The sequence below is a fragment of the Hyperoodon ampullatus genome (genome assembly GCF_949752795.1).
Source record: "Hyperoodon ampullatus genome assembly, chromosome: 4".
In the NCBI taxonomy this organism is placed as follows: Eukaryota; Metazoa; Chordata; class Mammalia; order Artiodactyla; family Ziphiidae; genus Hyperoodon; species Hyperoodon ampullatus.
In genome coordinates this window covers 17,047,876-17,108,823 of record NC_136917.1, presented here as the reverse complement: position 1 = coordinate 17,108,823, position 60,948 = coordinate 17,047,876, and the positions used below count along the sequence as shown (strand labels likewise).

At 39.7% G+C, this 60,948-nt stretch overlaps 1 protein-coding gene across 1 annotated transcript; it reads right to left on the bottom strand.

The window, feature by feature from the left end:
* Positions 1–1,062: 1,062 nt before the first annotated feature.
* CREBRF (CREB3 regulatory factor) lies at positions 1,063–29,344 on the bottom strand (the record flags this gene model as incomplete). The annotated part of the gene is made up of 8 exons (XM_079701420.1): positions 1,063–1,178; positions 7,980–8,102; positions 15,698–15,771; positions 16,980–17,169; positions 18,824–19,018; positions 26,044–27,130; positions 28,821–28,946; positions 29,309–29,344. The coding sequence occupies 8 exons, from the start codon at positions 29,342–29,344 to the stop codon at positions 1,063–1,065; spliced, it is 1,947 nt and encodes a 648-aa protein (XP_079557546.1).
* Positions 29,345–60,948: the final 31,604 nt, after the last annotated feature.

Sequence of the window (60,948 nt, the reverse complement as noted above, 5' to 3'; positions counted from 1 at the left end):
ACAGAAATAAAATTCACAGTTCAGTAAGATCCCTAACCCTGACCTTTTCGTTTTTCTTTTTTTTCTCCTTTTTTTTCATACATTCATACAGTATCATGTAAGCTGTGCAAAACTTTACTTAGACTGGCAGTATGCCATATCAGTTGCATTTGTCTTTGGTACAAAAAATAAAACAATCGCAATAATGTGCAAGTATTTGTCTTCTTCCGGTCAAGTACCGAAATATGAGTTTTCTAGAGCCATCTTTTTTTTGTTTGTTTTTTTGTTTTGTTTTTTATACAATACACAGACTCTGTGGCATATATCTACATTTCAACATAGTCCTATATACATTCAAAAAATTTGAAAAAGAGTTGGAACAAAAAAACATTTAAACCCCATAATTTTTCCATCTATATATCTTGTTTTTTCCTCATTAGGGTTTTCATGATACAAAATATTACCAGTTTTATAGTTTCCCCAAAATACAAGGCACAAAGAATATGCTTTTTTTTCTTACTTGCACAGACATTATATATATATATTTATATATATATTTATATATACCATATTGAGCTCGGAAAATGAACATCTAATATGGCACATGGGCATGAGTGCTGGGTTGTGCCATGTACAAGTGAGATTAATGGTTGTGGAAAATTAGAACAAAAAGCAATAATTCTAAAAACAATCTGAACTGACTGTTTAAAAAAATGCTTCCTCAATTTTTTTTGTGTGGTTCAGAGCATAAACCTGCCACAATATTTGGCATTTACTATTATCTTCACTCTTCCAAAATGTTTTGCTTTAACAGATTTTGTAATCTGTATCTAAACATACACTTAAATGTGTGAGTTTCAATTCTGATGCCAGTAGCAGTTTTAACCAACGGTTTATGCTCTGAAAATGTAATAATCAAGTATTTTGGATCATGCTTCACTTATGCTACTTAGTTCTTAAAACAATGTAACCTAATTGTAAATGTTTACATAATGCTAAACTGACATGCAAAACAGAATGAAAATTTACAATGAACAACGTGACAAACACAGACATTTCTGACCAGTGGTCCAATGAGGCTGATTACACTTTTGATGTTGGTATCCTTAGTCCTACAAGGCCTCCAGTGGGATTGCCTTCCGCAGTCTTCTCTAACACTTGGTTAACAAATTCTGAAGTTTGCCCAGCAACTGGGAGACCTGAAGAAAAGAATAATAGGCACACTTAGACACATATGAAAGTGAGGAGTAGGAAAATCTGAGGGTCAGGGGTGACTCTCAGCTAGACACTGGTCCCAGATGAGTGTTCTGCTGTTTGCTACTGCAGCCCAGAAAATAATTCTACCCACCATAAGTAGAGCCTACAAGATCAGAAGGATCAAACCACCAGTCTCTTCCAACTGCTCCAACCTCACTACATCTCATGGATGGGCTTCACCCACGTGTCTGAAAATATATACCTGAAGGATGTTTTCATTCATTTTTATAATGACTGGATCAATTTTGCTTTCCTTTTTCTTCATTTTAAAGAAAGGTGGATAAATAAGCAAACTTGGAAGAGAAGAGGGAAAGGTGGGAGACACTGCAGGTGTGTTGATTTTTTCATCTTCCTCATCCTCTATAGCTGAGGTCAAAGATATTTGATATATTGATTTTACATAACAGAGGTGTACGTGTTTTAAATGTAATACAAAACTGAGCAATTAAAGGAGATGGAAGCAGAAAAATACTATGCAGTAATTGCTCATAAGAAGTCAAAAGATACTGTAAAAAACAGAAAATTGACACCACCTTAACCATGTGATCAAAAACAGCCTGACCAATAACGGGACAAACTGATACTGTTTCTTGATTGACATAATGAGAAGGATATATAACCTACAATGTATTCTTGCCAAGAAAATTTAACTGTAACTAATCATGGGCAAACAGATGAATTCAAATGTTGGGACATTTTACAAGATCAACTACCTGGATTTTTTATGGAAGAAAAAAAGCCTGGGAGGGCTTCCCTGGTGGCGCAGTGGTTGAGAGTCCGCCTGCCGATGCACGGGACACGGGTTCGTGCCCCGGTCTGGGAAGATCCCACGTGCCGTGGAGCGGCTGGGCCCGTGAGCCATGGCCACTGAGCCTGCGCATCCGGAGCCTGTGCTCCGCAACAGGAGAGGCCACAACAGTGAGAGGCCCGTGTACCGCAAAAAAAAAAAAAAAAAAAAAAAAAAAAAAAAGCCTGGGAGACTGATCTAGATTAAAGGAGACAAAAAAAAAAAAAGACACAACTAAATGCAACTCATGATCCTTAATTGGATCAAAAACAAACAAAAAGGTTATAAAGGACATTACTGAGACAACTGGAGAAATTTAAATATGGACTCCATATAGATGTCACATCAATGGAAGTTATACCAGTATTGTGTCTAAGTAAGAAAGTGTCCTTGTTCTTGAGAAATACATGCTGAAGTAGTAGTTATGGATGAAGATTCATATGTTTATAAGCTACCTTCAAATATATAGGGAAAAAAATGTACACAGAGGCAGAAATAAAGCAAATGCAGCAAAAATATTAACAGCTGGTGAATCTAGCGGAATGACACGCAGGTGTTCACTGGACTATTTCTTTCTACTTTTCTTGTAGGATTGATATCTTAAATGAAAAGTTGAGAAAAAAATTAAGTATACATGTTATTAGCTAAAAAGTGAACCTGCAAGACAAAAATGTAGAGCTTGAAAATAATCAGAGGACACATACAAAATGAAACTATAATAATAATGGATCATACAGTGAATGACATAAAAAGACAAGAAAGCCATATGAACAAATCCTAACAGCTCTTTTGATAACAGAAATAAAACCAAACATACATCAATAAATAAAAATGAGCTGGGACTTCCCTGGTGGCACAGTGGTTAAAAAGCCACCTGCCGGGCTTCCCTGGTGGCACAGTGGTTGAGAATCCGCTTGACAATGCAGGGGACATGGGTTTGAGCCCTGGTCCGGGAAGATCCCACATGCTGCGGAGCAACTAAGCCTGTGCACCACAACTACTGAGCCTGCACTCTAGAGCCCACGAGCCATAACTACTGAAGCCCATGAGCCAGTGCCTGTGCTCCGCAGCAAGAGAAGCCACCACAATGAGAAGCACGCACACCGCAACGAAGAGTAGCCCCCACTCACTGCAACTAGAGAAGGCCCGTGTGCAGCAACAAAGACCCAGCACAGCCCTAAATAAATAAATAAATAAAAATTAAAAAAAAAAATAGAATCCGCCTGCCAATGCGGGGGACACGGATTCAATCCTTAGTCCAGGAAGATCCCACATGCCGCAGAGCAGCTAAGCCCGTGCACAACTACTGAGCCTGCGCTCTAGAGCCCGCGAGCCACACCTACCAAGCCCACGAGCCACAACTACTGAAGCCCACGCGCCCTAGAGCCTGTGCACCACAACTACTGAGCCTGAGCTCTAGAGCCTGAGAGCCACAACTACTGAGCCTGTGCACCACAACTACTGAAACCCGTGAGCCTAGAGCCCGTGCTCTGCAGCAAGAGGAGCCACCGCAAATGGAGAAAGCCCGCACGCGGCAATGAAGCCCCAAAGCAGCCAAAAATAAAATAAAATAAAAATGAGCTAAACTCATCCATTGAAGAAAAACTACTAGACTGACTAATAAAGAAAATCAAACTACAAGTTACATATAAAAATCTAGGAGTGAATTTTATGGTATGCAAATCGAAATTAAATTTAAATTTTAATCTAATTAAGATCTTTTAAAAAGAGATGTATCTCATATAAAGTAATTCAGAAAGTGAAAATAAAAGGGAAGGCTACCAAGCAAAGATAAATAATAAGAAAGTTACATTCATGATTGTGAGATCAGACAAGATTGAATTCAGGGAAAAGCTGTAAACAAGACAAAAGATGTGTGCTTCTTGATGATAAAGACTATAATCCATAATGAAGGGGATGTAACGTACAGCATGGTGACTGTAGTTAATAATACTGTACCGCATATTTAAAAGCAGGTAGGAGAGAGGATCTTAAAAGGTCTCATCACAAGAAAAAAATATTTTGTAACTATGTATATTGACGGATGCTAACTGGACTTACTGTGGTGATCATTTTGCAATATATACCATTATCAAATCAGTACATTATACACCTGAAACTAATATAATGTTATGTCAATCACACCTCAAAAAAAATTAGAAGCAAAATGAAAAAATTAACTCCTGAAATTAAAACAAATCTAAAAGGATATAAGAGCCGCAAATAAACACAACAGATAACGCATTTAAGAGAAACAGCAGTGAAAAGGGAAAGAATTTTAAAATAAGAAAGAAATTAAGAGATTTTTTTTTTTAATTTGAGAAAAAGTGAATATACTTCAGAAAATACTGAAGATAGGCAAAGAAGATCCAACCCACAAATAGTAAGAGTCCCCAAAGAAGAAAACCAAAGCAAGGGAACAAATCAAATATTAAAAACATATGGGCTTCCCTGGTGGCATAGTGGTTAAGAATCTGCCTGCCAATGCAGGGGACATGGGTTCGAGCCCCAGTCCAGGAAGATCCCACATGCCGCAGACCAACTAAGCCCATGCGCCACAACTCCTGAGCCTGCACTCCAGAGCCCGTGAGCCACAACTCCTGAAGCCCAGGCGCCTAGAGCCTGTGCTCTGCAACAAGAGAAGCCACCGCAATGAGAAGCCCGCACACCGCAACAAAGAGTAGCCCCCGCTCACTGCAACGAGAGAAAGCCCGCGCACAGCAGCAAAGACCCAACGCAGCCAAAAATAAATCAATTAAATAAAGAAATTTTAAAAATAAATAAAAATTAAAAAGATGTGAAGCTACTTACTGAAAGAGCACAGAGTGTATATGAGAATATCAACCTAAAATGACCAACTCCAAGCCATGGTCTAGAAAAATTACTAGGATTTAAAGAAAAAGAAAAAATCCTGTTGACATCTGGGCAAAAATAGCAAATGGCATAAGGGGAAAAAATTAGGCAATTATTAGCTTTTCAATAGCAACACTTTATGCCAAAATAAAAATGGAGAAACATATTTAAAATACTCAAGGCAGGAAAATGTGAGTCAAGGATTGTATCTGGTAAAACTGAGAATCAGGTACAAAGGGAAAACACAAACTTATCAATATATAAGACCTTTAAGTTAAAAAATAAAAAGGCAGGAAGAATTTTTTCTTATAACATTAAATTCCTCTCTCTACCTAAAACAGGAAGACAATGTAGAAATAAAATTCTTTTAAGGAAAAAAATTCAAATGTTTACGGTGTGGGCTTTCCTGGTAGCACAGTGGTTGAGAGTCTGCCTGCCAATGCAGGGGACACGGGTTCGAGCCCTGGTCTGGGAAGATCTCACATGCCACGGAGCAACTAGGCCCGTGAGCCACAACTACTGAGCCTGCGCGCTTGGAGCCTGTGTTCCACAACAAGAGAGGCCGCAATAGTGAGAGGCCCGTACACCGCGATGAAGAGTGGCCCCCGCGTGCCGCAACTAGAGAGAGCCCTCGCACAGAAACGAAGACCCAACACAGCCAAAAATAAATAAATAAATAAATTTAAAAATGTTTACGATGTAACATGGTAACATCAACAACTAATACTTACTAAGTATTGAGAATTTGTGTTCAGCAGTATGCTAAGTGCTTTACATGCACTCTTTCCATTTAATCCACACAACTGTCCACATTTTATATTATAGACGAATAAAATTAGGTTGAGGGAAGTGAAGTTACTTCCCTAGGGTCCTCAGGTAGTAAGTGGCAGGGCCAGGACTTGAATCTAGAACTGATTTCAAATATTCTGATTTTAACCATTATGCTAAATGAGCTTTTGTTTTTTGAAAACATATCTTAATTTCTGCACATGCCCAGTGGGTATTGCTAGAGCCACAGAGAAACCACTAGCATTTTGTGTGTAAAAAGATAGGAAACAAGGCATGCAGAACCTAAAGTACCTTAAGATAAAGAAAATGTTTTAAGAATGAAGATAAATGCTCAAAAGAATCAAATGTTACACAGAATGTCAAGAAAAATAAATTCTCAAGTAAGTCTACTGGATGAGGCAATTAGTGGGCCACTTGGGAACTATACAGTTCAGAAACTATCTAGAGATGAGTGTCAGATGACAGGGCCAAGTGATGATCCATGGGTACAGTGCAAGCACTTGCAACTAGGAGCACTTACTTCTAGCTCCTAGTCCTGCCACCTGCTGGCTGTAGGACTTGTGGCAAGTTACTTAATACCTTGTTGGGTTTCCAATTCCTCAGCTGTAAAACCAGGATAATAATACCTTCTTCACAGAACTGTTGAAGTAAATCACTAAATCTGAGTAGACAGATCCTGGATCATAGTAAGTACTATATAAATGCTAGCTGTTTATCCCTTCCTAGACTAAGGAATTCTCTTTTCTCATCTCTTAATCTCTCTTTTAGATCTTCTCCTTTGGCCTTTAAACATAAAAGTTGTCAAATTTCATGAAATTGTAGGGTTAAAATCTATATGCCTTGCTAATTTTACTAATGATTCCAAATTGCCCTACAGAAACACTAGTATATTTTACGTTCAGTATGAACACAATGCTGACAAGAAAAATTAATAAGATATTTCAAAAACCATAAGAAACTTACTAAGTGCATGGAAGCATTAAATGTGTATTTATTTTCAATTAAAGAAAATGCAATGATTTGGGTAGCAGATTTGGTATACAGGAGCATTTCTGTATAAGTAGAAATAAAATATTCTTGCTCACTCTACTGCATCTAAGCATGTTGTTGATTTCTTCATAGCAGTTACCACAATGTTATTATTATTATTTTTGGTTTTCTATTCTTTGCCTTCCATTTTTAGACTACAAGCATCTAAGAAGAGTAGCAACCAAGTCTCTACTTAACCCCTGTATCCCCCAACACCTGGCAACATAGTAGGCATTGAAAAAATTTTGTGGAATGAATGAATTTATAATAACTGGAAGTCAGAAAAATTGTCTTAACAAATTCTAAGATATTTACAATTTAAAAATTTTTTTAAATTATAGTGTTTGGCACTCTAAAATTCAGGTAAATAACTAATCAATGATTGAAAAGTAAGCTGTAATTCTTTTAAGTGACGTGATTCAATATACAGTCAGCATCCTGGGGAAAAATGAACTGGAAGAAAATTCTCAGGTAAGTGAAATTTACTACTCTACACAACAACTATGTAAGAACCAGTTTTTAAGAGACAGTCCTAGAATAAAAACTGTTAAACAAAGAACATATAATATAGCTGAAACAATTTTATGATGCTTTAGGGTTTTCATGGCTTGTGTTATGCTGTAATGCCCTTGGGATGCTACTGATCATAGGGTGATTTGCTCCTACGGCAGCCAAGCTCCTGGGGCCCCTAGGGTTTGCATGTCTTTGTCTACATTAGCTACCTCTACCCTCCCTGTCAGGTATCACTCTGCCTGACTTCTGGATGCCTGCCTCTCTGTTCTTCCCCATGTGGTATAATCTGTTCAGGGATGGAAAACCAGATAATCAAGTCTGTTAGAATCCTGTGAGAGTAAAACAAATAGGTAAGAACCCCTATTGAAGTATATACTGAAGGCTTGACAAGGTCAGGGATCTTTATTTTCCCCACAGAAGGTTAAAGTTGCTAGAAGTTTATCTTTCCTAAGTGTTAAAATAGTTCAGTAATGAAGTCTAAATAATAAATTGTGGGGCAGCGCAATGCTCACCTGCCCACTTGTAAGCCTAGTAAGCGTCCTGATAAATCACTTCTTGTCTATCAATCAATCAATCAATCAATCAATCGTGGTAACCAGCAGAACATGTTTATGAATGCTAACTCTCAAAAGACAAATCTTCTCATAAAGGGAGGTAACTACAATGAGAGCACTTGAGTTTTTCCTTAAAAGAATTTTGAATATTCCCTTGAATCATATACCTTACACTATACGTTATTAGTTGTTATTAGTTTATCCAGTATTCTTCTTACCAAGAGTATCTTTAATGAGGATTTCAAGCTTCTGTCCCATGTTGGGTCCTCTCTCCTCTCTTGGATTCTGTACTCGGTTTACAATCTCTTGCTTGATGGAGTTGATTACAAACAATAAATTATCTGTAAGACGGAACAGGACAGTTGGAGCATGTCATTAACATGGAAGAATTTACTTTTAATTATGTAATAACAGATACTCAAAAATGAAGAACATATAAGAAAACATTAAGCAGTGATGGTTGTAAGCTTTCTTATCCAAAGAGACTAATAATCAAACGATGTGCCACTTCTGATAACAGATTGTAGACATGTATCAATGTCCACTATCCTGTAAGCAATTTGCCCTACTTGTCTTCACAGCTATGACAATGCCTGGTATGTTGACTCATAGGGTCTTAGTAAATGTTTATTAAATAAATCGAACAAAGCCCTTCAAAGACAAAGCTTTAAAAACAATTTTCCCGGGCTTCCCCAGTGGCGCAGTAGTTAAGAATCCTCCTGCCAATGGAGGGGACACGGGTTCGAGCCCGGGTTCGAGCCCTGGTCCGGGAAGATCCCACGTGCCGCGGAGCAACGCAGAGTAGTTGTGGCCCGTGCGCCACAACTACTGAGCCTGCGCTCTAGAGCCCGCGCTCCGCAATAAGAGAAGCCACCGCAATGAGAAGCCCACGCACCGCAACGAAGTGTAGCCCCCCTCACCGCAACTAGAGAAAGCCCGTGCACAGCAACGAAGACCCAACGCAGCCATAAATAAAATAAATAAATTAAAAAACAACAACAACAAATTTCCCCACCTTAAGAAGCTTTAAAAAAAAAAGAGCAAAGTTAACCAAAAGTAAATAAGGAGGGAAATAATAAAGATAAGAGCAGAAATCAATAAAACAGAACACAAACACAAAACAGAGAAAGTTAACAAAGCCAAAAGCTGGTTCTTTGAAAATACCAACAAAATTGATACCCACTCCCACCCTCATCCCCATCCCCAGCTAGACAGCTTGATCACCTCTACCTAGAATGAAAAAGGGGGTTATCACTTCAGAATACACCCATTAAAAGGATAATAAGAAAATGCTATGCTAACAAATTTAAAAACTTGGATGAAATGGGCAAATTTATTGAAAATGCCACTTCACAAGAAGAAATGGAAAATCTGAACAGCTCATTTCTAATAAAGGAATTGAATTTATCAAAAAGTATTCCCCAAAGAAAACGCAGAGGGTGTTAATGGAAAATTCTATCAAATGCACAATGAAGAAATAAAATTAATTTCATCAAACTTTCAAAAAAAAAAGGAAGAAAGATCATGGCTGGATTCATTCTCTAAGGCTAGTATCCTCAAATACCAAAACCTGACTAAGACATTACAAAAAAAGAAAATCACAGACTAATAACCCTCTTGAATATAGATACAAAAATCCTTGACAAAATATTAACAACAGGATCCAACTTAAAATATTGGAATAGAATCTTACAAAATATTTTCAATAGACTCTAATATAAAAAGGAAAATGCATCATAGCCAAATAGAGTTTATTCCAAGAATGCAAGGTTGGTTTAATAAAAAATTAGTTAATATAATTCACCATATTAACAGGGGAATATGTGATACATTACCAGAATAAAGGAAAACAATGTGATTGTTCCAATAAATGCAAAAAAAAAAAGGAAAGAAAATGACAGTATTCAATATCTATTCATGATAAATAAAACTAGGAAAAGAAGGAAACTTACTCAAAATAATAGAGAGCATCTCATCTACAAAAAAGCCTACAGCCAATATCAACTTAAAGGTCAAAGTTTCCCCTGCAAACAAGGCAGTCACCACTTTTATTCAAATGTCTTAGACATTGCAACAAGGCAAGAAAAAGAGTTAAAAGGCATAAAGATCAGAAGGGGATAAATAAAGCCATTTCTATTTGCAGATGATGACTGCTTAAATAGAAAATTACAAGGCATCTACTGGAATATCTACTACTGGAACTAATAAATTTAGCAAGAAAATAAGGTATGAGAGTAATACACAAAAATTCATTTTATATACTACCAAGAAAGAATTTGAAATTTCAAAAATGAGTCAATTTACAACAGCACCAAAAAGTATAAAATACTTAGGAATAAATCTAACAAAAGATGGTCAAGCACTCTACATTGAAAACTATATAACAAGTCAGAGAGAAATTAAAGAAGACCTAACTAGATGGAAAGAGAAACCAAGTTCATGGATAGGAAGCCTCCATTTTGTTAAGATGATAATCCTCTCCAAATTGATCTACAAATTCAAAGCAATTCCAATCAAAATTTCAAGAAACTTTTTTTGTAAAAAGTGATAAACTGATTCCAAAATTTATATGGTCATGCAAAGGACCTAGAATAGCCAAAACAACTTTGAAAGAACAAAATTAGAAGACTAACAAGGACTAACACTGCCTGACTTTCACAATCTACTATATACAACTACAGTAAGACACTGTATATTCACATAAAGATAGACAAATAGATCAATGGAACAGAATAGAGTCCAGAAGTAGACCCATACATATAGGATCAACTGATCTGATAAAGGTGCAAAAACAATTCAATGGGGAAAGGAAAGTTCTTTCAATGACTGGTGCTTGATCAACTGGATATTCATATGGGGAAAGAAAATCAACTCTTAGCTTACACCATACATAAAAATTAACCTGAAAAAGATCTCATAAACTTAACTGTAAAACCTAAAACTATATAAATCCTAGGAGAAAATATACAAGAAAATACAATTTTTGGAGTTGGCAAAGTTTCTAATTAGAACACACAAAAATGTAAAATATAAAAGGAAAGACTGACAAATTGGTCTTCATCAAAATTGAAAATTTTTGCTCTTTGGAAGATGTCAGTGAGAAAACAAAAAGGAAATCCAAAGACTAGTATAAAATATTGTCAATACATATATCAGACAAAGAGCTTGTATCTAGAATAAAGAACTTTTAGAAGACAAAATTTTTAAATGGCAAAATATTTTAATAGATACTTCACATATACACACAAAGTATATGAATAGTCAGTAAGTACAGTAAAGATGTTCATCATTAATCAAAGAAATACAAATTAAGACCACAATGAGATACTGCCACATACCACCCATTAGGTTGGTTAAAAGTAAGAAGATTGACCTTGCCAAGCGTTGTTGGCAAGGATATGGACCAACTAGAACCTTCATACACTGTTTTTGAGAATGTAAAATGGTACAGCTACTTGGAAAACAGTTTGGCGATTTCCTATACAGCTACTCATAGGTATTTAACCAAGAGAGATTAAAATATATGTCCACCCAAACACTTGTACGGAAATATTCACAGCAGCTCTGTTACAGCAAAAGCAAACAACCCAAGTATCCATCAATAGGTGAATGGATAAAGAAACTGTAATATATCTAACACAATGGAATACTACTCAGCAATGAAAAGGATTTAACTATTGATATAGATGACATGGAGAAATTTTAAAATAATTATTCAGAGTGAAAGTAGCCAGGCAAAAAAAAAGAGAATGTATGGTAGGATTCCATTAATATAAAATTTTGAAAATGTAAACTAATCTACAGTGACAGAAAGCAGATCGGGGCTACTAAGGGATAGGAATGGAGGGAGGGTTAGCTTACAAAGGGGCACTATGAAACTTGTGGAGGTGATCAAAGTGTTCATTATCGTGATTGGTTTCACATGTATATACATATGTCCAAACTAACCAAATAATACTCTTTAAATATGTAGAGTTACTGTACTTCAATTATACCTCAATAAAGTTGCAGGAGGGAACACATCTCCAATTTCAACACACAGGATTCCTATGGTCTGAAATAAATCTCTACTACTTCAGACACTGCTTTGAAATCAGTGATGTGTTATTCCTAACCTTGTAATACTTGGAAGAGAGCAATCTAGACTAATATTGAAGAGGGAAGTCAGAAATAACTGGGGGTGGGGGGGTGGGGAGGCAGCTTAAAACTACATGCAGGCACAATATATATAAAACGTGTCACTAAACAAGGAAAGCACAGCTGACTCCCTAAATCACATGAAACAAGAAATTTATGCTTCTTCTCGAATAACTGAGAGAGAACACCATTTATTCAAATAAAAGGACATTTACATGCAGGCTGGACTTATGAGAAGCAATGAGGTTCCCCCATCTTCAACAGGTAAAGTACATCAGGCCACTTTTAAAAAGAAAGAAAAAAAAACCCACTGTAAAATCAAAATTGAAACAGAGCAGAACAGCTCTTCTCAACCTGGGCAGTGTCCATGCCAGGCCCTGGGGGGAGGGAGGGCAGAGGTGAAGGGTTCTAACAACATCAAAACCTTCTGGGTGAGGAAGCGGAGGCATCTGGCTCAGAAAGTGAGGCCAAACTTTAAATCTCTAACAGATCCCTCCTGTTTTGATTCTATGTTCATCCAAGAATCTTCCAGTCTTAATTTTCTCACGTAGCTTGCTTAGGGATAAAATATGTCAATCAGGATGAACGTCCAATCCTCTTAGTAGCTTTACTTTTCATTCTGAGTCAACAAATCTACATTTGACTCACGGAGCAGCTTCTTGCGAGCTTTGGTAGAAGGAATCAATAGGAGGAGGAGGTTCGGCAGGATAGGACGGGATGAGTAGGACAGTCCTGGGCCCTGAAGCTAGTCCTTGGAACGGTGCTAGTTGATGACAAATTTAAAAGGATAAGGACAACAGAGTACATTTTTTCATAAAGCTAACTTTACTCTGAAATTATACCTGTCTCAATTTTCTAATACTAAAACATTCTTCCTTGTATGAAATGACAGTAATTGTAGATGATGTTCCTTTTAATGTCTTCATGTAGCAAAATATAAAGTTGGCAACACTATGGTTCCCAAGTCCCAAAATCTTTTTCCGATGTCACCAATTTGTAAATCACAAATTCTAGAAACCATTGGGTCAACAGATAGGTAACAGGGCTTCCCTGGTGGCGCGGTGGTTGAGTCCGCCTGCCGATGCAGGGGACACAGGTTCATGCCCCAGTCCGGGAAGATCCCACATGCCGCGGAGCGGCTGGGCCCGTGAGCCGTGGCCGCTGAGCCTGCGCGTCCGGAGCCTGTGCTCCACAATGGGAGAGGCCACAACAGTGAAAGGCCGCGTACCACACACACACACAAAAAAAATAGATAGGTAACGGATAAAAGTGTTCCACAAAGCAGTAACAGAGTGACTCCCAGATATTTAGAGGAATCAAGGGCACCATTCCCTTGAGAGATGTATCAGAAACTCCGGGAAGAACTTTCAGACTACATGTGGCAAACTACACAGGAGTATTTCATTGCTTCTGAGATGTCTTCTAAACCAATAGTCGAAGCTGCTCTTCCCCAGACTGGAGAAGAGAAGCTAGTAAGACAGAAGTGGAAGAGAAATAAATGAATGAGAAGATCCTTTTCCTCCATGCTGACTAATTGAGAAGAAAATGCTACCTTTTAAACGTGAAGTAGCTAGCTACTGGGAAGCAGCCACATAGCACAGGGAGATCAGCTAGGTACTTTGTGACCACCTAGAGGAGTGGGATAGGGAGGGTGGGAGGGAGATGCAAGAGGGAGAAGGAGATATGGGGATGTGTGTATGTGTATAGTTGATTCACTTTGTTGTAAAGCAGAAACTGACACACCATTGTGGAGCAATTATACTCCAATAAAGATGTTAAAATAAATAAATAAAAAATAAAGACAGGACTTTTCCTACATGAAAATATCTAGAGGCTTTAAGCTAGCTTTGGAAACAAGAAACATTTAAGGCCATCAAAAACTCAATTTGAGATAGAACAACACATTCAGAAATACACATATTCCTGGCCCTTACCAATTCCCCAATTGTTCCACACCCCAGAGTATATTTACATCACAGACAGAAAGCACGTGTGCGTGGGCATGCATGTACATATATACAAATGCAAAAATATATGGCCACACAGATGTACATCATTATGGATAAATTTATTAACTGAATAACACACAGATATATGCCTACATGTGTCCAGAGAAAAAGAGACCAGAAGGCTCCCAGGAGCTCAGCACATTTCCCTGCAGTGTGAGTCAGCTGGGTTCTAAAATGAAATATGAATGTCCATGACACTGCAATCATATATATACTCACAGAGCTCAAGGTCAAAATGCTTCAATAAGCAAGAACGAATAATAGGAAAATGGGCAGATCTCCATTCCAAAAAACCAACTATTGTTTTACCTAATTCATTTACCTTGATTAGAATGCCTGTGTGGTCATTAATAAATAAAACCATCAGTTCCTTTCACAAGTTGTAAACATCACAGTTGGAAATCCTCTTTCTGTCCTCACAAATGGAAACAAGATAACCAAGATAAAGGATTAAGAAAAAACTCCACAACATTTATTGAGCACTTATGTGCCAGACATCATGCTGGACTTAAGAAAACCTCTGGAAACAAATAATAATCGATCATTTAGCCACTGTTCCACTTTCAGATACAATTTAGCCCAAGAGCAACACAGTGAAGAGGACAATTTTAGAGGCAAAGTAACATATGAGCTCTTATGCTACCAGGCTTAAGGAAGAGTAACAGAGCAAGGGGGAAAGAAGGGGTGGTTCTTATTACAGAAGATCAAAAGCAGAGCTTTCCAACCCGCTAGTTCGCTGTAGAAAGGTTCCAGGTGTATGAGATAATGATTGTCTCAGCCCAAAAGGGCCTCCTCCCATCAGCAGCCTACTCTGTTATACTCCAGGATGCCTTAGAGATGATAGTTTTCTGCATGTGCCGTGATGTGAAAGATTGGGAAGCACTGATCTAAACCAATGATTCCCAAATATGTACCAGGATGGTTGCATAAGAGTAATCTGGGGTAGGGGCTTCCCTGGTGGCACAGTGGTTAAGAATCCGCTTGCCAATGCAGGGGACACGGGTTCGAGCCCTGGTCTGGGAAGATCCCACATGCCGCGGAGCATCTAAGCCCGTGCACCACAACTACCAAGCCTGCGCGCTAGAGCCCGCGAGACACAACTACCGTGCCTGCATGCTACAACTACTGAAGTCCACGTACCTAAAGTCTGTGCTCCACAACAAGAGAAGCCACCGCAATGAGGAGCCCACACACTGCAGCAAAGAGTGGGCCCCACTCACTGCAACTAGAGAAAGCCCGTGCGCAGCAATGAAGACCCAAAACGTAGCCAAAAACAAATAAATTAAATTAAAAAAAAAAGGGTAATCTGGGGTAATGTTAAAAATATGGATTCCTGGGTTCTACTTGCATAGACTACAGTTCAGAGTATCTGGGGAGAAGCCTAGAAATCTACAGTTTAACATGTACACACAAATGATTCTAATGAACAATCACATTTGTAAAACATGTTTCTAAACTATCCACTCAAAGGTTAAAATATACATTAGTTAATAAAATTGGCTAACCCAGCACACAACTGTAAAATGGAAGTCAGAGATTACCCATGGTCACAAGAGGTGAGCTCTTTAGGATAGAGGTGAGATTTGGCTTGGCGAACCACAGATAGACATACTAAGAGAAGGACGTGAATGAGTAAGAGTGAGTATATACCTTACTGAATGGATGAACAAAAAAGAGGCTGGCCTAAAGCTGGGCAGAATACAGGGAAAGCAAATAACAAAACCAAAGAAAAAGAGAGTGGTCAGCAAGGTAAAAGGAAGTTAATCAAATTGTTAAAAGTGTAGGTTTACCGTATTCTGTGTTGAGGCCCCATAATTTCACTTTATTAGCTTCATACTGTGCCTTTTTCTTTAACCGACAAGCCCTGTGAAAGGAAGGAGCAATTAGTTCACTTTTTTTTTTAAAGGGAACATTCAGAATATACTTCTTTTTGCTGCTGTCAGATATTTTCTAATAGCAACCAAAAATCACTGCCTACTGATGTTTGTATCAAGGGCCTCAATCATCACCCCAAAACATACAATATCATTTATCCAAACTGATTTTTTAAAGTTTCAGCATAGATTCAAAAATAAAGCTATGGTTAGTATACCAAAATAAGCAAACAAAAACTGGCAATACCAAGTGGTGTAGAAGATGTGAGATAAGTGTAACCCTTGTATGTTGCTGGAGGGGATGTAAAACAGTACATACAACTACTTCGGAAAACAGTAAATATTGTTTTAATTTACTTCATTACCTTGGAAATAGCTACTCTGGCAGTTTCTTATACAGTTAAGCACACACTCCTGGGAATTTACCCAAGAGAAATGCAAACTTATGTTCACATAAACAACTGCAGATGAATGTTTATGGTGACTTTATTCATAATTGCACAAAATTAGAAACCACTCAACTATCCCTCAACTGGCGAACAGATACACTGTAGTGTATCACTTCAAAGGACTAATACTGTCAATACTCCTCCACACAACATGATAAATCTCAAATTCGTCCTGTGTGATATCAAAGCCAGACTCAAAAGGCTGCATATAATACGATTCCATCTATATTCTGGAAAAGGCGCAACTGTAGGAACAGAAAACAGATCGGTGGTTGTGAGGAGTTAGCGGTGAGAGAGGGAGTTCACTTTTACAAAGAGGCATAAGGAAATATTTTAAGGTGATAAAAATGTTCAATATCTTGACTGTGGTTGTGGTTACATAATTGGATATGCTTGTCAAAACTCACAGAAGGATACACTGAAAGTGAAGAATTTATCAGGTAAGTTATACCTCAATAAAAAAACGTGACTTACTGCAAAACAAAAAATAAAGAGCTATGATAAAATTTTTCCTTTTTATACTATAAGGCACTTGAGTTCATTCACCTCTCCCCTTTAAAAACTTCTTCCATGAAGCATAAATACCATCATTTACTTTCAAAGGAAAAATTATAATACTCTCATTGTAGTATTTATAAAAGTATATTTCTGAAAAAAGGGCCGAGGGCCATCTCCTCTATGAAAGCTCACTGAAGTCTAACCTCACCTCCTAGACTTCAATCACATGAGTAAACATGATTACCATTTACCTGGAAGCCAGCTTATTTTTTTCCTTCCTTGACCTTGGCCGGGCTGTTAAGGGAAGCTCACTGACTGGAGTCAGATCACTAATCACCTTATTCAGTTTCCGTAGTTCATTGCCTATCTGGAGTAGTTTTTTAGGATTTGGAGTCAGGTCTTCCACATCCGTTCTCCGTGACTTCTTTACTGCATATTTTCCTATAGATGGTTTAAAAGAAGTTTAAGTGAGATCATTTTATTTAACAAGAGATACATTTTATATAGCCATATGTAAAAACCCATCTCTCCCCTCCCCCCTTTTCTTTTTTCAGAGGTCTCAGCATGTGAACAACCTACGCTAGAAGGGCTGGCCTCCTCTCCTTCCCACTTTGTGATGGCAAGAAATGGGGGTAATGGAGCACAACTCCAGGCTTTTCCCAACCCTTCTCCACCTTAAGGTTTCTAGCCCTGGTATGATGGATTCTTAATTATCTGTATGGAAGTAATAATAAGCATCTCAAACCTCAGGACTGGAGTCCAAGTTCACCTGCACACAAAAATCAGGGCTAGGGTACAGTATATGGTCAGCAACGAATCTGGAAATTTTACCCAAACCAAGACATTTATGCTGCTATGACTGAAAATTTGTCAGACATATATATTCCTGTGTTGGACCCAAAAGTCCAACAAATAAGTATTGCCTTTTCAGAAACCACGTCTTCAGTTAGTTTGATAAATAACATTACAGAAGACTCAAGAAGACTTTCCCTACCACTGCAGGCAAGAGGAATGGCTCTGTCCTCTGAACTACAACACCCTGAACAACTTTCTTAGTACTCACTATATGTTACCTGGACCTACTTGTTGGACCCATCTTTTCATTTCTGGTAGAAAATTAATCTGAAGTCAAAAACTAGGCCTTTATTCACTGAAAGATAATAGAGTACAGACCTGGGTGCCAGTGGAAAGGGAAAATGAGGCACAAATATACTTCTGATACAACTTCTGTGTCAAAAATGCTTAGCAACTTATATCTGTAGCATGAGCAACTACTAAACTGTTTACTGAGCTCCAAGCCTACTAGTGTCCCTCACCTTCTCAGTACAGACTTTGGATTAAGGTAAAAACATCTGTGCAGAAGAAATTCTACTCAATCACATCCTCCTGGGTTCACAGTTCAAAATCTGGCCTACCTAAGATTATAAGCCTCTCCTGACTCTTACTATTCAATTCCTCCTGCTCCATTCCTTTTCTCCACAATTGTTCTTCCTTTCTTTCCTTTCTCTCCTCTTTTCTCTCCACCACCGTTTTGATTCCAATCTCTCTGTTTATATTTAGGCCTGGAGATTGGACAAAAATGAAAGACAGAGATGCTAGAGCCCATTCTCTTCTTCCCCAACCCTTCTTGCTTATGGCAACTGTGACAGGTCAGGAATCGGCAGGCTCTTCGGTCATTTCCTGGGTAGGATATATAGAACAAGAAGTGACTAGAAATCATTTTTACACAAGCTTTCCTCCCTGTTTAGGTGATGGCTCTCAATACTGATAAAAGCTATTTGTGAATGAAGAGCAGTCATAGTAAATACAGCAGCTCTACTGTTCTACTCTCCAATTTGCTAGGAAGGGTTGAATACCTACATATAATGTATAATGATTAAGCATTATGGTTTACTATCTCTATTTAAAAGTGACATGAAATATCCAGGACTGATGGTTACCAAGACTTATCATGGTGATCATGGTGCATGCAAATGTCACATCATAATGTAATACACCTGAAACTGACATAATATTGCACATCACCTATATTTCAATAACAAGAGAAAGGAAGGGAGGGAGGGAGGGAACAGACATGATCACAATCCCCTCTTACCATGATGTAAGCCATTTTTCTGATACATGTTACTTGGCAAGGTATCTCTGTTCCATTCAGATGGCCTTAGCATCCTCTCTTGCTGTGATGGTGTGAGTTGTTCACTATACTCCCAGAAGTACCTCCTTTTACCTCTCTTCCGAGAGGTAATTGAAGTCATCTCCTTCAAGTCTTCCACAGAATCATTTTCATAGCCTTAAAAAAAGAAAGCCCCCCGCCCCCAATTTTTTAAGTTCCATAAATTTCAATAAACCAATCAGGACAAACAAAAATATCCCCTCTATTTACCACCTGACACATTTCCTTTCATCAAAAAACAGTATTAACATGTTGAAGATAATAAACCGAATCTACAAAATAACTTTTAATATAGAAAACTCTAATTCAAAATATTTAGAGATTAATAAACAGAGATAACTACACTGTTTATCTTCCTTAGGTTTCTCTTTGGTTGGTTAGTATATGATACTTTTTTTTGTATCTTCACATGAGATTGAGAGAATAATGAAATATAGCCAGAGGAAAACAAACAACCCAATCAAAAAATGGGCAGAGGGGCTTCCCTGGTGGCGCAGTGGTTGAGGGCCCGCCTGCCGATGCAGGGGACACAGGTTCGTGCCCCGGTCCGGGAGGATCCCACATGCCGCGGAGCAGCTGGGCCCGCGGGCCATGGCCGCTGGGCCTGAGCGTCCGGAGCCTGTGCTCCGCAACGGGAGAGGCCACAGCAGTGAGAGGCCCGCGTACCGCAAAAAAAAAAAAAATGGGCAGAAGACCTAAATAGACATTTCTTCAAAGAAGACATACAGATGGCCAACAGGCACATGAAAAGATGCTCAATATCGCTAATTATCAGAGAAATGCAAATCAAAACCACAATGAGGTACCACCTCACACCAGTCAGAATGGCCATCATTAAAAAGTCCACAAAACAATAAATACTGGAGAGGGTGTGGAGAAAAGGGAACCCTCCTACACTGTTGGTGGGAATGTAAATTGGTGCAGCCACTACGGAGAACAGTATGGAGGTTCCTTAAAAAACTAAATATAGAGTTGTCATAGGATCCAGCAATCCCACTCCTGGGCATATACCCGGAGAAAACTCTAATTCAAAAAGACACATGCACCCCAATGTTCAATAGCAGCACTATTTACAACAGCCAAGACTTGGAAGCAACCTAAATGTCCACAGACAGATGAATGGATAAAGAAGATGTGTTGTATACACATACACACACACACACACACACATACATACACACACACACACACCAGAATACTACTCAGCCATAAAAAAGAATGAAATAATGCCATTTGCAGCAATATGGATGGACCTAGAGATTACTGTATTAAGTGAAGTCAGACAGAGAAAGAAAAATAAGTATCATATGATATCACTTATATGTGGAGTCTAAAATATGATACAAATGAAGTTATTTATAAAATAGAAACAGACTCACAGACATAAAAACAAACCTATGCTTACCAAAGGGGAACGTAGGGGGAGGGATAAATTAGGAGCTTGGGATTAGCAGATACAAACTACTATATATAAAATAGATAAACAACAAGTTCTACTGTATAACACAAGGAACTATATACAGTATCTTGTAATAACCTATAATGAAAAAGAATATATATATGTATAACTGAATCACTTTGCTTACAGCAGAAACTAACACATTGTATAAATCAACTATATTTCAATTAAAAAAAAAGAAATACAGCCACAGGAATGTTAAAAAGTACCATTAGTTAACGGTACTTAGGCACTATACAATTATTTTTAATGTCTTCCGTCTAATATTCATGCATCTGAAACATCCCCAGACAGAAAGCTGTGTGCATTTCTGGGATGGTATCCTATGAGGCAGAATTCTGTGAGGCAGCAGTGGTTTTCTTCCTACTTCCCACAATACGCTTTTTGTAAAAGTACAAAAATGACAGTTCTCACACAGGCAATTCAAATAAAAACTTATATGCCTATTCTAACTAATATTTTATTGGAAGCAATTTGCATTTACTTAACTTTTTAAGAAGTTATTTTCCCTACTAATAGGAAGTTTCAGAAAATACTTAATTCTGAGCTTTAGAACTACTGGTCAGACCCAATACAGAATAACCTATAAATCTAAAATACCCTCAGAGCATGCCCATCTTAGAGGTTACTCCACCTAATTAGTACTAGGTACCTGGGGCAATGAAGATGGGCTGTGCACGGGGCGTATACAGCCCTAATCCTAAGGTAGCAAGGAAAAACTGGATGGCAATGGCCAAGCAAAATGACCATTTTCCCTCCTAAAAACATGACTCCTCTAGAACTGACACTAAGAAAGTGATGACATCCGCACATTTTGGAAATAAAATCGTATTTTAGAATTTTGCCAGGTTTTCTTCACATTAAGAGTTAATTAGGAACATGATTCCATTTATTTGACATTGTGGGAAAGGCAAAAGTACAGGGACAAAGTGGTTGCCAGGAGTTGGGGGTGGAGGGAGAGGCTGACTATAAAGGAATGGGAGGGAAATCTGGGGGGTGATCAAACTATTCCGTACCTTGATTGTGGTGGTGGTGGTTTCATGATTACGTGCACTCGTCAAAACTCAAAGAAGTGTACACTTAAAGAGGGGTGAATTTTACTGTTATGCCTCGATAAACATGACCTTTGAAAAAAGAATCAATTCAGAGAGCAGAATGATTTCGAGGCAACAGTAAAGACAAGCTTTTGTAGCACTGCTGGCTTAACAGCATTTATAATGCTCATGTAGTACTTTAAAACAAATTTAAAAAACACAAACAAACAAAACAACAACATGGCAAGCAGTGTGACAGAGAACCTTAGTTCTTCTTAAGAAATGAGGCACAGACTTCCCTGGTGGCGCAGTGGTTGAGAATCCGCCTGCCAATGCAGGGGACACGGGCTTGAGCCCTGGTCCGGGAAGATCCCACATGCCGTGGAGCAACTATGCCCGCAAGCCACAACTACTGAGCCTGCATGCCACAACTACTGAAGCCCGTGCGCCCTAGAGCCCGCATGCTGCAACTACTGAGCCCACGCACCTAGAGCCTGTGCTCCACAACAAGAGAAACCACTGCAATGAGAAGCCCGCGCACCACAACAAAGAGTAGCCCCCGCTTGCCGCAACTAAAGAAACGCCCACGTGCAGCAACGAAGACCCAACGCAGCCAAAAATAAAATTTAAATAAATAAATAAATAAGAAATGAGGCACAAGTTAAGTGATACAATCATTTTCGGAAATCTGATTTTTGAAAATTCTGTTAGATACATAAAGTAATAATTTTTTATTTACTTGTGTTAATGTATCACTTTAAATTAAAGGACTTTATCTTATTCCAGTTATCAACCTAGCTTTGGAAAAGGTGCAAGGGCTACCTGCTTCCGCCAGAAATGGCCTTTTTAAAAAGGCCTTTGTTCCATGAGGCCAGGCTAAAATTACTGGCTCACAGAGACTACCCTAGTATGGCTGGGAACACCTCAACACAGGCAGCACCAAACAAAACACTCCCATCTTCCTATCAATGTCAAGAACTGGTGTCCCACATTTAAGTCCACCCCAGCCCAAAGTATAAGGGAAACATTTTCACATACAGCTTCCTCAGGCAACCCATCCCCTGACACTTTATTTGATATGCTCCCTTAGGTGGCCTAGATTCCTGGCAAAACACTGTCTCCCTCATTTAACGTACTCACGTATTTCATTCACAGATGTTTCATTTGAGGCTTCTAAGAACTGGGTAGGAAGAGGTTATTAACCCTATTTACACAAAGAAACATGCTCAATGGAGGGTTTAAGTGATTTGGCAGAGCTGGGACTGGCTCAGGCCCCATGACTCCAGCTCCAAATGGGTTTCCCGCTTTGCTTGTGCCTATCTAGTTAAATGGTCTAAACAGATTTTTTCCCCCACATATATTCCACATTAAATCCAAAGAGTCATTAGGATTTGGATTTCTTCTCTACCACCCAAATTAATAACCAGTTTTATTTACTTACAAATGTTCAGCATTTTCCCAAAAAAAGTATTTAAGGGTTATCAGTTTTCTTTGACCTAATATTTTAGTATTTTCTAATAGCATACACCATGAACTCACAATAACACACACACACACAATGGATTTGTTAAAGTCATCTGCCTTTCAATACAGAGACTACTGTTATCAAGTAGAATGCATGAAAATTATATTCCCAGATCACTGGTCTTGCACTTAAGGTGATTAAATATTTCTCGAAGTGTGTTCTGAGGAACACTATTACTATAAAATATGTCTTCAATCACAAGTGAGTTCTGTAGTCAAATAAATTTTAAGAAACTCTTGTCCTGAATCTTTCTCTTGCCAAGTCACAGTACACATAAGATCAGAAGACCGAGAAATCATGACAGTAAATAAACCCACTCAACTCTAAGTTGCATGAAGATAAGGATCATGTCTATTTTGTTCATCTCTGCATAGCCAAAAATCTAGTACACACAGTGCCTAACACAAAAATAGGCACCCCACACACACAATTTTTTTTTAACATATCAATGATTTGTTTAATGTAACATTTCCCATGGAGCCTTTTCCATTTTCTTTCCATTTGATGGATCACCATATTGATCTAACTCATTCCTTCCTGACACAGTTACCAAAACGTAGTCAAAAAGGCCTAAAATTCTGATCACACATCTTTGGTTAGTGCAGATTACTGCCATTAAGCTGGTAAAGTCAATCATGAAAATCCTTAGTAGGGATTACAAAATAAACTCCCATTCTGGGGGCCTAATTCTTAGCCTTACAACCATGTAATTCCATGACCCCAAAGAGTTGTAGCCTGTCCACAGAATAGGCTCTATTAAAACTTGGGAGCAAGTCCAGAGTAGGGACTGAAACTCCATTTTACACCTTTCCTGGAGCTTTGTAGGCTCAGGCACTGTTGTAGCCAACTGCCAAGAAACAGCATCAAGGGAGCTAGTCATCACAAAAGGGCCTTTGTAAACTGCTGCAAATTAAACCAATCAACCCACTCTGAAGAAACTATAACTATCCCACTTTTCTGCTTCAAAGAATTTCTTCTTGCCTCTCACCAATAACTCACAGTTGTATTCTTGAAGTCACTTGTTTAGCTCTCTCTTCCAAAAAGAGGGGAAATTTTCATTAGCAAATGAGAATAAGCCCCCAAAATACCATAAAATATCATTGATTTGTGGATAAAGCATGTCATTCGTTGACATTTGTGAGAAGTGTCCAAGTAATACTAACCAAGAGGTTTTACTTCAAGTCAACTGGAAGTGAGTGAATTAAATGCCATCCAAACATTTAGCATTGTTAAATAGTGCCAAGAAGAGGGCTTCACCCTGACAAATGCCAGCTAACACATCTCTGTTTAAAGCACTGTTGGTTGCTTAACACCAACAAACTCACAAATCAGGGCTCTCCCGCCCCACCCCCGACAAGAGTCAAAAGGCTGAGAAAATGGAAATGGGGGTCAACCTATCAAGTGGTTTCTCTTCATGGACCTACTCATCTCTCAACACATTTATCCACGTGAAATCAAGTCAAAAGATCAAGGATGAACTTAAACTGGAGTTAAAAGTCAAAGAAAAGCAGGAATTCCCTGGCAGTCCAGTGGTTAGGACTCCACGCTCTCATTGTCGAGGCCCAGGTTCAATCCATGGTCAGGGAACTAAGATCCCACCGAAAAAAAAAAAAAAAAGTCAAAGAAAAGCAAAACTACAACCAGAAGTGGAATCAGCAGTATAGTCCTTGCCTGCCTTGCTTGGTGATAGTGGGATTTACCAACTCCCTCAGATTTCTATATTCCTTTTAGCACCAGCCGGTAAAGGCGTTTTCTTCCCCACACTTTCCACTTCCTAGTTATCACCCTAGTTATCACTCCTTGTCTCAACCCTTACCCTCCCTCCTACCCTAATTCTAAATATGGGACTCAAAACAATAGGACTGACCTGTCAGGTTTTAAGGACCACTCATGGAGAGCACTCTGGTCTCCCTATGGGAGGGAGCTATATAACTTACTGCTAACTGCAAAGACAGTTTGAAACACCTCAAAGCAGATTTCATTAACTTGTTGAGAGAAAAGTTTTCCTGCTAAGCAGAAAAGACAATTGTTCTGTCTAGGCTATACTGAGTGCTAAAGTAAACCAAAGAAAAGGCATAAACCCTTTTCCTCCACCTTTTCCTTACTTGAAAATCCACTCAAGTCAAACAACTTAATTGTATCAAATGCATAAATCGAAGCATTTGTGCAATAGAAAGATTTCACTAAGAGAAAAGTCTCTGGGCAATAATATGCTTCACTGGCTACAATATAGCTACTATGGCTGAAAAAGCTTTCTGAAAATTAAATACCAATGTTTATATTGCCTGAAATTCCAACAATGAAAGGGCTCTCTTTCACAATTTATATTTTTCTTAATAACTTGGTCTTTTACGTAGAAGTTATAGTACTAACATTATTTTTGAAGAAAATAACTTTCGCTTAAATGTGAAGATCTTCACTTCTTTGTGCATTTAACTGTGTGCCACTTGGCAACACTATTTTTCATAAATAAACTGCACAAGCCAACAGTGGCAAGGGCCCAACCATGTACATGCTGAAGTGAACCAGTTCCCCACAGGTTTCATTTTCTTTCTCCCTTTTTTTTATATGCACTGTATATAAATAGAGCAGAGACTCCTTCATGCTCATTAAATTATAGCATGTATTTTTCTTCAGTGGAAAAATACTGTGCAAATGAAACATGCAGCAGACACAAAGAAAAAGCTCTCTTTTACCTTATTCATTAAGTAGGCTTTGTTGGTTATTAGGGATGAGTAATAGAAACCATCATTGCTTGGTTCACCATTCTAGGGACTCCAAACATACCTCAATTGTAACAGAGGGACACATGCAGAAATAGGAATATTTTTTAAACCAATCAATTTTGGCATCTTTGCACAGCTGCTCAAGACAGTGACAAATCAGATCACTTAACATAAGATAAATTAAGAAGAAGCCCTCGAGGAATCAGCATGTGAACTACACATGAGCAAGAGTGATTATTTTAGAGCTGTTTGAATAGATAAAAGCAATTACATATCCAAGTCAAGATACTAAGTCATTTAATCCCCAAACTAAGACAAAGAAAGCATCCACAGCAAAACTTTCTATTTCAAGAGAGTAGCAAAAAGTCAATTCAGTAAGCCTCCAAGCACTACAATACCTGGTTCCGAGAAAGTGTCACTGATGTCATCATCCTTGTCATCTTCATAATCCTCTTCCTCTTCTTCCTCTTCCTCGTTTTCAGAAAGTTCGTGCTCGCTGCCAAATCCTTCATCATGGTCCTCATCGTCAACATCTTCCTCGTCCTCCTCATCTTCTTCAGGACTGCATTTGGTTGGCTGTTCACCCAAGTTGTCAGAGACAAAAAGGGAATAATTGTGCTCTTCTTTTTTCTGGGATGAATCTGAGACCGATGTGCTGGCAGAAAGGCTGCTACTCTCTCCTGCTGCAATAGACACAGGCCCCTCCTGGGGCAGGGGACTGAGTAATAGTTCCTGGGTTTCTTTAAAAGGCAAAGCTGGAGTGGCATGGCCCTGCAGAGGCTCCGTCCCTTTTTTCTCTGGTCTTTTGGCTACGGCACCACAGTAGCAGGTGTTCTCCTTTGCTGCATCTGCATGAACCTGGCTCAATAGAGGCCGGCTCTGCTGCACTGGGTTGATCTTTACCTTTGCCTTTTTCACATAGTCTTTACATTCAACATGAAAGTTCACTTTTTCATTATGATACATGTTGGTCTTCACCATGATTTGTGTGCTTGAAGTGGGTTTACTTGCTTTTTGGACACAGTCTGACAAAGGGACCTCAGCCTGAAGAGTCTTAGAAGAACACACAGGAGCAGCTGCTCTGCTTGCGATCTTTTTACCAGGGAATGATGAGGGCAAGGGATTTTGTTTGACACTGAAAAGTGAATCAGGGTAATAAAGGGAATCAGAAACAGACTGAGAGTCCTCGCTATTAAGCTGGGCCAAAGTTGGAGTTTTACTTATGACCTCTTCATCTTGATAAGGGCTAGAAAAGTCATCGAGACCCAAGTAATCCACTTCTTTTGTTCCCCAGATGTCACAGCTGGTTAGTTTGGTGTACTTCGTTAAGTCTTCACAGTACGTATCCCACTGTTCCCAGTTTGAGGTTAAAGCACCCTCGTTATCCAGGACATCTGTGAAAGACTCGAGATTTTCAATGTCTTTGCAGTCCTCCAAAGAAAGGAAGTTGTCTCTAGGATTTTGCTGGTAGTTCATCTCTCTATCCTGAGAAAGGTTTAAAAAAAAAAATCACATACCGTAATTGAGGAAAGAATTATTTACCTCCATCCTCACTTTCATGTATCAAATTGATAAATCAGTACTCAACCTGTGGTCTGCTTTTACAATAAAGACTACTTACATGACACTCTACCATTCCATTTAATATCATTTCCTCGGGCAAGGAAAGATGAAATAGGGAAAATATGTCCCCTGAGAAACTTAGGTATGGTTCAGGGCTCTTGAATTTCACTGTAAACACTCTTCCCGAAAAACAGTATACATTTCCTGATCTTTAACTTAGAAGGATTTGGGGACCTTCTCAGAAACAAGCTTCAGTTATAAAGCAAATAACAAAGGCCTTACCTTCATCACAGAATATGTCTTTTTAAGTGAGAATTTAAACATAGAGGTGAAGAGCAATCCAAAGAGAGGTGCAACTCAGCCACAGAAAGATAAGATCTTTGGTAAGACCTGGTAACAACTCTTGGGCATGGGAAAGTACTTTACCTCCTCATGAGTATGATACTCCTCATGAGTAGAGAGATGATTTTTTAAATGTCAGTAAGACTATGCAGCCATTAAAAGGAATGCGGTTGGGCTTCCCTGGTGGCGCAGTGGTTGAGAGTCCGCCTGCCGATGCAGGGGAAACGGGTTCGTGCCCCGGTCTGGGAAGATCCCACATGCCGCGGAGCGGCTGGGCCCGTGAGCCATGGCCGCTGGGCCTGTGCGTCCGGAGCCTGTGCTCCGCAACGGGAGAGGCCACAACAGTGAGAGGCCCACATACCACAAAAAAAAAAAAAAAAAAAAAGGAATGCGGTTAAGCTCTAATGTACTAGGATGAAAGGCCACTTACCATGTTTTTATGTTAAAAAGAGTTAAGTTACAGAATACTGTATCAATGATATGTCATCCAATTTAAAATATGCATATATTTATATATGCATAGAAAATCTCTGTTAGTGGTAATTATCGCTGGAGAGAAGGTTTGGTGGGTGGAGGCTCAGGAAGAAAATGAGGAAATTTTCAGCTTTCCAGTTTTTTTTTGTTCTGTTTTCATTTCTCCATTTGTTCGTGGGGTTTTGGTTTTTTTTGGTTGCATGTATGTCTCTGTGTGTTTTAACAGCTTTATTGAAATATAGTTTATATACCACAAAATTCACCTCTATTAAGCGTACAACTGAATAATTTTTAGCAAATTAACGGATTTGTGTTAGTTTTCCAGTTTTTATATATACCTCCGTGTTTCTTAAGCTGCATGTAATTTAAATTATTCTTAAAGTCTTTTTCTTAAGAATCTTAAGTGTCTATTTACCTCAAGAATAAATGATTAGTATATTCAGATGTTGCTTGGAATTGCTACCTTTGTCTCACATTCTCTGTGTCATCTGCCTTGCTCAATGTTATCATTCCTAAATATCCCAGCTTTAAAGTCCTTTAGCAGTTAGGCATATTAAAAAGACGGCTTCTACCTTCATCATCAAAAACTAGGCGTAAGGATATTTAGATAACCTTTCCTCTTACTATTTTCAATGGGTTCATACACCCTTCTAAAATACCAGACTGATAGTGACAAGAATAAAATTTGGCCTGATCACATCATTTTTTCTTTTTAGACATTTATAAATAAAAAAAACACGATACAACACCTTTACCTCAAATCGATTAAAGCAGAATCCAAGAAAATGTTACTTACCAGTTCATACATGAAATCTGGATCTGAACTGTTTGCTAAGAGATCTGTGCTCATCAGAGTCTGTTCTGAAAAGGTGTGGCTTCGAAAGGCATCCCCAAAAGGCGGATCCATTCCGCTTACACTAGGCTACAACAGAGTGATTTTAATTTTGGAAAGTTAATGACTGCTTCGAGACCAGTTTATTACACACAAGCCCCACCCTCACACCAACTAAATAATTATCTTTAAAACAATTTTGTATTTTTTCCTGCTTTTTAATTTTAGTACATTTAAAATATCTAACTAACATTAAACTATGGACTTATATTAGGAAAATAACTAAGATGCATCAAACATTGGAAAAGGAATAGACTGGAAATTGTTAATTATACCTAACTTCTAAAAACTAAAGCTTATTTAGCCACCAGAGTCAGCATGTAGTACCTAATGAGTACTTTTATTTATTAGCTATGTAACATTTCTTCAAATCCATCTCTAACAACACTTACTGTTCTAACTCCAGAAAGTGGAGAATCCCCTGCCATTTCTTCGGGTCTGCAGAGGTAGCAAGACAGTCTCTATACTCCTAAATGAGTTCAATGTCTTATTTCCCAAAACAAGTGTAAGACCATTTGGGCATCTCTAGTCCAACAAATCCCTCCAGGAATGTGATGGAGACAGGATCAGCCAAATATCAAAAAATCTGCTGAGTGAGGCCAGTAACTGGGGCATGAACTCAGTAGCCTTAATCGTGATCCCTGAGAAGGATACAATTTCTGTGATAAGTAAGAAAGGGAGAAAAAAAGACTCGGCACCCAGAGTTGATGCTCCTTCTTTTCTCTTTATCCCCCCTTTACCATTTCAAGGTGTAAACAAATCACTTCAGAGTGAAGTTCGGGCTAAGACTACTAAAGTGGCCCAAACAAGTCAAAGTCCTCACTTTGAAATCTAACTTGGATAAAGGAAGAAGATGGGAAAGAATACAAATTCCCTGCTTGCCTTTTTGTTCTTCTCTTGCAAGTTTCTGACAAAACTTTAAAAATTATATTAGTCTACTTGCTTATATTTCTCTATTCATATACCTTCCACCTACCACAGACTGACCCCTTTTCACACACTCTTTCACCATGTTTTCCTCCATGGGTACTTCCCATCCCATTCTTTTCTTTCTCTTACTTTCCGCAAGCTCGCCAGGTTGCAAGCTCAAAATAAGTGTTTTATAGACCTAAATTCAAGTATTCAATAAATAGCGAATGAAACCTTGAATGGGAAAGAACTCAAAATGGGTATCTGCAGTCCACTTGGTATAGTGGCTGGGGTGGAGGGAGGCCACTGGTCTTTTTACTATCAGCTAGCAAACCCCCTTTTGCCTCCGCTGCCTGCCTCCAAATCACTGGACCATCTCGGCAAGTTGCTGATTTCCCATGCTCGAGGCACAGTTCTGCCTGGCCCCACATAAAGCCACCTCAGAGTCACTGCCCTCTCATTATTTCTAGGTTTCTCCCCAGCATAAAAAGGGGAGGGATAGGGCTTCCCTGGTGGCGCAGTGGATGGGAGTCGCCCCTGCCAATGCGGGGGACGCGGGTTTGATCTCTGGTCTGGGAGGATCCCACGTGCCGCGGAGCGGCTGGGCCTGTGCGCCGCAGCTGCTGAGCCTGCGCTCTGGAGCCCGTGCTCCGCAGCAGGAGGGGCCGCCGCAGTGGGAGGCCTGCGCACCGCGGCTAAGAGTGGCCCCCCCTCGCCGCGGCTGGAGAGGGCCCGCGTGCAGCAGTGGAGACCCAACACAGACAAAAAATAAAGGGCGGGGGGTGGAGGGATAAGACCTAACCACTGGAGGGGGAAGGGAAGAAGTTTGGATATGCGGAATAGGGACTAACAGGACTTCATTTATTGTTTCGGTGATTGCCTCAAACCAGAACTGAGCAATTCAAAGTAGTTACCATGATATAAATAGATACAGTCATCCTCAGACATGTTTTGTGGGAGGTATAGGTATGTATGTATGTATGTATGTATATATGTGTGTGTGTGAAAGAGAGAAAGGTTGAAGTCCCTCACCATTTCCTCCTAACTGAATTCAATGGGCATGAAGGGAAAGGAAAATTGGGAAACTAGAAGAAGATAGAGGGGATGGAAATGGGCTTTCTGTGGCAGATTAATTTTCAGGGGAGTTGGTTTAGCCCCCATAAAAGCCAGCACCTCTGCTACCTTCTAACCAACTTCTCCTTCGCATTGCTCCCTGTGTCAACCTCATTAAATTTCAAAGCTATAGCAAAGGAAGGACATGTATTCAAAACCAGTTGAGATCAGAAGCAAAATGTCTTTAAAAGATAGTATAACAAGTTGTGTTAAGATTCAGAGAACTTACTGAACCAACTGCAGTGGGAAAATATAAAACTCTGCACCTACTCTGTATGATTTACCTGAGGCATTTCCAAGCCCAGATCCTGTGAGTCCGATCCCAAACTTCTTTTTTTTCTCGTTTGTAAATTCCTTTCCAGCTTTACTTTTAATTTCAAGATCAAAGATGATTTTCACAATAAACAGCAGGTTTCCCAGAATGCCTTCAATTCAACTGCTTGTATCACTGTTGTTGTTTTTTTAATAATTCTGTGCGAATCTGTCAACAACACAAAGTAACTTCACTGAAAGCCACTAAAAACAAGTTGACCTTTCAAAAATAACATTAACAAAGAACACTTTAAAGGAGTTAAGTACTGTGATTGTACTATCAAGAATTTAGGCCATTTTTTGGTACCAACTATTCTGAAATTCACCATCCCTCCCTTTATCTGTTTCTACAATAGGACTGGTCAATGACCAACTGGCACCATAAAAAAAAAAAAAAAAAAACCAAAAAAAAACGCTGACAAAATTAACATAGGCCTGGGACTTCCCTGACAGTCCAGTGGTTAAGACTCCATGCTTCCAATGCAGGGGGTGCAGGTTCGATTCTCTGGTTGGGGAACTAAGATCCCACATGCCCCGTGGCACGGCCAAAAGGAAAAAAAAAAATTATTAACATAGGCCCATCTTTCCTGTGATCTAAAAATGTATTTTACTTAATGTTAAAATAAACCCTCCCATTCTCTTCATGTTTTGTATGAGAAAACATAATGTCTCAGCAATTCTATCTACTGTATAATCATTACTGCTAAGTGAACCTACATTTTATATCTCTCAGAAATGTACAAGAAGAGCAACAAATATGTATCACCAATAACAGAATTTAATATATCCTCTACATTACATAAAATCATGTTCATATAATGGTATATGCAACATTATTCTTTGAGTTATAAGTGAAAGCTGTCCTTGAAGTAAGAATTATTCCAGTAAGCTCTGAACGTGTATGTTGAGAGGGGAAACGGGGTAAGGACTACTTCGCAGAGTGGTTTCAAGGGTTAAATTAAATGACTGCAAGTCACCTGGCACAGGGTCTTGACTGTGGTAGAAACTGACAGGTTAGTTCCCCTTTCCCTCCTCTGTGAAGGCTTTAATCAAGAAGAACTAAACAGCTATACCCACTTCATCATCTCTTCCTAGGTAAGTGGTCCTCAAAGTGTGATCCCAGGACCAGCAGCATCAGCATCAACCTGGAAATCTGTTACTAATGCAATTCTTGGGCTCCAGCCCAGACCTACGAAAGCAGAAATTCTGAGCGTAGGGCCCAGTAATGTGTTTTAACAAGCCCTCAGGGTGATTCTGCTCCTCTCTAAAATCTGAGAACCTCTGCTTTAAACTGAACTTCTTGCTCTTATTCATTCTAGATGCAGTATCATTTCTTAGACTGATGTAAAGAGCCAACTTAAGCTACGCTGCCCTCTGTAGTTAACACATTCTCTGGCCTAGAGCTTTAGAGCGATACATCAATTTCAGAGACCTCTTGCTGAGCAAATAAGAGATAGTCAACAGGGACGCAATAACTGTTCTACTCAATTAGATTAATAAATTGACTATCATTTGCATTTCCTAGATCTTTGCTGGGCTTTTCCCACTAGTGGGCTGTCATTCTCAGTGCACTGTTCTAGCCTAGGAAACACCCTCAAGTGCCCAACCTGGGCCCAGAAACATAATTAACTATGCGTCTCAATCCAGTGCTACAGTTTAAATGGACTGATGCCTGTCTGTGCCAAAGGCTAGTTCTGGCCCAATTCCTCCTTGGACATACTGCTGACACGTACTCTCAGTCCTAACTCTTCCCATGATTTCTGTGAGAAACAAGGTCAGTTGCCTTTTCCAGACCTATTACTTAGACCCCCCCAAAAAAAACCAGATTATTCAAGTGATGCATTCAACAAAGTGGACTAGTATAATCCTGGTCTATAACCTTGGATCTGGGAGAAAAGTTTGATACTCTCTAAAACCTGAAACTTATCCTTTCTAGCAACAGGGCTGAAGAATCAAGAAGAGATTGAGTTCTCTTCAATATATATATTTTGGCATATATTTATTGACAACCACTATAGACACCATGTACCAACAGCTTGGTTTATCAGGAAAACACTGGACAAAAAAAGGGCTAAGTTCTAGTCATTGCTCTCACTTGCAAACTCTACAATATTGGGTAGGTCAATCTTTCTAAGACTCATTTTTCTCATCTATATAAAGAAAATAATATTACTCCTGGCTACCAAATTTTCTAAGCCATAAAACTTCCATACAAATACAAATATTTATGTAAAACGTTCTTTTAAACACTTGGCATCGAAACAAATTTGTCAATGCAGTTAGCAAAAAGAGCACTTGTTTGGAAGACAAGAGACCTGGATTCCAGTTTTGATTCCATAATTAAAACTAAATAGGAGAGTGGCCAAGATGGCAGAGTAGAAGGACCTTAAGCTCATCAACTCTCACAAGCACACCAAAATCACAAGAATCTGCAGAACAATCATTGTTGAAAAAGATTGAAACCTACCAGAAAAGATCCTCTACAGCTAAAGACATAAAGACAGAACCATGAGACTGGTAGGAGGCGTGGACTTACAATATAATCAAATCCCATATCCCCCAGGTAGGTGAACCCCAAACTGGAGAATAATTATATTATAGAGGTTTCCCCACAGGAGCAAGAGTTCTGAGCCCCATATCAGGGCCCCCAGTCTGGGGGTCTGGCAACAGGAAGAGGAGCCCCTAGAGCATTTAGCTTTGAGGGACAGCGGGGCTTGATTGTAGAAGCTCCACAGGCTTGGGGGAAATAAGACTTCATTCTTAAAGGGTGCACACAAAATCTCATGCACACCAGGACCAAAGACAAAAGCAGTAATTTCACAGGAGCCTGGGCCAGACCTACCTGTTGGTCTTGCAAGGTCTCCTGGGAAGGTGGGGGGCAGCTGTGGCCCACCCTGGGGACGCAGACACTGGTGGCAGATACACGGGGGAGGCTGATATATTGGCACCAAGACCTGGTCACACCCAACAGCCTGTAGGCTCCAGTGCTGGGATACCTCAGGCCAAGCAACAAGCTGGGTGTGGACACAGGCCCACCCATCAGCAGACAGGTTGCCTAAAGACTTCCTGTCCACAGCTGCCTCTAAACACAGCCCTAAACATGGCCCTGCCCACCAGAAAACCAAGACCCAGTTCCACCTACCAGGAGGCAGGCACGGGCCCCTCCCACCAGGAAGCCTGCACAAGCCCCTGGACCAACCTCACCCACCAGGGGAACAAACAAAATTAAAGAATACAATAACTGAAATGAAAAACACACTAAAAGGAACCAACAGTAGACTAAATGAAGGACAAGAATGGATCCGTGAGCTGGAATACAGAGTAGTGGAAATCACCGCTGCCAAACCAAAAAAAGAAAAAAGAATGAAAAGAAATGAGGACAGTTTGAGACCTCTGGGACAACGTCAAGCATGCTAATATTCATATTATAGGGGTCCCAGAAGGAGAAGAGAGAGAGAAAGGACCTGAGAAAATATTTCAAGAGATAATAGCTGAAAACTTCCCTAACCTGGGAAAAGAAATAGTCGCCCAAGTCCAGGAAGTGCAGAGTCCCATACAGAATTAACCCACAGGGGAATACACCGCAACACACTGTAATCAAAAGGACAAAAATTAAATATAAAGAGAGAATATTAAAAGCAACAAGGGAAAAGCAACAAATAACAAACAGGAGAACTCCCATAAGGCTATCAGCTGATTTTTCAGCAGAAACCCTGCAGGCCAGAAGGGAGTGGCACAATATACTTAAAGTGATGAAAGAGAAAAACCTACAACCAAGAATACTCTACCTAGCAAGGCTCTCTTTCAATTTTGATAGAGAAGTCAAAAGCTTTACAGACAAGCAAAAGCTAAAAGATTTCAGCACCACCAAACCAGCTTTACAACAAATGCTAAAGGGACTGCTCTAGGTGGAAAAGAAAAGGCCACAACTAGAAACAAGAAAATTACAAGGGCTTCCCTGGTGGCGCAGTGGTTGAGAGTCTGCCTGCCAATGCAGGGGACACGGGTTCGAGCCCTGGTCTGGGAAGATCCCACATGCCGCGGAGCAACTGGGCCCGTGAGCCACACTACTGGGGCTGTGCGTCTGGAGCCTGTGCTCTGCAACGAGAGGCCGTGACAGTTAGAGGCCCGCGCACTGCGACGAAGAGCGGCCCCCGCTCGCCGCAACTAGAGAAAGCCCTCGCACAGAAACGAAGACCCAACACAGCCATAAATAAATAAATTTAAAAAGAAAAGAAAAGAAAAGAAAAAGTCTCACTGGGAAAGGCAAACATACAATAAAGGTAGGAAATCATCCACACACAAAGCTAGTAGGGAGATTAAAAGATAAAAGTAGTAAAATATGGACTTCCCTGGTGGTGCAGTGGTTAAGAATCCACCTGCCAATGCAGGGGACACGGGTTTGAGCCCTGGTCCAGGAAGATCCCATGTGCCGCAGAGCAACTAAGCCCGTGCGCCACAACTACTGAAGCCCGTATGCCTAGAGCCCGTGCTCTGCAACAAGAGAAGCCACCACAGTGAGAAGGTTGTTCACCACAACGAAGAGTAGCACCTGCTCGCCACAACTAGAGAAAGCCCGTGCACAACGACAAAGACCCAATGCAGCCCAAAATAAATAAATAAACAAATTTTAAAAAAAGTAGTAAAATCATTTGTATCCAACAATAAGCAGTTAAGGGATACACAAAACAATTAGATGTAAAATAGAAAATCAAAAACAGTAATCATCAGGGGAGAAGAATACAAATTCAGGGTATCTAAAATGCGTTTGAAATTAAGAGAACAGCAACTTAAAATAAGCACATATAAATATAGACTCCTATACAAAAACTTCATGGTAACCACAAAACAAAAATGCATAATAGATATACACACAAAACAGAAAAAGAAATCCAAACATAACACTAAAGTTAGTCACCAAATCACGACAAGAAAACAAAGAATGGGGGGAAAAACCTACAAAAACAAATCCAAAACAATTAACAAAATGGCAATAGGAACATACATGTCGATAATTATCTTAAATGTAAATGAACTAAATGCTCCAACCAAAAGAGACATACTGGCTGAATGGATACAAAAACAAGACCCATATATTTGCTGCCTACAAGAGACTCACTTCAGATCTAGAGACACATACAGACTGAAAGTGAGGAGATGGAAAAAGGTATTCTACGCTAATGGAAATCAAAAGAAAGCCAAAGTTGCAATACTTACATCAGGCAAAATAAACTTTAAAATAAAGACTGTTATAAGAGACAAAGAAGGACACTACATAATGATCAAAGGATCAATCCAAGAATATACAACAATTGTAAATATATATGCACCCTACATAGCAGCACCTCAATATATAAGGCAAATGTTAACAGACATAAAAGAAGAAATTGACAGTAACACAACAGTGGGGGACTTTTAACACCCTGCTTACATCAATGGATAGCTCATCCAGACAGAAAAGCAATAAGGAAACACAGGCCTTAAATGGCACATTAGACCAGATGGACTTAGTTGATATTTACAGGGCATTCCATCCGAAAGCAGCAGAATACACATTCTTCTCAAGTGTACGTGGAACATTCTCCAGGACAGATCACACGCTGGGCAACAAAGCAAGCCTCTGTAAATTTAAGAAAAGTGAAACTGTATCAAGCATCTTTTCTGACCACAACACTATGAGGCCAGAAATCAACTACATGAAAAAAACTGCAAAAAATACAAATACGTGGAGGTTAAACAATACACTACTAAACAACCAATGGATCACAGAAGAAATCAAAGAGGAAATAAAAAAATACCTAGAGACAAATGAAAATGAAAACATAACAATCCAAAACCTATGAGATGCAGCAAAAGTAATACTAAGAGGGAAGTTTATAGCAATAAAGCTTACCTCAGGAAACAAGAAAAATCTCAAATAAACAACCTAATTTTATGCCTAAAGCAACTAAAGAAGAACAAACAAAACCCAAAGTTAGTAGAAGGAAAGAACTCATAAAGATCAGAAGAAATAAATGAAGTAGAGACTAAAAAAACAATAGAAAAGACCAACAAACTAAAAGCTGGTTCTTTGAAAAGATGAACAAAATTGATAAACCTTTGGCCAGACTCATCAAGAAAAAAGAGAGGGACTTCCCTGGAAGCTCAGTGGTTAAGAATCCACCTGCCAACGCAGGGGACACGGGTTCAAGCCCTGGTCTGGGAAGATCCCACATGCTGTGGAGCAACTAAGCCCGTGCGCCACAACTACTGAGCCTGTGCTCCAGGGCCCGTGAGCCACAATTACTGAGCCCGTGTGCCACAACTACTGAAGCCCGCGCACCTAGACCCCATGCTCCACAACAAGAGAAGCTACCACACTGAGAAGCCCGCACACTGCAACGAAGAGTAGCCCCTGCTCGAGGCAACTACAGCAAGTCTGCACACAGCAACAAAGACCCAAAGCAGCCATAAATTAATTAATTTTTAAGAAGAAAAAGAAAAAGAAAAAAGGGGAGAGGGCCCGAATCAATAAAGTCAGAAATGAAAAAGGAAAAGTTATAACCAACACCACAGAAGTACAAAGCATCATAAGAGATGACTATGAGCAACTGTACACCAATAGAACGGACAACCTAGAAGAAATGTACAAATTCTTAGAAAGGTACAATTTCCCAAAACTGAACCAGGCAGGAATAGAAAATACGAACAGACTAATTACCAGTACTGAAATTGAATCACTAGTTAAAAAACTCCCAACAAGCATAAGTCCAGGACCAGATGGCTTCACAAGCAAATTCTACCGAACATTGAAAGAGTTAACACTTACCCTCCTGAAACTATTCCAAAAAACTGCAGAAGAAGGAACACTTCCAAACTCATTCTGTGAGGCCACTATTACCCTGATACCAAAACCAGACAAACATATCACAAAAAAAGAAAATTACAGGCCAGTATCACCGATGAACATAGACGCAAAAATCCTCAACAAAATAGTAGCAAACGAAGTCCAACAATACATTAAAAGGATTATACACCATGATCAAGTGGGACTTATCCCAGGGATGCAAGGATTTTTCAGTACCCACAAATTAATTCAGTGTGATACACCACATTAACAAACTGAATAAAAACCATATGATCATCTCAGTAGATGCAGAAAAAGCTTTTGATAAAATTCAACATCCATTTATGATAAGAACTCTTCAGAAAGTGGGCATAGTGGGAACAAACCTCAACATAATAAAGGCCATATATGACAAACCCACATCTAACATCATACTCAATGGTGAAAAGTTGAAAGAATTTCCTCTAAGATCGGGAACAAGACAAGGATGCTCACTCTCACCACTTTGATAGTTTTGGAAGCCATAGCCACAGCAATGAGGAAGAAAAAAAAAAGAAAAGAAATAAAGGAATCCAAATTGGAAAAGAAGTAAAACTTTCACTGTCTGCAGATGACATGAAGATACAGATACATATGCAGATACATAGAAAATCATAAAGATGCTACCAGAAAATTACTAGAGCTCATCAGTGAATTTGGTAAAGTTGCTGGGTACAAAATTAATACACAGAAATCTGTTGCATTTCTATATACTAACGAAGAAATATCAGAAAGAGAAATTAAGGAAACAATCCCATTTACCATCACGTCAAAAAGAATAAAATACCTAGGAATAAACCTACCCAAGGAGGCAAAAGACCTGTACTCCAAAAACTATAAGCCGCTGATTAAAAGAAAATGAATATGATACAAAGAGATGAAAACAGGGCTTCCCTGGTGGCGCAGTGGTTGAGAGTCCACCTGCCGATGCAGGGGACACGGGTTCGTGCCCCGGTCCGGGAGGATCCCACATGCCGCGGAGTGGCTGGGCCCGTGAGCCATGGCCGCTGAGCCTGCGCGTCCGGAGCCTGTGCTCCGCAACGGGAGAGGCCACAACAGTGAGAGGCCCGCGTACCGCAAAAAAAAAAAAAAAGAGATGAAAACATATACAGTGTTCTTGTATCAGAAGCATCAGTATTGTTAAAATGACCATAGTACCAAAGCAATCTACAGAATTCAATGCAGTTCCTATCAAGTTACCAATAGCATTTTTCACAGAACTGCAACAAACTTGTTTTTAATTTGTATGGACATACAGAAGACCCCAAATAGCCAAAACAATCTTGAGAAAGAAGAATGGAGCTGGAGGAATCATGTTCCCTGACTTCAGACTCTACTACAAAGCTACAGTCATCAAACAGTATGGTACTCGCAAAAAAACAGATACGTAGATCAATGGAACAGGACAGAAAGCCCAGAAATAAACCCATGCACTTATGGTCAATTAATCTATGACAAAGGAGGCAAGAATATACAATGGAGAAAAGACAGTCTCTATAAGTGGTGCTGGGAAAACTGGACAGCTACATGTAAAAGAATGAAATTAGAACATTCTCTAACACCATGCACAAAAATAAACTCAAAATGGATTAAGGACCTAAATGTAAGACTGGATACTATAAAACCCCTAGAGGAAAACACAGGCAGAACACTGTTTGACATAAATTGCAGTGATATTTTTTTGGATCTGTCTCCTAGAGTAATGGAAATGAAAACAAAAATAAACAAATGGGACCTAATTAAATTTAGAAGCTTTTGCACAGCAAAGGAAAACCATAAACAAAACGAAAAGACAAACTATGAACTGGGAGAAAATATTTGCAAATGATGCCATCGACAAAGGATTAATTTCCAAAATATACAAACAGCTCATACAGCTTATTATCCAAAAAACAAACAACCCAGTGAAAAAATAGGCAGAAGATCTAAACAGACATTTCTCCAAAGAAGACAGACAAATGGCCAAGAGGCACATGAAAAGATGCTCAATATCACTGATTATTAGAGAAATGCATATCAAAACTACAATAAGGTGTTTCCTCACACCAGTCAGAATGACTATCATTAAAAAGTCTACAAATAATAAATGCTGGAGAGGATGTGGAGAAAAAGGAACCCTCCTACACTGTTGGTGGGAGTGTAAATAGGTGCAACCACTATGGAGAACAGCATGGAGGTTCCTTAAAAAACTAAAAATAGAGTTACTATATAATCCAGCAATCCCACTCCTGGGCATATATCTGGAGAAGACTCTAATTTCAAAAGATACATGCACCCCAATGTCCACTGCAGCACTATTTACAGTAGTCAAGACATGAAGGCAACCTAAATGTCCACTGACAGAGGAATGGATAAAGATGTGGTATATATATATACAACGGAATATTACTCAGCCATAAAAAAGAATGAAATAATGCCATTTGCAGCATCATGGATGGACCTAGAGATTATCATATTAAGTGAAGTAAGTCAGACAGAGAAAGAAAAATACAATATGATAATCACTTATTTGTGGAATCTAAAAAAATGACACAAATGAACTTATTTACAAAACAGAAATAAACTCAGACATAGAAAACAAACTTATGGTCATGAAAGGGGATAGCAGGGGGTGGGGGAGATGAATTAGGAATTTGGGATTAACATATACACTATTGTATATAAAGGAGATAACCAACAAGGAGCTACTGTATAGAACAGGGAACGATACTCAATATCTTGTAATAACCTATAAGGAAAAAGAATCTGAAAAAGAATATTATATATACATGTATAACTGAATCACTTTGCTGTACACTTGAAACTAACACAACGTTGTAGATTAACTATACTTGAATAAAAAAACAAACAAACAAAACTAAACGGCTTTATGAATTAGAGCAAGTTAGTTAAATGTATGCTTTAGCTCCCAGACTGAGGAATTACAATTATTATCCCTTAACTATGTAATAGAGGTGTTATGAGAATTGAATGAGATATTAAATTAGGATGTAGCAATGAACTAAATCTGAAAGGTGATTATTATCAATAGGTATATTTTGCCAACACATTCTTTTCTCCCACAGCTATTCCAGCTCAAAAACTCAACATCTGTGACAGCTGTTGGCAACAAAGCTGTATATTTTAAAGACACCAATTCCAAAAAAGAGGGTATCCACCATATAGAGGGTTGAGCTCGTCCTCCTGGGATAAAGGTCCTTAGCTGCTTCTCCTAGTCTCTTAGGTGGCAGCAAACAGGATGGGAGGGGGCAATTCTACCCCAAGCAGTAGAACCTCTTTTCAGTGATAAACTCTCCCAGTCTCTAAAACTAATGACTAAAGGTCACAACACCAACTATCCTCATCCCCAACATTTTGCACCCATTTTCCAGAAATGCTTGGTACTGTTCCAAATATTTATTGTGAAACAACCAAGAAGAGCAAAATTCCCCACCCAAAAGTGGAAGGGAAAAAGAAGAATAAGGACTTCTACAGCAGTTACCATTACACAGAATCTTCCATAATGACACACTGCTCCAAAACTACCTCCTAGGGCTTCCCTGGTGGTGCAGTGGTTAAGAATCCGCCTGCCAATGAAGGGGACATGGGTTCGAGCCCTGTTCCGGGAAGCTCCCACATGCCGCGGAGCAACTAAGCCTGTGAGCCACAGCTACTGAGCCTGCGCTCTAGAGCCCACGTGGCACAACTACTGAAGCCCACACGCCTAGAGCCTGTGCTCTACAACAAGAAAAGCCACCGCAGTGAGAAGCCCGTGCACTGCAATGAAGAGTAGCCCCCGCTCACCGCAACCAGAGAAAGCCCACGTGCAGCAATGAAGACCCAATGCAGCCAAAAATAAATAAAATAAATAAATTTATTTAAAAAAACAAACAAACAAAAAACTACCTCCTATACCAGGGAGCCATATACAAAAGGCACATTAATACTTAGATGGCCAAGTGACACTGAGGAGGAAGGTGTAACAACATGCTTTTGGGGGATGCCTTCACACTTCTGTGGGCTCAAGAATATCCATATTTTATTCAAAGTTTTTGATATTAAAGTACATAAAAAGTTAATGATCTAATTTCCCAATGTGTGACCTGAGGAATATTTGTCCCTATGAATGTTAAATGGTTACTCAACAAAAGGGTTGTGAGGTTAGGAAAACACCACATTAACCAAACTGTTAAATTGCCTTTATGCAGAATTTCTTGGAAACTTTAAGATGCTAGGTGTTAATGTGCACTATAGATCCCCAATAGGTGAACAGAGCAGATCTCATTTCTCAAACTTATTTGATCAAAAAAATCCTCCACCCTGCCCTCAAGCTGACCTCAAGGACTAGTAGTTATTCCGAAAAAACAAAAACCCAACAACGACAGCTAGGGGAAAGGCTAAATTAATTCCCCTAGTTACTACCTTCTTATTCACAGCTCTGGCTCACCAGTCCCAATACAGTTTTGTGAGCCTTTCAAGGGAGAGAAGACTGTGGTCCATCAGAAACAATATTTACCAATAGATTTTCTGTACCTGGGCTCATTCAAAACTACGCAACAACAGCTCCTAGGGGCAGGAAGACACTGCAGTAACAGAGAACTACCTCTCTAAAGCAATGAGATGGGGCAAATGATTTATTTATGAGCAGCAATGGTACCACCTGAAGAGAGCCACAGCTTCAATCTCTTTCATAGCCCTTTCCACCAGGTCCTAGCCTACGTTTTTTGGTTCTCCGTTTGAAAATATGTTGAGGCTTACTATGTACATTAGGCAAGGCAAAAGGTCAATTAAAATGATAGGAAAGGTCAAAGGACTTCTTACAAAGGTTCATCCCCGGGACTGCTCACAACACTAATCCAAACCTTTAAAAGCCAAATCCAAGAGCTGACTGGTGTGGCCCAGGCAGCTCACACATATCCAAGGGCTCCTAAATTGTGCCCCTTCCAAATCTGAGGGTTTCAGCTGATCCCTAAGAGTCCACATATTTTACAACAACAAAAAAAAAAGGTTAACATCAAGAAAAATATAAACCTCTTTATAAATAAAAATGTCTATGAATAAGCAGATACTGCATATGATGGCTAGAATCCCTGCAGCTCCTCTTTTATATGTCACTGCCTTAGGCCACTGCTCCCTTTTACTATCTTGAGGGAACTGGTTCCTCACAATAGTAAGCAGCACTTCTGAATCATCAGAGTAGATGTTAAAAGTTTTTGACATACTCATCAGGATGGCTGTCATCCAAATAAGAGAAAATAACAAGTGTTGGTGAGGATGTGGAAAAATCAGAGACCTTGTGCATTGCTGGTGGGAATGTAAAACAATACAGCTGAGAAACAGTTTAGTAGTTCCTCAAAAAGTTAAACATAGAATTACTATATGATCGAAGACGCGGAGATCACCTTCCTCCCCACAGATACACCAGAAATACAGCTACACGTGGAACAACTCCTACAGAACACCTACTGAACGCTGGCAAAAGACCCCAGACCTCCCAAAAGGCAAGAAACTCCCCACATACCTGGGTAGGGCAAAGCGATTCCCGCACAGAGGATCGGTGCCGAGCGGCACTCACCAGCCCGAGAGGCTTGTCTGCTCGCCCGCCGAGGCGGGCGGCGCTGGAAACTGAGGCTCGGGCTTCGGTCAGAGCGCAGGGAGAGGACTGGGGCTGGCGGCGAGAACTCAGCCTGAAGGGGGCTAATGTGCCACAGCTAGCCGGGAGGGAGTCCGGGAAAACTCTGGAGCTGCCGAAGAGGCAAGAGACTTTTTCTTCCCTCTTGGTTTCCTGGTGCGCGAGGAGAGGGGATTAAGAGCGCTGCTTAAAGGGGCTCCACAGACGGGCGCGAGTCGCGGCTGAAAGCGCGGAGCCCAGTGACGGGCGTGGGACGCTGGGGCTGCTGCTGCCGCCGCCGCCGCCGCCAAGAAGCCTGTGTGCGAGCGCAGGTCACTGTCCACACCGCCCTTTTGGGAGCCTGTGCAGCCCGCCACTGCCAGGGTCCCGGGAACCAGGGGCGGCTTCCCTGGGAGAACGCACGGCGCGCCTCGGGCTGGTGCAACGTCACGCCGACCTCTGCCGCTGCAGGCTCGCCCCACACTCCGTGCCCCTCCCTCCCACCCGGCCTGAGTGAGCCAGAGTCCCCGAAGAGGCTGCTCCTTTAACCCTGTCCTGTCTGAGCGAAGAACAGACGCCCTCCGGCGACCTACACGCAGAGGCGGGGCCAAATCCAAAGCTGAGACCCAGGAGCTGTGAGAACAAAGAAGAGAAAGGGAAACCTCTCCCAGCAGCCTCAGAAGCAGCGGATTAAAGCTCCACAATCAACTTGATGTACCCTGCATCTGTGGAATACATGAATAGACAACAAATCATCCCAAATTGAGGAGCCAGGAGTCAGTGCTGTGCCTCTGAGGTGGGAGAGCCAACTTTAGTAGGACACTGGTCCACAAGAGACCTCCCAGCTCCACATAATATCAAATGGCGAAAATCTTCCACAGATCTCCATCTCAACACCAGCACCCAGCTTCACTCAACGACCAGCAAGCTACAGTGCTGGACACCCTATGCCAAACAACTAGCAAGACAGGAACACAACGCCACCCATTAGCAGAGAGGTGGCCTAAAATCATAAAAAGTCCGCAGACACCCCAAAACACACCACCAGACGTGGACCTGCCCACCAGAAAGACAAGATCCAGCCTCATCCACCACAACACAGGCACTAGTCCCCTCCACCAGGAAGCCTACACAACCCACTAAACCAACCTTAGCCACTGGGGACAGACACCAAAAACAACGGGAACTACGAACCTGCAGCCTGCAAAAAGGAGACCCCAAACACAGTAACATAAGCAAAATGAGAAGACAGAAAAACACACAGCAGGAGAAGGAGCAAGATTAAAAACCCACCAGACCTAACAAATGAAGAGGTAATAGGCAGTCTACCTGAAAAAGAATTCAGAATAATGATGGTAAAGATGATCCAAGATTCTATTTCCAAGATCCAAAATCTTGGAAATAGAATAGACAAAATGCAAGAAACAGTTAACAAGGACCTAGAAGAACTAAAGATGAATCAAGCATCAATTAAAAACACAATAAATGAAATAAAAAATACTCTAGATGGGATCAATAGCAGAATAACTGAGGCAGAAGAACGGATAAGTGAGGTGGAAGATAAAATAGTGGAAATAACTGCTGCAGAGCAAAATAAAGAAAAAAGAATGAAAAGAACAGAGGACAGTCTCAGAGACCTCTGGGACAACATTAAACGCACCAACATTCGAATTATAGGGGTTCCAGAAGAAGAAGAGAAAAAGAAAGGGACTGAGAAAATATTTGAAGAGATTATAGTTGAAAACTTCCCTAATATGGGAAAGGAAATAGTTAATCAAGTCCAGGAGGCACAGAGAGTCCCATACAGAATAAATCCAAGGAGAAATATGCCAAGACACATATTAATCAAACTGTCAAAAATTAAACACAAAGAAATCATATTAAAAGCAGCAAGGCAAAAACAACAAATAACACACAAGGGAATCCCCATCAGGATAACAGCTGATCTCTCAGCAGAAACTCTACAAGCCAGAAGGGAGTGGCAGGACATAATTAAAGTGATGAAGGAGAAAAACCTGCAACCAAGATTACTCTACCCAGCAAGGATCTCATTCAGATTTGATGGAGAAATTAAAACGTTTACAGACAAGCAAAAGCTGAGAGAGTTCAGCACCACCAAACCAGCTTTACAACAAGTGCTAAAGGAACTTCTCTAGGCAAGAAACACAACAGAAGGAAAAGACCTACAATAACGAACCCAAAACAATTAAGAAAATGGGAATAGGAACATACATATCAATAATTACCTTAAATGTAAATGGACTAAATGCTCCCACCAAAAGACACAGATTGGCTGAATGGATACAAAAACAAGACCCATATATATGCTGTCTACAAGAGACCCACTTCAGACCTAGAGACACATACAGACTGAAAGTGAGGGGATGGAAAAAGATATTCCATGCAAATGGAAACCAAAAGAAAGCTGGAGTAGCAATTCTCATATCAGACAAAATAGACTTTAAAATAAAGACTATTAGAAGAGACAAAGAAGGACACTACATAATGATCAAGGGATTGATCCAAGAAGAAGATATAACAATTGTAAATATTTATGCACCCAACATAGGAGCACCTCAATACATAAGGCAAATACTAACAGCCATAAAAGGAGAAATCGACAGTAACACAATCATAGTAGGGGACTTTAACACCCCACTTTCACCAATGGACAGAGCATCCAAAATGAAAATAAATAAGGAAACACAAGCTTTAAATGATACATTAAACAAGATGGACTTAATTGATATTTATAGGACATTCCATCCAAAAACAACAGAATACACATTTTTCTCAAGTGCTCATGGAACATTCTCCAGGATAGATCATATCTTGGGTCACAAATCAAGCCTTGGTAAATTTAAGAAAATTGAAATTGTATCAAGTATCTTTTCCGACCACAATGCTATGAGACTAGATATCAATTACAGGAAAAGAGCTGTAAAAAATACAAACACATGGAGGCTAAACAATACACTACTTAATAACGAAGTGATCACTGAAGAAATCAAAGAGGAAATTAAAAAATACCTAGAAACAAATGACAATGGAGACACGACGACCCAAAACCTATGGGATGCAGCAAAAGCAGTTCTAAGAGGGAAGTTTATAGCAATACAATCCCACCTTAAGAAACAGGAAACATCTCGAATAAACAACCTAACCTTGCACCTAAAGCAATTAGAGAAAGAAGAACAAAAACACCCCAAAGTTAGCAGAAGGAAAGAAATCATAAAAATCAGATCAGAAATAAATGAAAAAGAAATGAAGGAAACGATAGCAAAGATCAATAAAACTAAAAGCTGGTTCTTTGAGAAGATAAACAAAATTGATAAACCATTAGCCAGACTCATCAAGAAAAAAAGGGAGAAGACTCAAATCAATAGAATTAGAAATGAAAAAGGAGAAGTAACAACTGACACTGCAGAAATACAAAAGATCATGAGAGATTACTATAAGCAACTCTATGCCAATAAAATGGACAACCTGGAAGAAATGGACAAATTCTTAGAAATGCACAACCTGCCAAGACTGAATCAGGAAGAAATAGAACATATGAACAGACCAATCACAAGCACTGAAATTGAAACTGTGATAAAAAATCTTCCAACAAACAAAAGCCCAGGACCAGATGGCTTCACAGGCGAATTCTATCAAGCATTTAGAGAAGAGCTAACACCTATCCTTCTCAAACTCTTCCAAAATATAGCAGAGGGAGGAACACTCCCAAACTCATTCTACGAGGCCACCATCACCTTGATACCAAAACCAGACAAGGATGTCACAAAGAAAGAAAACTACAGGCCAATATCACTGATGAACATAGATGCAAAAATCCTCAACAAAATACTAGCAAACAGAACCCAACAGCACATTAAAAGGATCATACACCATGATCAAGTGGGGTTTATTCCAGGAATGCAAGGATTCTTCAATATACGCAAATCAATCAACGTGATACACCATATTAACAAATTGAAGGAGAAAAACCATATGATCATCTCAATAGATGCAGAGAAAGCTTTCGACAAAATTCAACACCCATTTATGATAAAAACCCTGCAGAAAGTAGGCATAGAGGGAACTTTCCTCAACATAATAAAGGCCATATATGACAAACCCACAGCCAGCATCATCCTCAATGGTGAAAAACTGAAACCATTTCCACTAAGATCAGGAACAAGACAAGGTTGCCCACTCTCACCACTATTATGCAACATAGTTTTGGAAGTTTTAGCCACAGCAATCAGAGAAGAAAAGGAAATAAAAGGAATCCAAATCGGAAAAGAAGAAGTAAAGCTGTCACTGTTTGCAGATGACATGATACTATACATAGAGAATCCTAAAGATGCTACCAGAAAACTACTAGAGCTAATCAATGAATTTGGTAAAGTTGCAGGATACAAAATTAATGCACAGAAATCTCTGGCATTCCTATATACTAATGATGAAAAATCTGAAAGTGAAATCAAGGAAACACTCCCATTTACCATTGCAACAAAAAGAATAAAGTATCTAGGAATAAACCTACCTAAGGAGACAGAAGACCTGTATGCAGAAAATTATAAGACACTGATGAAAGAAATTAAAGATGATACAAATAGATGGAGAGATGTACCATGTTCTTGGATTGGAAGAATCAACATTGTGAAAATGACTCTACTACCCAAAGCAATCTACAGATTCAATGCAATCCCTATCAAACTACCACTGGCATTTTTCACAGAACTAGAACAAAAAATTTCACAATTTGTATGGAAACACAAAAGACCCCGAATAGCCAAAGCAATCTTGAGAACGAAAAATGGAGCTGGAGGAATCAGGCTCCCTGACTTCAGACTATACTACAAAGCTACAGTAATCAAGACAGTATGGTACTGGCACAAAAACAGAAAGATAGATCAATGGAACAGGATAGAAAGCCCAGAGATAAACCCATGGACATATGGTCACCTTATCTTTGATAAAGGAGGCAGGAATGTAGAGTGGAGAAAGGACAGTCTCTTCAATAAGTGGTGCTGGGAAAACTGGACAGGGACATGTAAAAGTATGAGATTAGATCACTCCCTAACACCATACACAAAAATAAGCTCAAAATGGATTAAAGACCTAAATGTAAGGCCAGACACTATCAAACTCTTAGAGGAAAACATAGGCAGAACACTCTATGACATAAATCACAGCAAGATCCTTTTTGACCCACCTCCTAGAGAAATGGAAATAAAGACAAAAATAAACACATGGGACCTAATGAAACTTAAAAGCTTTTGCACAGCAAAGGAAACCATAAACAAGACCAAAAGACAACCCTCAGAATGGGAGAAAATATTTGCAAATGAAGCAACTGACAAAGGATTAATCTCCAAAATTTATAAGCAGCTCATGCAGCTCAATAACAAAAAAACAAACAACCCAATCCAAAAATGGGCAGAAGACCTAAATAGACATTTCTCCACAGAAGATATACAGACTGCCAATAAACACATGAAAGGATGCTCAACATCTTTACTCATTAGAGAAATGCAAATCAAAACTACAATGAGATATCATCTCACACCAGTCAGAATGGCCATCGTCAAAAAATCTAGAAACAATAAATGCTGGAGAGGGTGTGGAAAAAAGCGAACACTCTTGCACTGCTGGTGGGAATGTGAATTGGTACAGCCACTATGGAGAACGGTATGGAGGTTCCTTAAAAAACTACAAATAGAACTACCATATGACCCAGCAATCCCATTACTGGGCATATACCCTGAGAAAACCATAATTCAAAAAGAGACATGTACCAAAATGTTCATTGCAGCACTATTTACAATAGCCCGGAGATGGAAACAACCTAAGTGTCCATCATCGGATGAATGGGTAAAGAAGATGTGGCACATATATACAATGGAATATTACTCAGCCATAAAAAGAAATGAAATTGAGCTATTTGTAATGAGGTGGATGGACCTAGAGTCTGTCATACAGAGTGAAGTAAGTCAGAAAGAGAAAGACAAATACTGTATGCTGACACATATATATGGAATTTAAGAAAAAAAAATGTCATGAAGAACATAGGGGTAAGACAGGAATAAAGACACAGACCTACTAGAGAATGGACTTGAGGATATGGGGAGGGGGAAGGGTAAGCTGTGACAAAGTGAAAGAGCGGCATGGACATATATACACTACCAAACGTAAGGTAGATAGCTAGTGGGAAGCAGCCGCATAGCACAGGGAGATCAGCTCGGTGCTTTGTGACCGCCTGGAGGGGTGGGATAGGGAGGGTGGGAGGGAGACGCAAAAGGGAGGGGATATGGGAACATATGTATATGTATAACTGATTAAATTTGTTATAAAGAAAAAAAAATAAAATAAATAAACATTATTATTAAAAAAAAAAAAAAAGAATTACTATATGATCTAGCAATTCCACTTCTGGATATATACCCAAAGGAATCGAAAGCAGGAACTCGAACAGATACGTGTACACCCATGTTCAGAGCAGCATTATTCCCAATAGCCAAAAGGTGGAAACAACCCTAGTGGTCATTGACAGATGAAAAGATAAACAAAATGTGGTATACACACACATTGGAACATTATCCAGCAATAAAAAGGAATGAAATTCTGATACATGCTACAACATGGATGAACCTTGAAAACATCATGCTAAATGAAATAAATCAGATAGAAAAGACAAATAATATACGATTCCACTTATATGAAGTACCAGAATAGGTAAATTCATGGAGACAGAAAGAGAGGTTACCAGAGGCTGGGAGAGTACAGTTTCTGTTTGGGGTGATGAAAATATTCTGGATATTTCAGAACAGTGGTGATGGTTATACAAAACTGTCAATGCACTTAATGCCACTGAATTGTACACAATATGGTTTAAATGGCAAATTTTATGTTTATTTTACCACAAGTTTTTATTATTATTATTATTATTATTATTTTTTGGCTACGCCGTGCATGGCTTGCAGGATCTTTGTTTTTGTTCCCTGACCAGGAATCGAACCCGTGCCCCCTGCAGTGGAAGCACGGAGTCCTAACCACTGGACCACCAAGGAATTCACCACAAGGAAATTAAAAAAAAAAAAATGTTTATGGTAAGACAGGCCAACACATTTATACTGTTATATACCATGGTTTATTTTGATCTTTCCTAAACTCTGCTAGTTCATGTTCATCATTTCTTTCAGGTGGCAGAGTTCTTGGGTTCTCTCTCTGTAGGCGGTAATTGTCCTGACCCCTAATTTAAATCAGTCATTCCTCCTGAGACTTAATCCCCAAGATGAAAGAAAGGGAAGAGGGGGAGGGAAGGAGGAAGGACCCCCCCACACTCCATCCAAACTGCTATACTTCAAATGTCCCACTCAACAATTCCTTTCTTTCTGAAAACTACTTAGCAAGAGTTGAACAAAACAAACCTCCAGATGCTTACTAAATCAAGCCACTACCTGTTTCATGGTACAGTAGAAATCAGAGATCCCCAAATCTCCAAACCATTGAGGAGGAAGAGGCTGACTATGCAAGGAACGCATTGGAGAAAAGGCGGGGGCTGCGTTCTCCCTTCATCATGTAATATAAATCCTGTGAACATGACCGCAGAGAAATTGCTACTCTCTGCCCTTCTACAGCAGTTCTCTAGACTCCAAAATTTGAAAAACAAGTAAATTTCAATCTAGATGGTTATCCTAATTAGATGTTAATACAATCGGGATATGAATCCTTCTGCCATAACACCTTGTGAACTCTTTATCCCTGGGTCAACCCAATAGTCTCCTTTTATCCTCACACTCAGAGTTTAAAAAATAAGGGGGTAAATTAGGTTGGCCACAATATCTTAATTAAATAATTAAAACCACATTTTCCTGAGGATCCTGAGGAGATAAGAAAACATACTAAATCTCAAAAGTGATCTCTCCTTGGAATGCTGTCTTAGATAGACACAAGCCCTCTCAGAGAATTTTATTCAATTCTTTTCCAAAGGCTTTGGCCCAACATTAATCTTTGGGCTACAGAGACAACACACGAGAGCTTATTTAAACCACTCTGGGAACCAATAAGAAAGATCATTAAAGCAGGTTTCTAGATTAGCATGAGGTGAATGGGAAGAGTTTTTATTTCTGAAAACTACTGACGGTTAAGATACTAGTAGGGCCTTTCTGCAACCTTGATACCTGCCAATTAAGTTGTTCAAAGCACAAGAATAAGAGCATGAGACAGTTTTAGATAGAACCAAAGAATGCATTTCTAACCCCAGCCACCTTTGATTACTCCTGGCAACAAATATTCACAGATTATATTTGATGTAACCGTTTACATATTACAGAAACACTGCTATACCTTGTCATTTAACAAAACCTGGTGAAGTAATTAGGGTTAGTATTAGCACCCCCCCCACCCTCTGTCTAACCACTTTTACATTAATTTAAAAAGTTCAGCAAGGACAAGAGTTGTCCAAGGTCATCCAGTAAATGGATGCCTCTGTGCAGACCTATCATCACAAAGACCATCTCTACTCTCAGTGCCTCAAAAGTCATCTCTAGAGGACTCCCGAATCTACCTCTTCATCCTAAACACACCAGTGCACCATCCCTACCATCTGAGATCCAGGTATTTCCCTGGATCACTCACATCCCATGACATCGGACACAACAAGCCACCTCCCCACCCAAACATTCCTATTCTGCCAATAGTATCATCACTCTCAGACATCCAGGCATGTAACACTGATCTCAGCCTTGACTCTTTCCTTCCTCCTCCCCACTTGCTTTGTTATTAAATCATGCCAGTCTCTTTATCAAAAATACACTGACGACTTACCTTGTACAGAGCATGCATGTACCTGTCTGACTTTGCCTTTCCCACCTTCTCAACCCTTGCTTGGACCTCATCATTTTCTATTTACCATCCTAATATTTGCCCTGCGTATCTTCTTGCTTCCAGCCTCTCCCTCTCTCCAGTTCTTATGCCCCATTATAAAATTATTTTCCCTAAACTACCACATCATATTAGCACTGTGCTCATAAGTTTTTAGCAACTCCCGTTATCTCTTGGATAATATTCAAAATACTCAGACACAAGGAAACTATCTTTCCAACCCCATCTTCCACTACTTTGATAAATATAACATTAGTATTAGTTTGATCTTACAATTTTCCCCAAAATCCTTGAAGTACTTACAATCCCCCTTCACTCCACTAAGGATGCCCAGCAGTGGGACTCCAGCTTTTCATGCCTTTGCCCATAACGTTTTTCCTCTTTCTCCTCCCCAACCCCTTGCCTCTTCTACCAGAGATTGTAAAATTTTTGAGCATGACCATTACATCTCATGTCTGTTTCACTACAGTGCCAAAAGCAATGCTATGCCCAGCACAGGCATGCAGACAAGAGTTGACTGACAGCAAATAGGAAGTCTGCTAAGACCACAGGTCATTCTGGATAAGGAGTCAAGAGGTGCGACGTTCTTCATGTAGAAAGAGTACATTACAAAGAAGTCAGTCATTCAGTATATATTTATTAAGTATCTTTTAAGTATCTTATACAAGCTTGCTCCGAAGTATCTTGTACAAGCTTGTTCATTTGAGTCTTGAACCACTGTAGTATTGTATAGTAAAAATATTTAACACTGTACTCCTGAATTTTCTTTTAAATTTCCAGGAACAGTAGTGTTTGAGTTTCAGTCAATTTCAAAGACCTGAAATAATTTTTGTCTATGCAGGAGAGGGTAGAGGAAAGAGTAGGATTAAAACTTATTTAAACCAACTGAATCCAGGCACTGGACTAATAACATGTTCTTTTTTATTTTATTTTATTTTTTTTTGGCCACGCCACGCAGCATGCGGGATCTTAGTTCCCTGACCAAGGATCAAACCCCGTCCCCTGCATTGGGAGCACAGATTCTTAACCACTGGACTGCCAGGGAAGCCCCTGGACTAATAAATGTTGTACTATTGTCTCTCTTTTTCGCTCTCTCTCTCTCTCTCATACACACACATTTTTAACTAAGGCAAAGTACTTTATCCAGGTTAAACACTGGAATTTTAAAGAATCATTTCATTTTCTGAGCTGTTCTGCAAAAATCTACAAGATGTAAAAAGGGAACAGTACAATTAAACGTAGCAGCATAAAAACAGCGGTGCACGTTGAGATCACACTTGAGCCGTCCAGCAAGATTCCAGGGAAACATCCATCATAGAGGACACTGGGGACATACCTTAACAACTTCAGTGCTCTTGTTATCAGGGATCTGGACCCTTCCTCAAAATTTATTGGGCTTCCCTGGTGGCGCAGTGGTTGGGGGTCCGCCTGTCGATGCGGGGGGCGCGGGTTCGTGCCCCGGTCCGGGAAGATCCCACATGCCGCGGAGCGGCTGGGCACGTGAGCCATGGCCGCTGAGCCTGCGCGTCCGGAGCCTGTGCTCCGCAGTGGGAGGGGCCACAACAGTGAGAGGCCCGCGTACCGCAAAAAAAAAAAAAAAAAAAATTTATTGTCTCCTCCCTCCCTTCTCAGAGTTGATGCTTTTCACAAGTAGCATGAATGTATACTAGAGACAATTTTGAAATTCCCTTCGAATTCCTTCCTAGTGTGAAATGGGCTATATAAACCACCAGCTCAGGACTACAGAGGTACAGAGGTTGTGGCGCAGGGCTACAAAGAGGTTGTGAATACAGTTTTGCAGTCATTTCTTTCAAAACTGAGAAAGGCTGGCTGCCTCTTTGGCTCCAACACTCCTAAAGACTTGCTCTTTGAGAAACAAACTCTAGATTCAAGATAAAAGGTTCTGCTTTAAAATTGAGTATTTGGAATTTCATTCCAGATTCTCACTTGCCTTCTTTTATTTGTAAATACAAGAATTCCCCCTCTTACTTTGCAGGGATATTGTGATTCATGATAATATGTAAGGAATCTAGCCCTGGCACAAAACAGACAATAAATGGTGGCTATTTTTTGTTTCCTGATTCCTTCGTCAGTGTAAGATGTTCCTGGGATGTGGCTGCTGCTGAATGTATAAAGCTAAACTCAACTCAGAATCCCAGATTGTCTGAATTCCACACTTAATTATCACAAACCCCAACTGCCTGGAACTAGGGTGAATAAAGGATATGCAGGCAACACAGGTCATTTAACACCCTTGCTCCAGCTTTATGAGGGTGAAGTGTTCAACATGCTGGTTTAATCAGCAAAAGAATCTTTGGAGTCACAAAGTAATTCATAAAGTTGCAAACTAGTCCTCTCTATACACAGTAAAGAATTGGTGGATAAGTTACAAGGGGAAAGGCTTCTTCAGAGAAATTACTGCTCTTATTGTTCAAAAAATTACATACAATTTATCTCTTTTTTATAGTATTTATACTGGCTTCACCAAAGAGCTGCTCGAGGGAATGGATTTATACAAAGTTTATCTTTGTACTCGTAATACCTTACACAGTTTCTAACGAACACACACACAAGCACACAGTTTAATCTATACTATACTTGTCTCAACAGGGTTCAGAATAAATCTAAGGAGGCAGACTATCCCAATTGCTGGGAAAACATAGCTTTGAATAGAATCAGCAGCTCTCAGAAGAGAAATACAAAGAGTAAAAAGAATCTGGTCCCACCCTTCCATTAGACACTCATAATTCTTATATCCCCCTACAATCAGAAAACAGAATAAAATTCATTTACAGTAACTCATTAGTTTTTAACTTGGGAGACAGAAAATCAGCAAGTTATTATTCTAAGCTATAAAACAAATGTAACAAGGTCCTAATAAGTTCACTCTACCAAGCGTATGTACATTTTAAAACAAGAGACAAAAAACTGAAGGCTTTGTTTTTTTGGCCATGTTGCATGGCTTGCAGGATTTTAGTTCCCCAACCAGGGATTGAACCTTGGCCCCAGCAGTGAAAGCACCGAGTCCTAACCACTGGACCACCAGGGAATTCCCAAAAAACTGAAGATTTAAAGCAAAGATCTCAAACTGGATTGCAGCCACAAATCAATGCCTACATATGAGTTTTGTTCAGCCCACACGTTAGTGTTTTGAAAAAATTAAATTTTAACTGCCAGCACTTACGTTGCAAATTTCATATAAAATTTCTGTATCCTGTTATCAAATGCCACTCCCTTGGGGGAAAAAAATAAGACCTGACAACATTGGGTACATATTCTCAGGAAGATCACTTGAATTGAAGTGAGAGTTATCGCTTGAAACGGGCCTGTGCTTTCCAGCTTGCTCCAATCTCCAACCAGTCCCATTTTACAAGTAGGGAATCTTAAAGATTCTCAAGGGCTTCCCTGGTGGCGCAGTGGTTGAGAGTCCACCTGCCGATGCAGGGGACACGGGTTCGTGCCCCGGTCCGGGAAGTTCCCACATGCCGCGGAGCGGCTCGGCCCGTGAGCCATGGCCACTGAGCCTGTGCGTCCGGAGCCTGTGCTCCGCAACGGGAGAGGCCACAACAGTGAGAGGTCCGAGTACCGCAAAAAAAAAAAAAAAAAGATTCTCAAAACCACAGAATTCGCAAAAAGCTTGTTTGTGAACACAGCTAACTCCAGGACTTTCATTCTTAACCACTTTGCAACTCGACCTCCAAATGAAAGGGAATGTGAAAACAGGTATTTAAAAGAACTGTACATGAATGTCTATTGCAGCTTAATTCACAGTAGCCTAAAATCTGGAAGCAACCCAAATATTCACCGATTGGTAAATGGATAGACAAATCGTGGTACATCCGTATAATAACAAGTACTCAATTGATAACTCAAAACAACATGAATCTCAAAAGCATTATGTTAAGTAAAAGCAGTCAGACTCGAAAGACAACACATTCTATGATTGCATTTATATGAAGTTCCGGAAAAGAAAAAACTACAGTGATAGAAAGTAAATCAGTAATTGGGGCCGGGGTGAAGGGGGGCATGAGGGAACTTTTTGTGGTGATGGAAATGTTCTATATCATGACTGCAGAGGAGGTTAAATAATTGCATACATTTGTCAAAACTAAAAATTGTGTGAATTTATGTAAATTATACCTCAATAAAGCTAGTTCTAAAAAGAGGTGTTCAGGGCTTCCCTGGTGGCGCAGTGGCTGAGAATCCGCCTGCCGATGCAGGGGACACAGGTTCGTGCTCCGGTCCGGGAAGATCCCACATGCCGCGGAGCGGCTGGGCCCGTGAGCCATGGCCGCTGAGCCTGTGCTCCGCAACGGGAGAGGCTACAACAGTGAGAGGCCCGCGTACCGCCAAAAAAAAAAAAAAAAAGAGGTGTTCAGAAAATGGTATAAAACTAGAGAGAAGAGTACTGCCATCTCTACCTCGGAAAGTTTGGGAAAGTTTCAGGAAAAGGTGAGATTTGAATTGGGTCTCATCACAGAACAAGTTTAAGGCACATAAGAAGTAAAAAACACAAGATATAACTAGTAATATTTTGCACTGTAGCCTATGAGAAGTGACATCTCTGAATACAAAGGAAAATGCTTCGAAAAAGGAAATTCATAGAGATGGATAATTAGTACCTAGATAGGTATCAAAGACAAGTTGATTTCACAAGATTTCCCAAGAGGGAATCAACTCAGACATATATTGCCCTTCATATGCAAAATAAACAGTAATGTGAAAGAATTTTTGTTTTCTTTTTATATAGAGCAAAATGAAAAGTAAGACTCAAAAAAGGGAAAGGAAACCTAAAGAGAGTAAAGGAAGGGATGGCGGCAAGGAGATGAAGTAAAGGTAAGGGACACACTGGGTCAGAATCAAAGGTACCTGGTGACCACAGATGAGAAGACAGAAGAAGGGAGGCATGTCAGACCTTGATGAGGGGCTAAAAGAAAAACTAAAAACTAGGGGGAAAGAGACCAAAGTCAGAGCTACAGAGACCTGACAGTGCAAAGCAGGCCCAAGAGAATTAAAGGACAAGGGAAAGCAAAAATATTCTTTCCTCCTAAATCTCACAAAGTAGTCCCTTCCTCTTCCATCTCCACCTCTGCCTTAGTTGAAGCCTCCTCCTACCCAACCCCACCCTACACATCTTGTACACCTTTCAGACTTCCCTGACTTCCTTCACTAGTCTTCAAACCCAGTTCAAATGCCATCGTTTCTGGGAAGCTTCTCCAACTTGCCCAGGCAGAGTTAGTAGTCCATCTTCCATATTCTCAGGACGTGTTGTTCTAAATACTATAATGTTGAACTGCAATGTCTGTCTCCTCTACTCGTCTATGGGCAACTCCAGCAGAGGATTCAGTAGTAAGGATGTAAACCCTTACTAAAAAGCAGTTCAAAAAGCTATAAAGTCTACCTCATCTTTTACAACACAAGTAGGATATTTGAAGCCTTGCTGTTTAAAGGGTACAGTGAGGGAATTCCCTGGCGGTCCAGTGGTTAGGACTCGGTGCTTTCACTGCCAAGGGTCCAGGTTCAATCCTTGGTTGGGGAACTAAGATCCTGCAAGCTGAGCAGTGAGGCCAGGGGAAAAAAAAAAAAAAAAAGGGTACAGTGAATCTTTCAGAGTATATCCACCCTGCCCCTTGTTTCTCCCTATAACATCAAGGACATTTTAAGTTTTGTTTTCATAATGCTTTAAATTTCTTGGTCAATGGCAAACATATAATAGGAAAGAAGGCAAATTGTACCAGGAATGGTGTGTAGCAGTCAAAGGAACTTCCTCTACAAAACAAAAGGGGCAGCTTAAATTCGCCAAGACAAAACATTATCCGGAAGAAAATAAGTGTCAACAAAGAATCTGAAGAAAACTGAAGAAGGACAAAAAATCAGCAAGCTCATGACGCTTTTGTCAGAAACTTGTCAACGTCAACAATACCCAAAGATAAATAAGTGAAAACATGATTTTGTAACAAAAAATGTAAAAGTGGTTTTGGCGTTAAAAGGACAGAATGACAGGATGATCAGAGTTGCTGGGAATTAGTGGGGAGATGAGTAGTTTAGAAAGCTGTTGGGGGAGGAGAGTTCCAATACAGATTTTGGAAGGAATGTCATGAACTGGCATTGAAAAGATATACTGTCATGAAGAGGCACACAAGGCTTGGCTGGCAATGGAATGGGATTGCAGTCACAAAGTACCATTTTCTCTCTCCCTCTCTTTTCTCTTTCAAATCAAAACCGCAAGTCCTGAGACTGACAACCTGCGACAGTGACTAGCTTCATCCGCTGACAGGGCTGGGGCCTGGAGGCCCCTGGAGGGGGTGGCCTTGGCGGGGAGACGGCCTCTCCCAGCCGCCCTGGGGCCAGGCTGGCTCCTCTGGGCTTCCAGGGAAGTTCCATCCATCCATTTTCAAAGACGTCCAACCACCCTTCTTTCTATGGGGCCTCCTGTCAGGGCCAGACCAGGGAAGGCTATTTTCTATTCTGGGGGACTGTTGTAATTTAAATGATTGTTTTAATAAAAATTCTAAGTTGTAAAAAAAAAAAAAAAAAAAAAAAAAGGCATACTGTCATGAAAAGGCATACAAGGCTTGGCTGGCAATGGAATGGGATTGCAGTCACAAAGTACCACTGCAGTCCCCTGCATCAAACTCCCTCCACATCTAGCCATCCCCATTGGGGTAAATAAGACTTATTAGCCAGAATGATTTTACAGTGCTTCTCCCCCAAAGGGACCCTGCTACACAGATGAATAATTATCCCTAACAGCTAAGAAATAAGAGGTTTCACTCACATTTGCCAAACACCCAAAGACCAAGTGTGTCAAGAGCTAATGACAAATCCAAGGACAAAGCACAAGGTCTTTTTGTTGTTGTTTTTTGGGTGGGTGGGTATGTGTGCGCACGCGCGCGCACCTGGAAGGAATATTCAATGAGTCTAACTACCGGAATGTACCTGAAAAAAAATTAACAAAAGAATTCAAGAGGTTTTTAGACATCTTCGAAATAGCTTCTCTATAAACTTTCTTACAAGAAAGGGTCAATTTTAACATGAAGACTTTTTGTATGAGCAGATGGTGATTAATTACTCCCTTCCAACTCAGAAAGCCCAACATCTCTACTAATAGCAGACTGACTTCATTGCCTTCCAGATAAGCAGTTTTTAGCGATTCACTCATTTATTTAAGTAGTTCAGAAGCACTAAAAGGTGTGAGGCACTGGAGATATAGAAATAAGAGGCAAACTCTGACCTCAAGTTGCTCGCTGTTAAGTGGGTAGAGAAATGCTGTAGGGTGGGGAAAGTCCTAATAAAGAGAAACTGAGAGGCAATCACTAAGAGAAAGAAAACTGAATCCAGATTTGGGAGATGGTTTCAAGCGGCCTGAAGCATTAGCATATTCAAAGTACAAGAGTTTGAGAACACAATAACTAACAATTTCCCAATATCCCTCTATGAGATAGAAAAACATCCCCACTATTAACAAATTAATAAATTGAATTACTCATAGTCACCCAGGCAAACATAGGTTAACTAGAACTAGAAACAAGATAGAAGGCCACATGATGCTTTTCAGCTTTAAGAGGTCAATATATTCTCTTTCCCGAACGTTCATGCTCACGCTTGAAATCCAGTTCAAATCAACAAGACTGGTGAAATATTACATAAAAACAAAACAAAAAACTACACATGAAAAAGTATTTGCCTGTGTAATATTTTTAGTTACGGCATCTCCGCTTCATTGGGCACTTAGCACCACCTGACATTTTCCAAGGAAGGGGAGGGGCGGCAACCTAAAATTTTGGGGGTCTTGTTTGAAAAAGCACCCCACCTTATTTAGGTAATTCTAGAAACATCTCAGGCAACAACACAATCAATGTGGCTTCCAAATTAACTGTATGTGTGTGTGTGTATGTATGTGTGTATATATATATATATATATATATATATATATATATATAAAGAGCTAAGTGTGTTATCTATTCACTTGACCAACTTCTCTTCAAATAGCTGTACAGTTTTGTTACGAATGATGTGTTAAATGCACTTTTAAACCTCAATAGGACCATACCCTTGAATATACTGAGGTTCTTAGATACATCTTAAAGCCAAATTTCTTTTCAATCACAATGCATCTCTAAAATAAATAGGACTTAATAGTCCAACATTTGCTTTAAATGGTTTTTCAGGAAAACACCTATTTGCAAATAAAATAAAAATATAGAATACAATGTTGCCATGTGCTCTTACTCTAAAAATTCTTCAAGGCAGGAGATATGTACATTCTGCAAGTGCTCAAATATTACTCGAAGTTCATGTTTATATATGCTGCAATAAGTTAACATCTAAGTACCTAAAACCCAGAGACTGATGTCTTGGAACATGGG